The following is a 72,089-nucleotide window of genomic DNA, read 5'->3' on the forward strand; positions in this document are numbered from 1 at the left end:
CACCGCGCCACCTCAGCTGCCTGCCTGCCTACATGGCGCAGCATGCATCGCTGACCAGGGCACGTGTCGAAGCAAGGAGGAGCAGCGATGGATGGGACGGCCTCGTTCCCGTCCCCAATAAAGCAAGGGGACACCTAAGCGATGCATTAAATGCGCCTTGTCCTATAATACGAGCGATAAGCTCATGGCACTGTGCGCCTTTCCACCTCCCATGTGCCACTGTGGCAGCCCCTTTCGACTATAAAAGGAGGACCATGGCATACTGGAGAAGGATTCAGCCTTTTCGAACCACACACTCACCGCAGCTAGTTTGAGAGCTCAAGAACTCTCTGAAATACACCCACCAAAGCAGGACTAGGGTTTTACGCATCCTCGCGGCCCGAACCTAGGTAAACAATCCTCGTGCTGGTTACTAATCCTGCTCTTCTCACAGCCCCGCTACCCGGCAACCGTAGTAGGGGTTCTTGTGATCCCATAGGTGTCATTCCACACCGACACTGGTTGTCATTAGTGGTGCTAGCATTTTCTTCAGTAGGCCGAGCAGATGCTTCAGCCTGAGGAATTTCTTGTTGCGTTGGAGCTGCAACATTGGTAGTGAATTTTTTAGCTAACTTCACAAACCTGACTGGTGTGTTGGGGTCCTTGTGTGGTAGACATTGAATTCATCACTGAGTCCTTTGATCTCAGTTTGAATAGACAGAAGTTCATCAGATGTCATATTGACAACATTTTTCTTCTGGTGGCGCTATTTCTTGTATTGCGCCTTCTTCAGCTGTCTGGCCTTCTCAAACTTCCATTTCTCTTCATCAATGAAGGCAGTCAACACATGACTTTGACCAGGAGTGAGGTTCATCTCAGGCAGAGGTGTGTTGGGGTCCTTGTGCCATAAGTCGATGAAGTCAAGGATGAACTTCGGATCCAGTATCAATGTCACGTTACTGCCTTTGGCTCTAGCGGCCCTGTGCTGTCTGTCTTTGATGATTTCTTCAAGTTCTTCATCATCAGCTTCATCCCCAGAGGGCGGGACCTGAAAGGCGACCTGCTTCTTTTGAGGACTTGGTCTAGAGCCTCGTCCAGCAGTGCCCTTGGTCTTCAGCAAAGTGGGGCCAATTGAAGAATGCAGAGGAGCTGATGAACTTGCAAAGGCTCCTGAGGCAATAGAGATGCCTATTGTCCTTTGGCACGAGGCGAGATGCGCAGGTGTTGAGGACTTTGACAGAGGAGCTGAGGATTTTGCAACTTGAGGAACCGGGGCGCCTTGAGGAAATGGTCGTGAGGGCTTAGCAGAAGTTGGTCATGAGGGCATTGCAGAGGAGCTTCGCCGTGCGGGCATTGAAGAAGAAGGGGCACTGAGCTTGTGTGTAGGCTTCTTAGGCATAGCCTTCTTCGGCTTGCTAGCAGAGGCCTCAGCAGTGGCAGCAGCAGCAACAGAGTCTTCATTGAATTTCCTCACTGCCTCTTTTGCTACTCTGGCCAACTTAGATTGATGCTTTGCCCATTCATCAGGATAGTCCTCACCGCACTTGAGGCCAGTGGGATCAGCTTCTTGACCAGGTGCCAACGGAGGTCTTGGGCAAGGAGGGTGAAGAGAAAATTTCTTCATATATTTTGGAGTGAGATATCTGTATTCTCTCCATTCTCATGACCATCTCCTCTCTATCCTTTGAATGCACACCTTGCGCTGATTTTTGTCCTCCTTTCCATGTGTGGCCTCATCAGGAGTGCAATAATCCTTGTAAATGTCATCAGGGATCTCAAAAGCTGTGTTGACTTCCAGTTTCTTTCCGTCGGCCATTTTCTTCAGCCGAGGATATTGAACAGTTGAATTCTCTGAAGAGGTATGCAGTTTTTCTTCGAGGAATGCTGCAAATGAGTTAAGTTGATGAGAACCTAGAGATTCAGCAGCAGACATTGTACTTGTGAACAGAGTATGGGTGCGAAGAATTTGGAGAGGTCATATGCGTTCTCAGAAGTTTGTGCAAAAAGAACAAGTTTGAGGAATTTAACCGAATCAGTCTTGAGGAATTTCACTAAGCGTTCTTTGACTTAGGTTCCAGAGTTGTACAGATTTGAAAATCCACACAATTGATGAATCTTGAAGAGAAATGATGCTTAGAGAAACAGATCAAGAATAGATGATATGAGGTGTTTAGTGTGTGAAGATTTGAGGAATAAACACCTTTTGAAGATTTGAAGAAAATATCAGAATCAACAAGGGTAGTAAAGGTAACTTTTAATTACCCTTGACGAAGAACACGGCAAACTATGAAGAGTAGATTTAGAAGCTCGTCAGTTCGGATCTTCCACGCCCTAACTTGGCTGAGGAAGATAGCTACCATGGCGGCGGAGTGAAGACATCCGCAGCCGGCGCGAGTACGACGGCGACGAGGTCGAGGAAGTGAAGCTCTCCCTCACCAGTGACGATGGACGTAGCGGCGTCGCTAGGGTTTGAGAGCTTGAGCGAGGGAGTGAGGTCGAGCGGAGTAAAAACGAAGTGAGGAAGGGAGGGGGTTATTTATAGCCGAAGTGAAAAACTGCTCACCCAAGGAAATTGGACAAACGTGCCCCTGACCCTTCTCATTCGCGTGACATGTGTCACCCAATTACAAAGAGGTGACGATCGTGTGCGATCATGGGTGAATAGAATAATATATCGCGAAAAGGTGGAACGGTTTGAGCGGCAAAAGCCAAAAATTCAGATAAGATAAGTTTAAAGTTCCGTTCGCAAATTCTTCAGCTAACAAGGACACAATGAAGATTTTGAATGAGTTTCAAATAGAACACACATGAAGAATTTGTGAATAGACTGGGTTGAGTTTAGCATAGAGGGGGAAGGGTCCGATCACATTCACTTAGCAGAAAGAGCAACTTGAAGAAATAGCTATAAGTGAATGCTGTAGAGGATGTAAACTCATATATATATATATATATATTGCCAATGAAGAACAACAACAGAGAGAGTGAAGATATTGCAAAGTAGAAGAAAATGAACAACTGAGGAAATTCAAAAACTCAAATTGAAGATTTTCAACTTTTGTTGGTGGCGTGACCCACCGTATAAGAATGATGATTTCAGACACCGCGTACAATTGTCATAGGGTTCTGAGAATCAAATTCTTCACACTTAGAGGGTTAATCTTCATTGATTGAAGAAAAACTTACTTCGTGTGTTGCACATCTAAGTCATCAACTTTCCATAAGTGTTAGGATGTGTGTCCTTTTCAAAGGACATTCGAAGATTCTAAGATATTTAGCTCACACCCCAACTTGCTAAATCCCTTCTCATCCAAGGGCTTTGTGAAGATATCGGCTAGCTGTTCTTCAGTCTTCACATGCTCAATAGCGATGTCGCCCTTCAACACATGATCACGAAGAAAATGATGACGAATTTGAATGTGCTTTGTCTTCGAGTGCTGAACTGGGTTATGAGCAATCTTTATGGCACTCTCATTGTCATAGTAGAGAGGCACATTCTTCATGTTGATGCCGTAGTCCTTGAAGGTTTGCTTCATCCACAGTAATTGAGCACAGCAAGAACCAGAAGCAATGTACTCAGCTTCAGCAGTAAACAGTGATACACAGTTCTGTTTCTTCAAGGATCAATAGACCAAGGATCGTCCGAGGAAATGGCATGTGCCTGATGTTGACTTGTGGTCCACACGATCACCAGCATAGTCAGAATCTGAATATCCAATGAGATCAAAAGCCGAGCCCTTGGGATACCATAATCCAAGTGTTGGCGTGTGAGCTAGATATCGAAGAATATGCTTCACAGCCTTATGGTGTGATTCCTTCGGTGTAGCTTGAAATCAGGCACACATGCAAACACTAAGCATAATATCTGGGCTAGATGCACATAAATACAATAAAGAACCAATCATGGAGCGGTATACCTTTTGATCGAAGTCAATGCCATTTTCATCAGTGCATAGATGGCCATTTGTAGGCATAGGGATTTTGACTCCTTTGCAATCTTGCATGCCGAATTTCCTCAGTACATCCTTGAGGTATTTCTCCTGAGATATGAATATGCCATTGCACTGTTGATGATTCTGAAGACCTAAGAAGAATTTCAATTCTCCCATCATAGACATTTGATATTCTTCACTCATCATATAGGAAAATTCATCACTGTAACGTTGGTCAGTACAGCCGAAAATGAAAGCATCAACATATATTTGGCACACAAACAATTCACCATCATAAGATTTAGTGAAAAGAGTTGGGTCAAGTGAACTGGGTTTGAAGCTTTTCTTCATGAGGAATTCCTTCAAAGTATCATACCACGCCCGAGGGGCCTGCTTGAGGCCATAGAGGGCCTTATTGAGTCTGAAGACTTTGTCAGGATGCTTTGGATCTTCAAAACCTGGGGGTTGAGCAACATATACTTCTTCCTCAAGCTTACCATTGAGGAATGCACTTTTCACATCCATTTGATGTAAGATGATACCATGATGGTTAGCATAAGCAAGCAATATGGGAATAGCCTCAAGTCTAGTAACAGGTGCAAAAGTTTCATCGAAATCAATTCCTTCAACCTATGTGTAGCCTTAGCTACAAGTCATTCCTTATTCCTCACCACAAGGCCATTTTCATATTGCTTGTTGCGGTAGATCCACTTTGTGCCAATGATATTGTGCTTGTGAGGATCTGGACGTTTGACCAATTCCCAGACGTTGTTGAGCTCAAATTGATGTAATTCCTCTTGCATAGCTTGAATCCACTCAGGCTCCAGAAATGCTTCATCTACCTTAGTGGGATCTGTGATAGAGACGAAACCAAAATGCCCACAAAAGTTAGATAAATGTGAAGCTCTTGAGCGTGTGAGAGGACCTGGAATGTTGATGTCACTGATGATTTTCTCAATCTGCACTTCATTTGCAACGCGAGGATGAGCTGGTTATCGTTGAGGAATTTGATCAGCGTTTTCCTCAGCACCATTTTCTTCAGGTGCATCAACATGTCGTTCTTCACGTTCTGGAACAACTTGTTCAGCAAATTCTTCGGTAGGACTGACATCCTCTGTAGCTTTGAACTTAATAGATTCCCCAGGAGGTATTTCATCTGTCACAAGAGGTAGGTGCTCTCTTTGCGAGCCAATAGTTTCATCAAACCGCACATCTACAGTTTCAACAACCTTGTGGTGATAGGTGTTGAAGACTCTGTAGGTGTGCGAGTCCTTACCATAACCAAGCATAAAACCTTCATGCGCTTTCGGTGCAAATTTGATCTCTAATCCAACATTTAGCACTGAAGACTTTGAAATAACTCACATTGGGTTACTTGTCAGTGAGGAGTTCATATGCAGTCTTCTTGAAGAATTTTTGAAGATATACCCTGTTGATGATGTGGCAAGCAGTATCAATTGCCTCAGGCCAGAAGTGAGTAGGCGTCTTGTACTCATCAAGCATAGTGCGAGCCATCTTAACAAGAGTCCTATTCTTGCACTCCACGACGCCATTCTGCTAAGGAGCATATGGAGCAGATAACTCATGAGTATACCAAGTTCATCAAGATAGTCATCAAGACTAGTGTTCTTGAACTCAGTTCCATTGTCACTTCTGATGTGCTTGATCTTCACACCAAAGTTGGTTGAAGCCCTCGAGGAAAATCGTTTGAAGACTTTCTACACTTCAGTTTTGTAAGTGATGATATGCACCCATGTATATCGAGAATAATCATCAACAATGATAAAGCTATATAAAGATGCAACATTAGTAAATGTGGCATAGTGAGTAGGGCCAAATAGATCCATGTGAAGCAATTCAAATGGGCGAGTGGTAGTAATCATGGTCTTTGAGGGATGCTTGGCCTTGGTCATCTTTCCGGCTTCACAAGCTCCACACAAATGGTCCTTGAGGAATTTGACACCCTCGATGCCAATGACATGCTTCTTCTTTGCGAGCGTGTGCAAGTTCCTCATCCCAGCATGACCAACTCAATGATGCCATAGCCAGCCTTCTGAAGCTTTTGCAAGTAGACATGTAGCAAGTTGTGGTCCTATAGAGAAATCACAATATACAAATCTCCCCTCCTAAATCCTTCGAAGACTTTGGAATTGTCAGCTTCCATGATCACAACACAACGATACTTGCCAAAGACAACAACCATATCAAGATCACAAAGCATTGAGACAGACATGAGGTTGAACCCTAAGGACTCAACAAGCATGACTTTGTCCATGTGTTGATCCTTTGATATTGCAACCTTACCTAGACCCAATACCTTGATTTTTTTCCTTTGTCACGTAGGTGATATGCTTCAGATGCGATGGAGATAAGGGAGCGCCCATCAGTAGATTCTTGTCACTGGTCATGTGATTTGTACATCCACTATCGAGGACCCACTCAGTGGCTTTGGGTTGATCATCAGTGAAGCTTACGAACTCATATACTTCATTAGTGAAGAATATGATATCAATTTCATCAAGCAATAGAATAGATAAATGATACGCCTCCAACATACCTATAATTTTTGATTGTTCCATGCTATATTATATCCTGTTTTTGACATTATTGGGCTTTATTATACACTTTTATATTATTTTTGGGACTAACCTATTAACCGGAGGCCCAGCCCAAAATTGTTATTTTTGTGTGCCTATTTTAGGGTTTCGCAGAAAAAGAATATCAAACGGAGTCCAAACGGAATGAAACCTTCGGGAACGTGATTTTTGGAACGAACATGATACACAGGACTTGGACCCTACGTCAAGCAATCAACGAGGAAGGGACGAGGTAGGGGAGCGCGCCTACCCCCCCAGGCGCGCCCTCCATCCTTGTGGGGCCCATGTTGCTCCACCGACATACTCCTTCCTCCTATATATACCTACGTACCCCCAAACTACTAGATACGGAGCCAAAACCCTAATTCCACCGCTGTAACTTTCTCTATCCACGAGATCCCATCTTGGGGCCTTTTCCGGAGCTCCGCCGGAGGGGGTATCGATCACAGAGGGCTTCTACATCAACACCATAGCCTCTCTGATGAAGTGTGAGTAGTTTACTTCAGACCTACGGGTCCATAGTTATTAGCTAGATGGCTTCTTCTCTCTTTTTGGATCTCAATACAAAGTTCTCCCCCTCTCTTGTGGAGATCTATTCGATGTAATCTTCTTTTGTGGTGTGTTTGTTGAGATCGATGAATTGTGGGTTTACGATCAAGTTTATCTATGAACAATATTTGAATCTTCTCTGAATTCTTTTATGTATGATTGGTTATCTTTGCAAGCCTCTTCGAATTATCAGTTTGGTTTAGCCTACTAGATTGATCTTTCTTGCAATGGGAGAAGTGCTTAGCTTTGGGTTCAATCTTGTGGTGTCCTTTCCCAGTGACAGTAGGGGCAGCAAGGCACGTATTATATTGTTGCCATCGAGGATAACAAGATGGGGTTTATATCATATTGCATGAGTTTATCCCTCTACATCATGTCATCTTGCTTAAAGCGTTACTCTGTTCTCTTGAACTTAATACTCTAGATGCATGCTGGATAGCGGTCGATGTGTGGAGTAATAGTAGTAGATGCAAGCAGGAGTCGGTCTACTTGTCTCGGATGTGATGCCTATATACATGATCATACCTAGATATTCTCATAACTATGCTCAATTCCGTCAATTGCTCAACAGTAATCAGTTCACCCACCGTAATACTTATGCTCTCGAGAGAAGCCTCTAGTGAAACCTATGGCCCCTGGGTCTATTTTCCATCATATTAATCTTCCAATACTTAGTTATTTCCTTTTCAATTTATTTTACTTGCATCTTTATTTCACTTTATCATAAAAATACCAAAAATATTATCTTATCATATCTATCAGATCTCACTCTCATAGGTGAACGTGAAGGGATTGACAACGCCTTTTTCGCGTTGGTTGCGAGGAGTTTATTTGTTTGTGTAGGTGCGAGGGACTCGTGCGTGGCCTCTGAGGGAGTCCTGGATTATGGGGTCTCCGGACAGCCGGACTATATCCATTAGACGGACTGTTAGACTATGAAGATACAAGATTGAAGACTTCGTCTCGTGTCCGGATGGGACTCTACTTGGCGTGGAAGGCAAGCTAGGCAACACGGATATGTGTATCTCCTCCTTTGTAACCGACCTTGTGTAACCCTAACCCTCTCCGGTGTCTATATAAACCGGAGGGTTTTAGTCCATAGGACAACATACAATCATACCATAGGCTAGCTTCTAGGGTTTAGCCTCTCTGATGTCGTGGTAGATCTACTCTTGTACTACCCATATCATCAATATTAATCAAGCAAGACGTAGGGTTTTACCTCCATCAAGAGGGCCCGAACCTGGGTAAAACATCGTGTCCCCTGCCTCCTGTTACCATCCGCCTTAGATGCAAAGTTCGGGACCCCCTACCCGAGATCCGCCGGTTTTGACATCGACATTGGTGCTTTCATTGAGAGTTCCTCTGTGTCGTCGCCGTTAGGCTTGACGGCTCCTACTATCATCGATAGCGATGTAGTCCAGGGCGAGACTTTTCTCCCCGGACAGATCTTTGTGTTCGGCGGCTTTGCACTGCGGGCCAATTCGCTTGGCCATCTGGAGCAGATTGAAAGTTACGCCCCTGGCCACCAGGTCAGGTTTGGAATCTTAAAATACACGACCGATATCCGCAGAGACTTGATCTTTGACGGATTCGAGCCTCTGCCTTGTGCGTCACGCGGTCACGATGAGTACGATTTAGCTCTACCATCAGACAGTGCTAAGGAGATCGCACCGGCAGCCGCTTCGACCCTCAATTCGGAGCCAGCTGCGCCTTCCGCGGACGGGTGGATGGACGCTGCCATGGAGGCCTTACCCTCAGCGGCGATCGAGCCGAACATCGACCTTACCTTACACGAGAGCCGTGTTGTTAAACTGCCGGATCCTTCTCCGGCCACGGACTCTGAACCGCCTGCGCCCGTTCCTATCGAATCTGGCTGGGCGCCGATCATGGAGTTTAGCTCCGCGGATATCTTTTAGCACTCGCCCTTCGGCGATATACTGAACTTATTAAGGTCTCTCTCCTTGTCAGGAGGATCCTGGCCGAACTATGTCCGGCAGGACTGGGATGCGGACGGCGAAGAAATTCGCGGCCCACCCACCACCTACTTAGTAGCCATAGTCGATGACTTAACCGACATGATCGACTTGGACTCTGAAGATATCAACGGTATGGACGACGATGCGGGAGACGAAGAGGAACCACTGCCCACAGGGCACTGGATAGCCACCTCATCATACGATATATACATGGTGGATACACCCAAATAAGGCAATGGCGACGAGACAGCGGAGGATGACCCCTCCAAGAAGCAACCCAAGCGCTGACGTCAGTGGCGCCGCTCTAAGTCCCGCCAAGGCAAAAGTGGTGATACCGGCACAGGAGGTAATAACACTCTGGATAGTGTCGAAGACAACAACAACCCCCTCTAGCAAGATTTAGAGCAGGAGGATGGAGGAGCCAGCCCTCCTAAGAGAGCGGCAGATGGAGAGGCGGAGGATGATAATTACATGCCCCTCTCCGAAGACAAGGCAAGCCTCGGCGATGACGAATTCGCCGTGCTAGAGGATCCCGTCGAACTAGAGCGCTTAAAGTGCCGGCTTATGGCCATGACAAATAGCCTTAAGAAAAAGCATCAACAACTTCAAGCTGATCAAGATCTGCTAGCTGACAGATGGACTGAAGTCCTCGCGGCCAAGGAATATAAACTCGAGTGCCCCTCCAAGAGTTACCCAAAATGCAGGTTGCTACCTCGACTGTTGGAAGAAGCATATGACACGGCTGACCGGCCACCTCGTGGCCGTGATAGAGAGGCATTCCAGCCAAAAGCTCAGCCTGCACCCCGACGCCATTCAAATAAAAAAGCATGGGGAAACACGCCAGACCTACGAGGCGTATTGGAGGACAAAGCAAAACATGCAAGATCGATCTACGGATCACGAGGGTGCGCCACTATGCGAGACGATAAACGTCACGCCAGATACAGTAAAAGTAAATCTGGCCGGGCTGAACATAGCGGGCAAGACCCATTCGAGCTGCGTCGCGATATAGCCCAATACAGAGGCGCCACACACGCCTTATGCTTCACAGACGAAGTAATGGATCATCAAATCCCAGAAGGTTTCAAACCTGTAAATATTGAATCATACGACGGCACAACAGATCCTACGGTATGGATCAAGGATTTCCTCCTCCACATCCACATGGCCCGCGGTGATGACTTACACGCCATCAAATACCTCCCACTAAAGCTCAAGGGACCAGCGCATCATTGGCTTAACAGCTTGCCAGCAGAGTCCATCAGCTGTTGGGAAGATCTGGAAGCCGCATTCCTCGACAACTTTCACGGCACTTATGTGCGACCACCAGATACCGATGACTTGAGCCACATAATTCAGCAGCCAGAATAATCGGTTAGGCAATTCTGGACCCGGTTCCTAACAAAGAAAAATCAAATCATCGACTGTCCGGATGCAGAGGCTCTAGCAACTTTCAAACACAACATCCGCGATGAGTGGCTAGCCTGGCACCTTGGTCAGGAAAAGCCGAAATCTATGGCAGCCCTCACGACACTCATGACCCGCTTTTGTGCGGGAGAAGACAGCTGGCTGGCTCGCAGTAACAATATGTCAAAGAACCATGGTACTTCGGATACCAAGGACGGCAATAGTAGGTCACGTCGCAACAAACATAAGCGCCACATTAACAGCGATAATACTGAGGATACGACAGTCAATGCCGGATTCAAAGGCTCTAAACCTGGTCAGCGGAAAAAGCCATTCAAACAAAGTACGCCGGGCCCGTCCAGTTTGGACCGTATACTCGATCGCTCGTGTCAAATACACGGCACCCCAGACAAGCTAGCCAATCACACCAACAGGGATTGTTGGGTGTTCAAGCAGGCCGACAAGTTAATTGCCGAAAACAAGGATAAGGGCCACATAGCGATGACGAGGAGGAGCCCCGAAAGCCACACACCGGAGGATAGAAGAGGTTTCCCCCACAAGTGCGGACGGTGAACATGATATACACAACCCACATCCCCAAGAGGGAGCGGAAGCGTGCGCTCAGGGACGTATAAGCGTTGGAGCCAGTCACCCCAAAGTTCAACCCATGGTCCTCCTGTCCGATCACCTTCGATCGCAGGGACCACCCCACTAGTATCCGTCATGGCGGATTTGCCGCACTGGTCCTAGACCCAATCATTGACGGATTTCACCTCACTCGAGTCCTTATGGATGGCGGCAGCAGCCTGAACCGGCTTTACCAGGTGTCACATCCCTGTGTTAGTCATGCATTAGGATTGGTTGAACCTGTGCATCATGTTTAAATTCCCAGAAAACTGAAATGGGGATGACAGAACCCCCAACACCCCCCTGGAACAACTAGGGTTTACTAAAAACTTTTTCAATGAACCTGAAATGCCCTTCTAAAAAGCCCACCCTTTTTGTTTTGGGCTAAAACCTTTGACAAAAATGGTGCACATTTTTCTAGGACATCTTAAGGTCATTGGATTAATTCCTATAGTATTTGCATTTGGGCATTTAAATGCTATAAAATATTTTAAATGCTCAAATAATCATAAACTAAAATGTTTGCTGTTGGATATATTCTAAGCAGTAGCCATGATTAATTTTATGATTTTTGGAAACGCCCTGGCATTTTTAATAAAGCCATGAAGTTACAGAAATAATAGAATAAATGAAAAAACAGAAAGGAGAGAGAGAACAGATACTTACCTGGCGCAGCCCACCTAACCCACCAGCCGGCCCACCTAGCTGGCCCGGCCCAGCAGCCGCTCCACGCAGCTGCTTTGCCTAGCCAGTGAGGCCAGTAGGTGCTCGATGGCGAGCACAGGAGCTCGCCATGCCACCTCCCTGCTTCCATGTTCACCTGGCCACCGCCTCGACGCCGCGAACGCCTCCACGTCGTGCACCGAAGCCCCTGGACACGCTCATTCGTCCCCAACGCCTCTCCCTCGCCGTTCCCCACCATGGCCGACGCCCCTGCCGCCGCACCGTCGTCATAGCCGCGCCCTCCGTCGTCCTCGCGCCGTCATCGTAGCCGCGCCCTCCGTCGTCCTCGCGCCGTGCCATCGTGTCCACGAGCTCCGCCATCGTCGACTACATCGAGCAGGCCGAGCCCCGAGCGCTCGCCCACTCTGGAATCGCCCTGACCCCGTCTTCCCCAACTTCGGCCGCCGGAGATCCCCTTTGCCGTCCCTGCCGCATCAGCTCATCCCCGACCTCGCCGACTGCCTCGACGTGACCCCCGTGAGCTCAGCCACCTCCCCACCCTCTCCGTTTCCTCTCTCGAGCCCCGTAGCGACTGCACGTAGCTCAACCGCACGTGCCGCCGCGGAGCTCGTCGCCGACAAGGCTCCGGCCACCCAATGGCCGCGCCACCCTGTCCACTAGCCCTACCGCACCCCCAGGAGCTCAACGCACTAAGCCATGCGCCTCTCCGTGCCTCCTAGCGACTAGTTCGACCTCACCCGAGCTCCGGCCGCCGCCAAGGTCGACGCCGGCGACGTTTCCGGCCACCCCAGCTCAACCCACTGCCACCACTCGACGCGGCTCACTCCCCGCATCACGTAGATGGTTTCCGCCGTCCTTTTGGTCGCCGGAGTGCAAAAACCGCACCTCTCCGCCGTCCCTGGCCCTGCCGGCGACGAGCCCCGGGTCAACTCTGGCGAGTTTGACCCGGGTTAACCCTAGTTTGACTTCCCCTGACTCACTGACGTGTGGGCCCGAGGCCACTAATTAAGCTAGGTTAGTATTAGTTTAACACTAACTAATTTTAGTTAGTTTAGGACACTGACATGTGGGCCCAGGCCCCACTGACAGTTAATTAGTACTAACTTAATCCTGTTAGTTAGCTGAGTCACTGACAGACAGGGCCCATCAGTCAGGTTTGACTGGCCCTGGCGCCTTTGATTCGCTGACGTCACAATGACACAATGCTGACGCAGTAAATCCTTTTCTGGATTTATTCTTTAATAGGAAATTCCAGAAAATAGCCAAAACTTCTAAAAATCATAGAAAATCAACCATAGCTCCAAATCAAACAAATTATATATGAAAAATGATTAGAAAAATTCAATCTATCCATCTGTAATGGTTTCATGCATGACAAAACAACTTAACCTTGCTGTTTAAGCAAATAAGATAATGCACTAATAAGACTATGTTAAATGAACTAACATTTGAATCTTTGATTCTAATGAGTTCATTCCCTTATGTTTTACCTTGCATTAGGCCAAGACACATTCATTTTGCCATGTCATAGCATGCATCATATTGTTGCATATTGTCATGTGTTGATTATGTTCGGTGTATCTTTCGTGGTAGGTTCTGCCTCCGAGGATAACCCCGAGTATCCGTCTGAAGGGCAGTACCCTACTACCACTACATCAGGCAAGCAACCCATTGATCATTCCGATACAAACCCATGTTCTCGCTTCTGCTCTTGTTTACTGCATTAAGACAACGCGATTCAAACTGATGTGTGCTACGGTAGTTGAACCCTTATCCTCCGCATGACCTGTCATTGCCACAGTAACTAGATGAAACCCACTAGCATGTGTAGGAGTTGATTGAGCCATGTATGTGTTTCCTACCTTGCTATGCCTGCTATGCTTAGAGTTGTGTCAGGTCTGGTTCATCTGGGTGATGGGCTAGAGTGAAATGGTTATGTCGGTAATGTGAGGGATGTGTTGAACATGATTTGGTAAAGGTAACGATGAGAGGCCATGTAGGAGTACATGGTGGGTTGTTTCATTGAGGCCATCCCTAAGAACTGAGATCTGTATGTGTGATTTAAGATTCAGTTACTACCATACATTGGGCCCGAAACCAATGCACCCTCTCGGCTTCTTAATCACCCTAGTACTCTGTCCAGGAGTTGCAATTAGTTTCTGGTGTTTGTAGGTTATGTGTTGGCGGCTGTGCGTAACGCTGACCCTAGGGGTGGGCTATGTTGCGGTAGATACACCGTGGCCGAGTATGCCGGGCGCCTGTTTGGCGTCTCGGGACCCTGTTCACATCGTTCGGGGCCGTATGTGGAAACCTCGGCCGGACTCCCTGCGGATGGAACCTGGATAGGCGATAAACCTGGACTAGAGACTTGAGTGTTTAGGTAGGCCGTGGCCGACACCCTCGTTGGGTTTTCGCTTGAAGGTTGCCGAGTACATGTCGTGTAAACGGCGGTAAGTGGTGAAGCGTGTATGAAGAAGTACACCCCTACAGGGTTAACATCATCTATTCGAATAGCCACGTCCGCGATAAAGGACTACTTGGTTTCCTATACAGTTCATAGACAAGTTAATGGATACTACTAAAAGACTCAAGATAAGTGTGAGTACCGAGGATGGCCCTCTCGTAGGATGACGAGGGAGGATCCTCGATGGAGTATTGTGTTGGTGAGTAGTGGACTCGTGTGCGAAAACTATTTTACTAGTGGAGTTCCATAGGATAGCTTAGCCAAGAGTCAAAGTTGGCTTGCTGCAATAACTCCACCACCTTCTTGAGAATGAGCATGTATAGTAGGTTCTGATGTAGACTTGCTGAGTACCTTTGTACTCATGTTTGCTTAATTACTATTTTCAGACGACAACACCGGCCCCTCCGATGGTTTTTATGTAGACCTCGACGTCGATGAGTGACTTGCCACCCAGGTGGTGATCCTGGCCATGGAGGACCCTATGTAGATAGACAGGCTTCGAGAAGCCTTCTTTCTTTCTGGTGTCTGTACTCAGACTATTTGCTTCCGCATGTGCTTGTATGCTTGTATGACTTGAGTGTCGGCTCATGTGACTCCTACCTGTATGAACATGTTATGTATGGCTCTCTGGAGCCTTTAAATAAAGTACTTGAGTTGTATTTGCACATATCGAGCATATTGTGTGTATGATTGAAATGCTTGGTATGTGTGGGATCCGACAATCTAGTTGTTTATCCTTGGCAGCCTTTCTTATGGGGAAATGTAGTCTAGTGTTCCTCGAGCCATAGTAGTCCGCTACAGCCCAGTTCACCGGAGTCCTGCTAGCCCAGCACTACTGCTCAGGACACTTGACTGGCCGGCATGTGTTTCACTTCATTCCTATGTCTGTCCCTTCGTTGAAATGTCACGCGGTGACTTCCAGAGTCCTTCCTAGCCTGCTACAGCCCGGGTTCCCCGGAGTCCTGTTAGCCTAGTGCTACAGCCTGGATTCACTCGCTGATGACCGACATGCTCGATGTGATTCATATGGATGCTAGCGACACTATCATATACGTGAGCCAAAAGGCACAAACGGTCCCGGACCATGGTAAGGCGACACCCGTGGGGATACCATGCGTGCGGCCGCAATGTGATATGAGGTGTTACCGACTAGATCGATGTGACTTGGAATCGGGGTCCTGACACCAGGACACAGTGCGCAAAATGGGTATAGATCCCTCAAGGATCAAACCCACAAAAACGACCTTTAAAGGCGTCATTCCAGGTGTAGAGGCCCATTGCACAGGCTCAATTACACTGGAAGTGGTCTTCGGATCCCTGGATAACTTCCGAAGCAAAGAGTTAATCTTCGATATAGTCCCGTTCCGTAGTGGTTATCATGCACTGCTCGGGCGAACCGCATTTGCGAGATTCAATGCGGTACCGCATTATGCATACCTCAAGCTCAAGATGCCAGGACCTCGTGGGGTTATTACAGTCAATGGAAACACATAGCGCTCTCTCCGAACGGAAAAGCACACTGCGGCCCTCGCAGCAGAAGCGCAAAGCAGCCTCTCAAGGCAATCCACCAGTTCGGCGTTTCAAGACCCGGACACCTTCAAGCGCGCTCGGAGTAATCGGCAACTAGACCACCTGGCACGATCTGAGCTCGTGTAGAAATGCGGCCCCACCCCAGTCCCAGCCAAACGGCGAAACTCGTGCCACGCGTACATAATTACGCATTAAAAATACCATGGGCACAGGTGGGGAGGGGGGCACAACTGCGGCACGCCCCAAGACGCGGCTTAAACAGCACTAGGGGCTTCCCGCTTTGTTATTTTTCTCTTTTTCAGGACCTTAATCTCTGGAAACCCTATCCGGCAGCATGATTGCCGAACACATGATGCAACAACCAAGGAGGCAGAAAGCTACATCACACCATGGAATTCCCAGGTGGATTACGATAATGAGCGAAATATTTGCTTTAATACTATTCCTCAGCTTGCCCTTGGAAGGGACATAGTCCTACTTTTGGCTTATCGCACTATGTGTATCATTCGCTTTAACGCACCTTTTTGAATAAACAATGCATAACATTACAACTATTATGGCATTCTTGTTATATATATGTGTGTGTTCATTAATGACGCCTTGCAACCGTACACTTTGGTACAACCAATACACCAAGGGCTTAAGTACCCACAATATGGTGTGAGAAGTCCGAACACTTTCACAAGTGCGGCACCCCGAACTTATAGCATTATATGCATCAGCTCCGAATCATGTCTTCGGTCAAATGTTGGGTTTGCCCGGCTCCTATGTTTTGGTACCTTACGTTCTGCTCTATCGGCTAAGGTAGCGCTACGAGACCTACTGCGATTGTGCCCCGGTTCTGCTGGGCTAAGCACCTCAGTAGAGAAAGCTAAAACTGACTATCATGATAAGGCAAGAGACTGGTCTGTGGGATCGAAAGTATGTCTAGAGGGGGGTGATTAGACTACTTGACCAAATAAAAACTTAACCTTTTCCCAATTTTAGTTCTTGGCAGATTTTAGCTATTTTAGGACAAGTCAAGCAATCATCACACAATTCAAGCAAGAATGCAAAGAGTATATAGGCAGCGGAAACTAAAGCATGCAACTTGCAAGAATATAAAGGGAAGGGTTTGGAGATTTCAAACGCTATTGGAGACACAGATGTTTTTCCCGTGGTTCGGATAGGTGGTGCTATCCTACATCCACGTTGATGGAGACTTCAACCCACGAAGGGTAACGGTTGCGCGAGTCCACACAGGGCTCCACCCAAGGGCAACGGTTGCGCGAGTCCACGAAGGGCTCCACCCACGAAGGGTCCACGAAGAAGCAACCACCCACGAAGGGTCCACGAAGTAGCAACCTTGCCTCACTAGCGGTAGATCTTCATGAAGTAGGCGATCTCCTTGCCCTTACAAACTCCTTGGTTCACTCCACAATCTTGTCGGAGGCTCCCAAGTGACACCTAGCCAATCTAGGAGACACCACTCTCCAAGAAGTAACAAATGGTGTGTAGGTAATGAACTCCTTGCTCTTGTGCTTCAAATGATAGTCTCCCCAACACTCAACTCTCTCTCATAGGATTTGGATTTGGTGGAAAGAAGATTTGAGTGGAAAGCAACTTGGGAAGGCTAGAGATCAAGATTCATATGGTAGGAATGGAATGTCTTGATCTCAACACATGAGTAGGTGGTTCTCTCTCAGAACAAATGAGTTGGAATGGTGTGTGTGTTCTGATGGCTCTCTCTTTTAATGAGAAAGAGGTGGAGGGGTATATATAGCCTCCACATAAAATCCAACCATTACACAGTTTTCCAATCTCGGTGGGACCGAATCATAAAACTCGGTCGGACCGAAAATGTAAACCTAGTGACCGTTAGGAATTTCGGTGGGACTGACATGCAACTCGGTAGGACCGATTCGGTTAGGGTTTGGGCATAACGTAATCTCGGTGAGACCGATCACACAAACTCGGTGAGACCGAGTTTGGTAATTAGCTAACCAGAGAGTTGGTCAGGCAAACTCGGTGGGACTGATTTGCTTTTTCGGTGGGACCGAGTGAAACTCGGTGAGACCGAAAAGTTACAAAGGGGAAACACTGAGTTTACATTGCAATCTCGGTGGGACCGATTCGCTCTTTCGGGAGGACCGAAACGTTACGAAAGGGAAACAGAGAGTTTGCAACCCCATCTCGGTGGGACCGAGAACCTTATCAGTAGGACCGAATTGCTAGGGTTTGGCAGTGGCTAATGACAAGTGAAACTCGGTGGCGCCGGATAGGAAAAATCGGTAGGACCGAGTTTGGCTTAGAGTTTAGGTCATATGTGGATATGGGAAAGTAGTTGAGGGTTTTGGAGCATATCATTAAGCACATGAAGCAAGAGGCTCATTAAGCAACACCTCATCCCTCCTTAATAGTATTGGCTTTTCCTATGGACTCAATGTGATCTTTGATCACTAAAATATAAAATGAAGAGTCTTGAGCTTGTGAGCTTGAGCCAATCCATTATCCTTAGCATTTTGAGGGTTCCACTTTCATATCCATGCCATGCCAATCATTGAGCTTTCCTGAAATAATCATCTTGGAATAGCATTAGCTCAATGAGCTATATGTTGTTATGAATTACCAAAACCACCTAGGGATAGTTGCACTTTCAATCTCCCCCTTTTTGGTAATTGATGACAACATATAGATCAAAGCTTCGACAAATGATAATAAGCATGAAATATATCGTCGCTTTGAGAAGTATGTGATAAGTAAGAGCTCCCCCTAAATTTGTGCATATTTAAAATTTGCTTTGGACTGCAAATGCACAAAGAGTTAGAATCATGGGTTACTCTTCCATGTCACATAGATCTTGGTGGAGCGCTCAAAATGATAGGAATGAAATACATGCACTCATCACCAAGAATAGTGAATGATCACAAATGATAGATAGAATGATAATATCTAAGCAAGAATTAAGCAAACATTAAGTGTAGCTTATGATCAAACACATGATCATCGATGTCTCACAAATAATGACATAGTATCAAGCACTCAAAGGCAAACAAAGTTCGAAAAACCACCAAATAAAGCAAGAGAGAAAAGCAACACTCTCTCTCTCTCGAAGCCTATGATCTATACATCTTCTCCCCCTTTGGCAACAAGTTACCAAAAAGTTCCTAGAAAATGCATAGTGCTAAGTCGTCGCTCAGGCTTGATCTTCAGGTGGTGGTGGAGTCCGAATCACTCCAAGGACGAAGGCTTCTGTAGATGCTGAAGTAGTCGCTGGAGTTGGAGTTGAGGTAGACGCTGGAGCTGAGGCTGTAGCTGGTGCTGAGGTGGTGGCTTTGGTGTTAGCGACTAGCAGTGCAGACGACCTCGGGCCTCGTGGCACTCTAGAAAAAGCATGAGTTGTGGTCCTGCCTCTCCTCTCATTCATGTCCTCCTGGAGCTGCTCCACTACAGACTGAACTTCTGTTACCTTGACATCCAAGTCATAGAACTTCTGTTCCATGATCCTCTCTAGGCTCTGCTGATTTTTAGTGAGGTTGGCTAGACTCTGCTCAAGTCTCAGCAAGGATGCAATCAAGTAACTGAGCTGCTCTTGTTTGGTCTTTAAGAAGTACTCAGATGCCTCCTCTTGAGTAGGCATCCTGGTAGCTTTTTCCTTCTTCGCCTTCTCCTTCTTTGAAAATGCTTGTGCAGACGATGGCTCATTCTCTGTCATCACAACTTCATTGTTCTCAAATTCTGGATGGATGGGCAGGTGTTCCTTATCCAACGGTATATGCCCGTGCCCATCTTGGAGTTGATGAGCTCCTGGATCTGAGGGCATATCCACAGCTCCTCTTCTGATCTGCAGCTGTCCTTTTGATCGTTTCAACTATGAGACTCATGACCTTGAATTTCTGAGGCACGTCAAAAACATGAAGCAAGTTGATCGCGTGACCTCTGATCATCTTGTGATCTCTAGACTTGGGCAGAAGGGTGTGCCTTAGGATCCAGTTGATCGTAGGCAATCCTGAGAGCAGATAGTGCACTAACCCAAACTTGAATGTGTCAAGAGCTTCATTGGGGATTTCCTTGTACATGTTGGACATGGAGTTATGGTCCATTTTCTTCTTGGCATAGATGTCCAAGTCCTCATCTTGCACTTCTGGGGCATTGATGATCTGTGCCCACTCAGCCACTGTAGATTGGTACCTTGTACCCTCTAACATCCATGTGATCCTCCCGTCTGGATAAAAGTGAGCTGTGGAGTAGAACTGCATGATGAGTTCCTCGTTCCACTTTGTGAGCTTCTGCCCAACAAAGTCCTCTACTCCACACGCTCTTAAGCTGTCCTGAACTCCTGGGAAGTACTCCTCATTCTCTTTGATGTAGGTCCAGTCGACCCATCTCATGTCACAAACGATTGGCTTCTTGTCAAGCAAAACAGTCTCATAAAAGTCTTGTTGCTCCTTGGTGTGAAACCTGTAATCCACGGCATTCCTTCTCCTAGAAGGATACGGGTCTGCTTCTCTCCATTTCCTGAGCCCTGAATCTCTCCTGAGCTTCATGTCCTCAGCCACAGGATGAGCATCGTTGTGGTCTGGGATCTTGGGCTTGAGCTTCCGGAGGACACTCTCTTCCTCTTCTTCAATAGCTTCAGGCACTGGGGCCTTGTTCTTTTCTGCAGCAGGTATACTCCTTGTGTTTCTCTTGGGTGCTGTCTTAGGCTTTGGAGCTGGCTTGGCCTTGGAAGCAGCTCCCCCTGACCTTATGGCATCTCCCATGAGTTTGGGTGCCTTGGGCGCTAGTGCAGCTGCCTCTTCTTCCTCCTCCTCTTCTACCATGATGGAGGCTCTCCCAAGCACTTTGGCTACAGTCTTTTTCACTCTTTCTTTCCTCTTCTTGCCCTCAGCTGCAACAGGCTCAATGGGAGCAGGTGCAGGCTTCTCAGTTGAGGCTCTAGCCTTTGACATTGGCTGCCTCCCTGCTGGCCTCTTGATTTTCAGGCCTGGCTTTGAGCCTTGAGCTAGCTCAACCCTTTTGGAAGTGGCCTCTTCCTCTACCACATAGTCTTCATCCTCAGAATCAGACGTTCTCTTCTTTCTTTGACGTGTGGCAGCCTTAGGCAGATTGCTGGGGGTGCTCCTGCTGCCATCATCAGAAGAACTTGAGGGGCTAGTGCCCTCACTCATGACAACTTGCTGCTCTAAGAGGTTTTGGCTGTCACTTTGATCAGACATGTTGCTCACTGACTGCTGACCCTGTGAATAGATTATGGATAAGATAGAGTGGATGAGCATCACAAAAAGCAGAGATTTTTGCAAAAGATTAATTCAAAAACATAGTTTTAGTTTTCCACAGAAAGCATCTCGGATCTACTGATTTTCAAACTCGGTGACACCGAAGTAGTTTTGGCACCAGAACTGGTGAACTCGGTCAGACCGAGTCACAGTTCGGTGGCACCGAGATTGCTAGGGTTTCATAGAATTCCAAAATCGGTCACACCGATAAGTTATTCTCGGTCAGACCGAGTTTCACTTGTGCAATGGCAAAAGCCAGATCGGTGGGACCGAGTTTTTCAACTCGGTGGGTCCGAGATGGTTTCGGCGGAAACCTAAACCTAGAATTTTCGAATTAAACCTAATCTATGAGCGTTTTGACTGGATAGGAGTTTATCAAACGTGGCAAGAATCATGATGATCACAATGTGCTAGGAATCAGATTGAGGAATAGCACAATGATCAAGTCCATACCCTAGTTCGGCGTGGACTTGCTACGGCGGCAACGGCGGGGCAGAAATCTGTTGACGGCGGCGAAGACCAGCGACTGGAGGCTGCTGGCGGCGAGGAAACAATCCGGAGACCTCGGGGGCAGAGCAGGCTATCGCGCGGGCGAGGAGGTTTCGGAGAAATTTCCAAAATTCTGCCCGTCACTATACATAGCCCGACCCTGTTGGTGTGACCGAGTGGAACGACTCGGTGGCACCGAGATGCAAAACTCTGTGCAGTTTTTGCAACTCGGTGTGACCGAAAAGTTCAAATCGGTTGCACCGAGATCGAAAACCTAGATCAACTTAATGAACTCGGTAGGACCGAAATGGAGTATCGGTCAGACCGAGATTCATAAAGAGGTTTTGGAAGTTTAAGTCTATGAAGAATCGGGGACTCCGAGCGCTCCTCACACAGAGTGGTTCGAATCTGACTTGATCAAATTTTGTGATGCAGCATGAATAGAGTTTGAGATGAGAAAAGCATAGATAGCTAGAGGAGGTTCTTAGGCATTCTTGTCCATCCACTTGGCAAAAGAAGATAAAGCCAAACAATCAAAGCAACAAGTGGATGTCCTCGAATGAGTAAAATATGCAATCAGCATGCTCACACAATAAGATGGCAAATGAAATATGTGGCAAAGCATGCACAACCAATTCTGGCATCTATCAAGCAATTTGCGATGACTAGGTCATCTATATATGAGTATATTGACTTAGGAGTCAAGTGAGAACACTTGATCGTAGGTCATACTCATCGTTTAAGCTCAAGTGGGGTTACCACTTTTACATAAAGCATTGTTTTGTTCACATCTTTAGAGTTGCTTTAACTCAAGTCTTAGAGTAAAGCTCCCCCTAGATGTGATATCCCCCCTAAGAGGGATGAACTAACCTTGGGTTTTGTCGATGATGACTTCATGTAGATATTGAAGATGTGGATGCTCAATGTTGATGTAGATCTCTTGGAGCTATCCTTTTGAGTGAATTGCACTTTCAATACCTACATGGGTTAGTCCCACAAGGAACAAACAAGGATATCCATAGACATAGAGTGATGCACACACAAGATGATGTCCATGAAAACTTTAGGTTACCTTGTCCCTTGTCTTACCAACAAGAGGGTTTGTGACTCCTTGAACTAGTGCAAGATGTGGAAGTTGATTGCACTTGTTCTCGCCAAAATGATAAGAGTGAAGTATGTTGGCGGAGTCACCCTCAAGAACTCTCTAGTTCTTCTTCTTTTGGATCCACATCATCTTGATGGGAATCCTTGGAGTTGTAGTCGTACTTGATGAAGTGGAACTTGAAGTAGTCTTGGGAATCCACTTGACTAAGGTCTTAGGAGCTTCTTCAAATGCATCAATTTCCTCTTGAAGCTTGTCCTTGCCTTTTTGCTCGTAGTCTTGTGGTGGAAGATCATCTTGAGCTTGTGTCCCTTTGAAAAACTTCTCTTGTTGAGGGACAAACTTTGTCTTGGGGTATTGATCTTCTTCCCATTCAACTCCATTGGCATTGAACTTTCGTTCAAAACCAACACCATGATTCTTCCGGTGCATTCCTTGCTTGCACACAATTTCCTCAAATTGCTTACTCCCGGCAAGGCTTTTGTACACTCCTTTCTCTATAATTCCCTTCAATAAGCTATTTTCTTGCTCAAGTGTAACTTGGCTAAGAGAATCATTAGTGGAATCAAGAGAACTACTAGAAGCAACAATATTGGATTTAGCATGATCATTGTTACTACTAGAGGAAGAATCTTTCTTGATAGACTTGACTTGAGGCATGTAAGTGGATAAGAGTAAACGCTTGGCAATGTAAGGAGAACTTTTCTTGCGGAGATCATCATTGATTGCTTTTAAGAACTCATGCTCTTGCTCAAGATTGAGCTTTTCAAAGCGTAGCTTCTCATGAGCTCTTAAAAGTTCTCGATGATCTTCGAAGATAGTGTCATGAGCTAACTTAAGAGTTTTTAGTTCTTTAGTTAGGGCCTCAATCTTCTCCTTATCATTGTCACTTGTTTTATCTTGATTAGCATGATTAATTGGTCTTTCATCATAGTATTCATCACTAGAGTTGTCACCAATCAAATCATCACCTAACAAGTCATCTTCATCACTATTGAAATCAACATACTCGGGGTGTGTTACCTTAGGACCTTTGGCCATGAAGCATCTTCCAATTCCTTCGTTTGGTGAGTCAAATATGTCGTAGGAGTTGGTTGACACAAGTGCTAGACCGGCAACACCTTCATCTTGAGTATCTTCGGAGTCAGAGTGATAACTTCTCTCGGAGTGGCTGTCGGAGTCGGAGCCGGATACCCATTCACCAGCATGAGCTTGATGTTTTCGTCTTGTGTAGCTCCTTGATGATTTTTTCCTTTCTTTCTGAATCCTTGCTTCTCCGTGAGTATCTTCATTCATAACGATCATCTCTACTCCTTCTCTCTCTTGGTGGTGATCCTTTGCTTCTTCTTTTTGGAGAATCTTGTCTTCTCTTGTAGGGAGCCGTACACTCATTGGAATAGTGTCCGGGTCTTCCACAATTGTAACAGTTTCGCTCTCGACTAGAAGATCTTTTGTCATTGTAGGACCTTGATTTGGAGCTTCTATCTTTGCTTCTATTCTTGTAGAACTTGTTGAAGTTCTTCACCATTAAGCTCAATTCTTCATTGAAGTCTTGTTTCTCACTAGATGATGTTGGGGCTTCACATGAGGCTTTGTAGGCACCACTTGATTTGTTGTGAAGTTCCTCTTTATCCTTAAGTGACATCTCATGAGCAACAATTCTTCCAATCACTTCCGTTGGCTTGAGATCTTTGTAATTGGGCATCATTTGGATCAATGTGCACACGGTATCATATTTTCCATCCAAGGCTCTTAGGATCTTCTTGATGATAAATTTATCGGTCATCTCTTCACTTCCTAAGCCGGCAATCTCATTTGTGATGAGAGCAAGCCTAGAGTACATTTCAGCGACACCTTCACCATCCTTCATCTTGAACTTGTCAAGTTGGCTTTGAAGCACATCCAACTTGGATTCCTTGACGGAGTCGGTACCTTCGTGCATATCAATCAAAGTGTCCCAAATTTCCTTTGCATTCTCAAGGCGGCTGATTTTGTTGAATTCTTCGGGGCACAATCCGTTGAAGAGAATATCACAAGCTTGAGCATTGTATTGCAACATCTTCAACTCTTCCGCGGTAGCTTCACGGTTTGGTTCTCTCCCATCAAAGAAGTCACCTTGCAAACCAACACACACAATAGCCCAAACGGCGGGGTTATGTCCAAGAATATGCATTTTCATTTTATGCTTCCAACTAGAAAAATTAGTACCATCAAAGTAAGGACCTCTACGGTGATAATTTCCCTCACTAGACGCCATACTCTCCTAGGTTGTGAAACCAAGGCTATGACCACCAAAAGCTATGGAGATCAAGCAAATGGAGACCAAAGCTCTGATACCACTTGTGGGATCGAAAGTATGTCTAGAGGGGGGTGATTAGACTACTTGACCAAATAAAAACTTAACCTTTTCCCAATTTTAGTTCTTGGCAGATTTTAGCTATTTTAGGACAAGTCAAGCAATCATCACACAATTCAAGCAAGCATGCAAAGAGTATATTGGCAGCGGAAAGTAAAGCATGCAACTTGCAAGAATATAAAGGGAAGGGTTTGGAGATTTCAAACGCTATTGGAGACACGGATGTTTTTCCCGTGGTTCGGATAGGTGGTGCTATCCTACATCCACGTTGATGGAGACTTCAACCCACGAAGGGTAACGGTTGCGCGAGTCCACACAGGGCTCCACCCAAGGGCAACGGTTGCGCGAGTCCACGAAGGGCTCCACCCACGAAGGATCCACGAAGAAGCAACCACCCACAAAGGGTCCACGAAGTAGCAACCTTGTCTATCCCACCATGGCCGTCGCCCATGAAGGACTTGCCTCACTAGCGGTAGATCTTCACGAAGTAGGCGATCTCCTTGCCCTTACAAACTCCTTGGTTCACTCCACAATCTTGTCGGAGGCTCCCAAGTGACACCTAGCCAATCTAGGAGACACCACTCTCCAAGGAGTAACAAATGGTGTGTAGGTAATGAACTCCTTGCTCTTGTGCTTCAAATGATAGTCTCCCCAACACTCAACTCTCTCTCATAGGATTTGGATTTGGTGGAAAGAAGATTTGAGTGGAAAGCAACTTGGGAAGGCTAGAGATCAAGATTCATATGGTAGGAATGGAATGTCTTGATCTCAACACATGAGTAGGTGGTTCTCTCTCAGAACAAATGAGTTGGAATGGTGTGTGTGTTCTGATGGCTCTCTCTTTTAATGAGAAAGAGGTGGAGGGGTATATATAGCCTCCACACAAAATCCAACCATTACACAGTTTTCCAATCTCGGTGGGACCGAATCATAAAACTCGGTCGGACCGAAAATGTAAACCTAGTGACCGATAGGAATTTCGGTGGGACTGACATGCAACTCGGTAGAACCGATTCGGTTAGGGTTTGGGCATAACGTAATCTCGGTGAGACCGATCACACAAACTCGGTGAGACCGAGTTTGGTAATTAGCTAACCAGAGAGTTGGTCAGGCAAACTCGATGGGACCGATTTGCTTTTTCGGTGGGACCGAGTGAAACTCGGTGAGACCGAAAAGTTACAAAGGGGAAACACTGAGTTTACATTGCAATCTCGGTGGGACCGATTCGCTCTTTCGGTAGGACCGAAAAGTTACAAAAGGGAAACGGAGAGTTTGCAACCCCATCTCGGTGGGACCGAGAACCTTATCGGTAGGACCGAATTGCTAGGGTTTGGCAGTGGCTAATGACAAGTGAAACTCGGTGGCGCCGGATAGGAAAAATCGGTAGGACCGAGTTTGGCTTAGAGTATAGGTCATATGTGGATATGGGAAAGTAGTTGAGGGTTTTGGAGCATATCATTAAGCACATGAAGCAAGAGGCTCATTAAGCAACACCTCGTCCCTCCTTAATAGTATTGGCTTTTCCTATGGACTCAATGTGATCTTTGATCACTAAAATATAAAATGAAGAGTCTTGAGCTTTTGAGCTTGAGCCAATCCATTGTCCTTAGCATTTTGAGGGTTCCACTTTCATATCCATGCCATGCCAATCATTGAGCTTTCCTGAAATAATCATCTTGGAATAGCATTAGCTCAATGAGCTATATGTTGTTATGAATTACCAAAACCACATAGGGATAGTTGCACTTTCATGGTCGCTGTTCGGCAAGGTTTCGAGTCCCTAAAGACTTATGCCGCTTAGAGCGAGGGGCCGGCCCTATCCGGCTTAAAGGCATGTATCGTGCCCCGAATTCGGCCTTCCGAATACCAGGGGCTTCGCCGAAATTTAGAATTATAGAATTCTATGGCTAAGTGAGAGTGATAAAGCATTATTAGTCCGGTTGCCTTGTTCGTTGTGCTGAGCGCCTCCCTTAAAGGACCCAAAAATGGGAACAAGAGTGCTCAGGTTTATCCCGAACACCCCAGCACTCGTGGCATGGGGGCAGAAGCCGAGGACTAGCCATCTCTCAGATTGGATAAACAACCAAACATAAGGTAATATTTTAAAATAAGCGTTGCATAGCGCATATGAAACAAGTTTTCATCATACAGGATCACACAGGCAAGTTTCACTCACATATTACATCTTTCGTGCACTCGTCCGCTATGAGAAGGGCACCCTTCAGAACACCCTCGTAGTACATCTCGGGGTGACGATGCTCCTTGCCCTCCGGCGGCCCTTCCTTGAACAGCTTCACGGCGTCTAGCTTGACCCATTGCAACTTCACACGGGCGAAAGCTCGGTGTGCACCTTCGATGCAGATGGACCGCTTGATGACTTCCAGCCATGGGCAGGCATCCACAAGCCGCCTCAGCAGGCCGAAGTAGCTGTTCGGAAGGGCGTTGCTAGGCCACAGTCGGACTATAAAGCCCTTCATGGCCTGTTCGGCCGCCTTGTGGAACTTGACCAGCTGCTTTAGCTGGTCGCTCACAGACACTGGGTGTTTGGTCCCAGTATATTGGGCCCAAAACAACTTCTCTGTGGAGCTTCCATCCTCGGCCCAGTAAAACTTCGTGGCATTCGACACGCTGCGGGGCAAATCTGCGAATGCTCCTGGAGAGCTCTGGATTCGGGTAAGTAATCGGTAATTTACTTTTACATGCTTGCTTTGCATATAGAATGCCTTACCCGCCGCTATTTTCTTCATCGTGTCGATCTCCTGGAGGGCCTTTTGGGCTTCGGCCTTGGCACTTTTTGCGCTCTCGAGGGCCGCAGCTAGCTCAGACTCTCGCGTCTTCGAGTCAAGCTCCAACGCCTCGTGCTTCGTCATGAGAGCCTGGAGCTCTTGCTGCACCTCGCCCACCCGAGCCTCTTGCCTTTCTCGCTCGGGGCGCTCCTTGGCCGCTTTATCTTCGGCCTCGGACAGCGCTTGCTTTAGGGTCGCCATTTCGTACATGGCCCTTGGCAAATTCATCATGATCCTGTCATTTTGCAATCGCATTCTTTTTATACATCTCCATAGACTAGGTACTACTTACCTTTGTTCTCCTCGAGCTGCCTCTTGGCAAGGCCGATGTAACGCCCTCGATGCGGCTATAGCTCCCACGTGTCGAGGCACGACTTAGAGACATAACCGCATTGAAAGCAATGTCGCAAGTCAAGCAATCATTACAACATCCCATGTAATACATAATAAAAGGGGGAGATACATAGTTGGCTTACACTCGCCACGTCACATCAGAGTACATAAATAACATCCATCAAACAATCACTCATGGCCCGACTACGGCGCCAAAATAGAAGAAAAACCCAACATGCGACAAGGCCCTGAATCAAACCCCGACTAGGCACCACTACTGATCATCGGGAAAGGAAACATAATAACGCTGAGAGTCCTCGTCGAACTCCCACTTGAGCTCGTACTCGTCACCTGGAGCGAATCACCTGGACCTGCATCTGGAATTATAGTATCTGTGAGCCACAGGGACTCAGCAATCTCGCACCCACGCGATCAAGACTATTTAAGCTTATAGGACAGGTACGGCAATATAAGTGGAGCTGCAGCAAGCGACTAGCATATATGGTGGCTAACTTATACGCAAATGAGAGCGAGAAGAGAAGGCGAAGCACGAGCGAGAAGCTAAAGGAACATCCTGCGCAAGCATAACTCCAACACCGTGTCCACTTCCCGGACTCCGCCGAGAAGGGGCCATCACGGTAACACACACGGTTGATTCATTTTAATTAATTTTAGTTAAAGTTATCTACAACCGGACATTAACAAATTCCCATCTGCCCATAACCGCGGGCACGGCTTTCGAAAGTTCAAACCCTGCAGGGGAGTCCCAACTTAGCCCATAACAAGCTCTCACGGTCAACGAAGGAATAGACCTCCACCCGAGACACACCGATCAGACTCGGCAACCCGGTACAACAAGACAATTCGACAGGTTAAAACAAGACCAGCAACACCGCCCGAATGTGCCGACAAATCCCGATAGGAGCTGCACATATCTCTTTCTCAGGGCACACTCAGATAAGCAATCCGTACAACTAAAACTAGCCCTCGAGTTTCCCCGAGGTGGCGCTGCAAGGGGCTCTAGTTGGACCAACACTCAGAGGAGCACTGGCCCGGGGGGGGGGGTTAAATAATGACCCTCGGGCTCCGGAAACCCAAGGGAAAGAAGAGGCTAGGTGGCAAAATGGTAAAGCCAAGGTTGGGCATTGCTGGAAAAGCTTTAATCAAGGCGAACTATCAAGGGGTTCCCATTATAACCCAACCGCGTAAGGAACGCAAAATCCGGGAACATAACACCGATATGACGGAAACTAGGGCGGCAAGAGTGGAACAAAACACTAGGCGAAGAGGCCGAGCCTTCCACCCTTTACCAAGTATATAGATGCATTAAGATAACATCAATATAATGATATCCCAACAAGTAAATAAATGTTCCAACAAGGAACGCCTCCAATCTTCACCTGCAACTAGCAACGCTATAAGAGGGGCTGAGCAAAGCGGTAACATAGCCAATCAACGGTTTGCTAGGACAAGGTGGGTTAGAGTTCAATCATGCAATTAGGTGGCTGACAAGCAAAAGGTAGGCATCGTAGCATTGGCAAAGCAAGAGCGAGCAAACTAGCATAGCAAAGATAGTAGTGATTTCGAGGGTATGATCATCTTGCCTGCACAATTGTCAGAGTTGACTGGATCCTCACAAGCAAACTCAACGGGCTCCTCGGTAGCGAACTCGTCTCCCGGTTCTACCCAACAAGACAAACAAACAACTAGGATACAATCAACCACGTGCAAGAACAAGCAATATGATGAAATGATGATATGCTATATGGAATGCGATGCGGGATGCAAAATGCAAGATATGACAGGAAATGCATGAACCTGGCCTCAACTTGGAATTCCAAGGGTGCCACTGGATAGAGGGTATGAAATCGCTTGAAAACGATATAAAACGATATAAAGATCATTGGAATCGGAGTTACGGTTTGGAAATGGCAAGCGTTTTAAGATATGACACCGGTCTGCGATTTACAGCAAGTAGGCATCTAAACGCAACGAAATGAACATGCTAAAGCCACCAATCATGACAACAAAATACATGGCAGGGATGCACACAAGATGCTTAACAAAAGACTAGCACTGAGCCACGGCCAATTCATCCATTAAGAGGTTCAAACAAGCATGGCAAAAACACAAATGCAAAACAGATTCCAGACTTAGTGAAATTAACACTAGTCCGAAATTTCAGATCACGAAGCCCTCTTCGGAGCAGCAAAACAACATGATACATGACCTGATTAAGACAAGTAAGAACATGGCCTGGAGCTACTCAACAAGCTTAACAAAAGACCCAAATCGACCTAGGGCCAAAAGGGTTCACAAAATATATTAACGGGCACACGAACATAGCTAAAACACAATCAGTTTTCAGACTTGGTGAAAACTGAGACATGCTGAAATATAACTCACGAAGGCATGTAAACGAGCTCGATGCACTCACCACGGTGCAAGTCATGGCAAGGAAAGCATACATCCATTAATAAGGCACAAAATACAAAGCTATACATGGCAATAACAATGGCATAGCATGCACGGATCATCTACAATAACAACGGCAAAATCGCAAACGAGTTGACGATCTGCCTAGATTCACCACGAAGCAAAAGTAGAGCTCGATTGACTCAAGCTATGGTGCTCCATAATTGCAAACAAAGACATGGATGGAGAGAGCATAACATGATTACCAAAACTCCTTTACTGATCATCCTCAAAAGAGGCACGGATCACTAGGAAACAAGCTGAACATATGGCATCATGAACTAAAATATCCCAGACTTCCCAGGTGCCTCTCTTTGCAAGGTTGCACAAGTCACCACACACATCCTAAAAATGCATGGGTTGCACCTCTAGAAAGAAGACAAAATCCTTAATAAAACATATGAAGGACTCACAGGCATAGCATGCACACAATAATCATGGCAAAAATGACAAAAGTCTAAGATGAACTAGCAGATGTGACAATTAACTCACAAAGCCTCCTTCTAACAGCATTTAGGGCATCAAGATGAGTTCAAATGAAACTGATGCAATGGAATGAAATGATGTACTCGTCGAGGCGAACATTTTGATATATAATATACCCAAATCGGAGCTACGGATGCAAAATTACGGGCGGTCAAAGTAGGCATAAAAATCTGGACGGAGAGGGAAAAGTCAACCGTTAGGTCAAAACGGATCTCAGATCCAGATTTGCACGAGAACCGAGGTCGGCCGGAGAAGCTCGCCGGAGTTGTCGGGGAAGACGCCGGAGGTCGCCGGAGAGGCAGATCCGGCCAGCCCCGGCCGGATCCGGTGGCGGAGGTGGCGGCAGCGGCCGGCGGGGTTCTCGGGGCGCGGGCGCGCGGGCGAGGGATGCGCGGGGCGGCGGTGGCCGGTGCGGCGGCGGGGCGATGACGCGGGCCGGGAGGGCCCCCGTGGGCCTGCGGGCCGGCGGCCGCCGCGATGTGGTCCTGCCACGTGGCGGCTGACGAGTGGGCGGGCTGCGGCGGCGGACGCTGTCCGGCCGGGGGCGGACACGTCCATCGGTGGAGATCTTTTTTTTTGAGTAGGGTTTGGACGGGGAAGACGAGATCCGAAAATGCAGGGGGTATTTATAGACATAAGTGGAGTTAGGAGAGTCCAAATGAGGTGCGGTTTTCGGCCATGCGATCGTGATCGAATGCTCTAGGGCATGGAGCAGAGTTTGGTGGGTTTTGGGCCAAATTTGAGGGGTGTTGGGCTGCAACACACACGAGGCCTTTTCGGTCCCTCGGTTAACCGTTGGAGTATCAAACGAAGTCCAAATGATACGAAACTTGACAGGCGGTCTACCGGTAGTAAACCAAGGCCGCATGACAAGTCTTGGTCCAATCCGGAAATGCTTAACCCCCACACACGAAAGAAAGCTAGAAATGGCCACCGGAGGAGAACGAAGCGCCGGAATGCAAAATGGACAACGGGGAAAATGCTCGAATGCATGAGATGAACACGTATGCAAATGCAATGCACATGACGACATGATATGAGATGCATGAAAACGAGAACAACACACGGAGACAAAGACCCGAACGCGAGAAATAAATATAACTTAACGCCGGAAACGGCAAGAGTTGGAGTGCAAATAGGGAAAGTTACATCTGGGGCGTTACAGCCGAGCTCTTCATGGGACCCTTTAAGGTCCTGCTTCAATACGGCGACCTCCGTAGTCAGTGCGGCTGACGCCAGCAGCGAAGCCTGCATATGCATATTAACATACTTATATTAGACTCCTGCTATATTGTTTGGTCCTCTGTTCGGCTTTTCTTTGTGAACACCGAATAGAGCATCAGGGGCTACTGTCTATGCGGTAATATTTTTTCTATATTTTAAACACTTACCTCAAAGCCTGTTAGAAGGCTGGCACAGGTTTCAGTCAATCCGCTCTTGGCGGACTGAACCTTCTGGATCACCGCACTCATAATAGTGCGGTGCTCCTCGTTGATGGAAGCACTGCGAAGCGCTTCCAGCAGATTGTCCGGCGCCTCTGGATAGACAGAGGTCACCGGTATAGGCGTCTTGCCCCTCTTGGAAGGAGGCCGCCTGCCCGAGTCCGGAACCACTGGCGGTTCCGGCGCGGTGTTCGGCTGAGGGCCGAACTCGGAGCCCTCAGGGGCCTTGTCCCCTCTGCTCCCGGAGTCCGGAAGGCCGCCTTGAGGCGCCTCCGAGACTGTCTCCCCTCGACCCGGTGCCTCTCGAGACAATACCTCGGCATCGTCCGCAAGGTGAGGGGAGGTGGTGGTCGTAACTGGATCACTATCCATATCCGACGAGCCCAGGGAGCCTTCTAACGATACATCGATACGGGCTCATGGCGGCCTGCATATTCATATTCGGCGTTAGGTGAAGCAGTGCGATAAAGGAATGCTATGAGTTACTCTGGTATCCGAATACTTACGACTTCCCCAGGGGCTTGGCCCTGGGAAGCCACTCGTCTTCGCCGTCGGCGGCGGTGGTAGAGCTGTCCGGAAGGAGAGTCCTTCCTTTCTTGGACCCTTCGGCCTCCCCAGTTGGGGCGGCCTTCCTTTTCTTTTCTTCCCCGTCTGGAGGGGGAGCATCTTCTTCTGCCTCCTCGTCTTCGGGGGAGGAGTGCGTCGTAGAGTCATCAGACGGTGAGTCCAATGACGCCTGGCGTCGGGAACTCTTTCGGGTTCCCTTGGCCTTCTTGGTCTTCTCCGGCACCTTGTAAGGAGCCGGAGTCAGCATCTTCATCAGAAGAGTGTCTATTGGGACCTCGGGCAATGGAGCCGGACAGTCGTTCTGTCCGGCCGTCTCCTGCCAGTCCTGTCAAATGTACGGGAGTTTATATCCCGCATGGAGTCAAACTATGAAAAACTAGTATCCTGTAAGAGGTAAAACAACTTACCGCGCTGGCTTGGCGCTTCGCGCTGAATCCACGATCCTCAATAGTGGGAGGGGGAACCTCGACGCTCTTGAATAGCACCTTCTAGGCATCTTCATGAGTTGGGTCGAAGAGCCTGTTCAGAATTCGGTGCTGCGCCGGGTCGAACTCCCACAAGTTGAAAGCCCGTTGTTGGCACGGGAGGATCCGGCGGTTGAGCATGACCTGGACTATGTTGACAAGTTTGAGCTTCTTGTTCACCATGTTTTGAATACATGTTTGGAGTCCGGTCAGCTCTCCCGAACTACCCCTGGACAGGCCCTTCTCTTGCCAGGAGGTGAGCCGCATGGGGAAGCCAGATCGGAACTCGGGGGCCGCTGCCCATTTAGTGTCACACGGCTCGGTGATGTAGAACTACCCCGATTGCCACCCCTTTATGGTCTCCACGAAGGAGCCCTCGAGCCATGTGACGTTGGGCATCTTGCCCACCATGGCGCCTCCGCACTCCGCCTGGCGGCCGCTCACTACCTTCGGCTTGACATTGAAAGTCTTCAGCCATAAGCCGAAGTGGGGCTTGATGCGGAGGAAGGCCTCGCACACGACGATAAACGCCAAGATGTTGAGGATGAAGTTCGGGGCCAGATCGTGGAAATCCAGGCCGTAGTAGAACATGAGCCCCTGGATGAATGGGTGGAGAGGGAATCCCATTACGCGGAGGAAATGGGTAAGGAACACTACTCTCTCATGGGGCCTGGGGTGGGGATGAGCCGCCCTTCATCTGGGAGCCGGTGCGTGATGTCGTCGGGCAGGTATCCGGCTCTCCTCAGCTTCTTGATGTGTCCCTCCGTGACGGAGGAGACCATCTACCTGCCTCCCGCTCCGTACATGGTTGGAGAAGGTCGAGGTGGGAAATGCGAACTTGGGCGCTGGAGCTCGAGTGTGCAAAGATGGATGAGCAAAGGAGGAAGAAGGCGTGGATGAAAAGGTAAATCCTTATCCCTTTATATGGGCGAACGAAACTATGCGTCCCCACTAGCCTGGTAAAACTCGCTTGTCCCCCAAGCGCCGTAATCGATGGTGCGGTTGGGTTACCCACACCCGTATTGATGATAATCCCGTGATAAGGGGACACGATCTCTGCTTTGACAGAGACGTGTCAAAAAACTGCCTCGTGTTATGTGCGGGGCTAGTTAAAGGAAATGGTTCGAATAATCACCGGGCCGTGACATAATGTCGTGTTGCCAAAACAAGTCAGCGGATTGGATTTGTGGAAATATTATTCTCTCTACGGTGGTATGTGGAACTTACTATCCTTATATTCAAATTCTTCCGTGGTGTATTCAGAGGAGGAACCCGCCTTGCAATGCCGAAAACAATACTGCACGGCGGATTCATCGTCATTGAAAGCCTGGTTCAGGGGCTACTCAGGGAGTCCTGGATTATGGGGTCTCCGGACAGCCGGACTATATCCATTTGCCGGACTGTTAGACTATGAAGATACAAGATTGAAGACTCTGTCTCGTGTCCGGATGGGACTCTACTTGGCGTGGAAGGAGAGCTAGGCAATACGGATATGTGTATCTCCTCCTTTGTAACCGACCTTGTGTAACCCTAACCCTCTCCGGTGTCTATATAAACCGGAGGGTTTTAGTTCGTAGGACAACATACAATCATACCATAGGCTAGCTTCTAGGGTTTAGCCTCTCTGATCTCGTGGTAGATCTACTCTTGTACTACCCAAATCATCAATATTAATCAAGCAGGACGTAGGGTTTTACCTCCATCAAGAGGGCCCGAACCTGGGTAAAACATCGTGTCCCCTGCCTCCTGTTACCATCCGCCTTAGACACATAGTTCGGGACCCTCTACCCGAGATCCGTCGATTTTGACACCGACAGCCTCCTACTGGATTGATACCTTGGTTCTCAAAAACTGAGGGAAATACTTACGCTGCTCTACTGCATCACCCTTTCCTCTTCCAGGGAAAACCAACGCAGTGCCCAAGAGGTAGCAAGAAGGATTTATGGCGCCGTTGCCGGGGAGTCTATCGAAAAGTCAACATACCAAGTACCCATCACAAATCCTTATCTCACGCATTACATTATTTTCCATTTGCCTCTCGTTTTCCTCTCCCCCCACTTCACCGTTGCCGTTTTATTTGCCCTCTCTCTATCCTCTCTCTCTTTTTTCTATTCACCTCTTTTTGCTCGTTTCTTGTTTGCTTGTGTGTCGATTTGCTTGCTTGTCATTATGGCTAGTCCCCTATCTTCTCTGTTGTCTCCCGAAAATGAAGTTCTTAATTTTAAGCAAAGGGAAGGATACAACCTAAAAGACGCTTGGTATAGAATTTGCAATGCTCAAAATAGATCTACCAGGAAGCAATCTAGTTCTATTCTTCTTCGCAATTTTTATGTACGTGTTATTCCTTGGCACATATATGTCCTTGATACCATTACCGGAGGGAACTTCTTGGGTAGCCACACTTTTGATTCCTATAATGCTATGATAGATTTGTTTGGCTCACCCCCTCTTTTGGTTAATGGAACTATGTTAACTTTGGAGCATGTAATGAAAAAACTTGAAATTATTGAAAATAAAGTTGCTACCGTAGAGTTAATTGAAAATTTCGATAAAAAGATCCACAACCAAATTAGACAATATGGATCTAAAGTAGGAGTCACTTTGAAAAATATTAAGGAGAATGAACCCATAGTTAATGAAAGAATAAATCATGATTCCACTAGAATCGATAAATTTGAGGGTATCATTACCAACATGGGAACCGCTTTTTCTTCCGTAAAGAATACCCCAAGTACTCCAACTAAAATTTCCAAGCTCATGTATGTTCCTAAAAATAAGGGTGAATCCTCTAGCAAAGAAACTGCGGATCTCAGATCTATAAGTATTCATCCTAATCTTTTTACTATCATTAAGGAACCATTTGCTACTAATGATTTTTTCGATTTTGTGCCTAGAAGTTTTATTGTTGATAAAAGGAAAGAAACTCCTAAAGGTGATAGATGTCTCATTAAAGAATTACCAACTAAAGATACCTAAATCTATCTTCTCTTTTATGCCTAGCTAGGGGCGTTAAACGATAGCGCTTGTTGGGAGGCAACCCAATTTTATTTTTATTCCTTGATTTTTGCTCCTGTTTAGTAATAAATAATTTATCTAGCCTCTGTTTTGGTTGTGTTTTTTGTGTTTAATTAGTGTTTGTGCCAAGTAGAACCATTGGGAAGACTTGGGGAAAGTCTTTTTAATCTTGCTGTAAAAACAGAAACTTTAGCGCTCACAAGAACTGCTGCCATTTTTATTTGGGAAGTGCTATTTAGTTAATTCCTTTTGCAGATGATTAATAGATAAATTACTCACGTCCAGAAATTTATTTTAGAATTTTGGGGTTCCAGATCTTGCGTTAGCTACAAATTACTACAGACTGTTCTGTTTTTGACAGATTCTGTTCTTCGTGTGTTGTTTGCTTATTTTGATGAATCTATGGCTAGTAAAATAGTTTATAATCCATACAGAAGTTGAAATACATTAGGTTTAACACCAATATAAATAAAGAATGAGTTAATTACAGTACCTTGAAGTGGTTTTTTGTTTTCTTTCGCTAACGGAGCTCACGAGATTTTCTACTTTAAGTTTTGTGTTGTGAAGTTTTCAAGTTTTGGGTAAAGATTTGATGGATTATGGAACAAGGAGTGGCAAGAGCCTAAGCTTGGGGATGCCCATGGCACCCCCAAGATAATTTAAGAAAACCTAAAAGCCAAAGCTTGGGGATGCCCCAGAAGGCATCCCCTCTTTCGTCTACTTCTATCGGTAACTTTACTTGGAGCTATATTTTTATTTACCACATGATATGTGTTTTGCTTGGAGCGTCTTGTATTATTTGAGTCTTTATTTGTTAGTTTTCCACAATCATCCTTGCTGCAAACACCTTTTTGAGAGAGACACTCATGATTCAGAAATTGTTAGAATACTCTATGTGCTTCACTTATATGATTTGAGTTATATAGTTTTTGCTCTAGTGCTTCACTTACATCTTTTAGAGCACGTTGGTAGATTTGTTTTATAGAAACCATTGTTCTCTCATGCTTCACTTAGATTATTTTGAGAATCCTACAAAACAGCATGGTAATTTTCTTTAATTATGTTAGGCATTCAAGATTAATAATAAAATTTTCTTATGAGTGTGTTGAATACTATGAGAAGTTTGAAACTTGATAATTGTTTTGAGATATGGAGATGGTGATATTAGAGTCGTGCTAGTTGAGTAGTTGTGAATTTGAGAAATTCTTGTGTTGAAGTTTGTGATTCCTGTAGCATGCACGTATGGTGAACCGTTATGTTAAGAAGTCGGAGCATGATGTATTTATTGATTGTCCTCCTTATGAGTGGCGGTCGGGGACGAGCGATGGTCTTTTCCTACCAATCTACCCCCCTAGGAGCATGCGTGTAGTACTTTGCTTCGATAACTAATAGATTTTTGCAATAAGTATGTGATTTCTTTATGACTAATGTTGAGTCCATGGATTATACGCACTCTCACCCTTCCACCATTGCTAGCCTCTCTAATACCGCACACCTTTCGCCGGTATCATACACCCACCATATACCTTCTTCAAAACAGCCACCATACCTACCTATCATGGCATTTCCATAGCCATTCCGAGATATATTGCCATGCAACTTTCCACCGTCCCGTTTACTATGACATGCTCCATCATTGTCATATTGCTTCGCATGATCATGTAGTTGATATTTTAGTTGTGGCAAAGCCACCATTCATAATTCTTTCATATAAGTCACTCATGCATCATTGCTATCCCGGTACACCGTCGCATGCATTCATATAGAGTCATACTTTGTTCCAGTATCGAGTTGTAATCATTGAGTTGTCAATAAATAGAAGTGTGATGATCATCATTCATAGAGTATTGTCCCCCAAAAAAGAGAAAGGCCAAATAAAAAAAGAAGGCCAAAAAGAGAATAAATAAAAAGGGGCAATACTACTATCTTCTTTTCCACACTTGTGCTTCAAAGTAGCACCGTGATCTTCATGATAGAGAGTCTCCTATGTTATCACTTTCATATACTAGTGGGAATTTTTCATTATAGAACTTGGCTTGTATATTCCAACGATGGGCTTCCTCAAAATGCCCTAGGTCTTCCTGAGCAAGCAAGTTGGATGCACACCCACTTAGTTTCTTTTTGTTGAGCTTTCATATACTTATAGCTCTAGTGCATCCGTTGCATGTCAATCCCTACTCACTCACATTGATATCTGTAAGTGCATCTAGTGCCACCCCTAGTTGGTTTTGGAGTATTGACGACAAACCTAGTTGAGGGACTAATGTGTTTGTGAGAATTGCAGGAAAACACAGGTAGAAGTCCCTCATTGATTCGGTTTACTACCAGAGATGACCCCTAAAAATGAATGAAGACATTGAAGTCAAAGGTGGTATATGAAGATATTCACATTGAAGACTATGACAACAGAAGACACATTATGAAGCCTATGGAACTCGAAGACTTAGATCTTTCGTAGTTCTTTTTATTTTTGTTGAGTCATAGGAACCACCGTACTGTTAAGTGGGGTCCAGGAGAAAAAGTCAGAATGACTTAAGTGATGCCTAAATCAAAAACCTATGTCTTCGACTGAAGACAATGAGAGCAAATCTTGTCCAGAGCCGGACAAGTCAGCTTTTCTTGTAGCCCAAGTAAAGTTGCCATGAGAGTTCGAAATCTGACCATTGAGACACGTGTCAGTTCCTTAGTGACCCAGGGTCATTTCGAACAAATCAGGTTGGGTTGCCAAGTGGCTATAAATAGCCCACCCCCACAACCATAAACAGTCGGCTGCTCAGATTTCAGTGCACGGCTTTTGTCGTTTGAGAGCAACCCACCTCGAAGCCTTTGAGAGAAAATTCCTAGTGAGGAGAAAAGCCCTAACCACCCAGAGCCAGAGTAAATTGGGCATCACTTAAGTCTTCTTGTTTGTGTGATCTGAAGACTTATTACACTTGAGGACTGTGAATCCTCCAGACGGTTAGGCGTCGCGTTCAGAGCATCCAAGAGACATTGTGGATTGCCAGTGAACGAAGTCTGTGAAGGTTTGGGAGTCTACCTTGAAGACTTACCAGAGTGATTGGGCGAGGACTAAGTGACCTTACCTCAAGGAGATTACGGTGAGGACTTGGTGTCCTGAACTGTGTGTTCAGGACTGGGTGTCCGGGACTGTGTGTCCAAAGGTTTAAATACCTAGCCGCTCCAACCAGACGTACAGTTGTCACAGCAACTGGAACTGGTCCAACATATCATTGTCTTCAACGAGTCACTGGTTTCATCTTCACTTCCTTCTCTTGCTGTTACTCATTGTGAAGTCATTGCGTGCTTGCTTTATCATTTGTCTTCACAACGTGAATGCATGATCTGCTTGGCTTCATAACTTCTTCCTACTTGATCCTTATTACACTGAAGCTGTTTGTCACTGTGCTTTCACTCTATTGAATACATGACCATGGCTGGCATAGTGTAATCTAACTTCCGCTGCATAGTAATAGGCATAATCTTCACTGTTTGTCTTCATAACTCCCAAGTTTTGAAGACTTTCATAAAAATCGCCTATTCACCCCCCTCTAGTCGATATAACGCACTTTCAATATCTATTGATGGGCATATCCATAGCCCGTTGATACGCCTAGTTGATGTGAGACTATCTTCTCCCTTTTTGTCTTCTCCACAACCACCATTCTATTCCACCTATAGTGCTATGCCCATGGCTCACGCTCATATATTGCGTGAAGATTGAAAAAGTTTGAGAACACCAAAAGTATGAAACAATTGCTTGGCTTGTCATCGGGGTTGTGCATGATTTGAATACTTTATGTGGTGATGATGGAGCATAGCCAGACTATATGATTTTGTATGGATAACTTTCTTTGGCCATGTTATTTTGAAGAGACATAATTGCTTAGTTAGTATGCTTGAAATATTATTATTTCTATGTCAATATTAAACTTTTGTCTTGAATCTTTCGGATCTGAATATTCATACCACAATTAAGAGAATTACATTGAAATTATGCCAAGTAGCATTCCACATCAAAAATTCTGTTTTTATCATTTACCTACTCGAGGACGAGCAGGAATTAAGCTTGGGGATGCTTGATACGTCTCCAACGTATCTATAATTTTTTATTGTTCCATGCTTTATTATATCCTATTTTGGACATTATTGGGCTTTATTATACACTTTTATATTATTTTTGGGACTAACCTATTAACTGGAGACCCAGCCCCAGAATTGCTGTTTTTTGCATATTTTAGGGTTTTGCAGAAAAAGAATATCAAATGGAGTCCAAACGGAATGAAACCTTTGGGAACGTGATTTTTGGAATGAACATGATCCAGAGGACTTGGACCCTACGTTAAGCAATCAACGAGGAAGGCACGAGGTAGGGGGCATAGATACCCCCCAGGCACGCCCTCCACCCTCGTGGGGCCCATGTTGCTCCACCGATGTACTCCTTCCTCCTATATATACCTACTTACCCCCAAACTACTAGATACGGATCCAAAACCCTAATTCCACCGCCGTAACTTTCTGTATCCACGAGATCCCATCTTGGGGCCTTTTTTGGAGCTCCACCGGAGGGGGTATCGATCACGGAGGGCTTGTACATCAACACCATAGCCTCTTCGATGAAGTGTGAGTAGTTTACTTCATACCTACAGTCCATAGTTATTAGCTAGATGGCTTCTTCTCTCTTTCTGGATCTCAATACAAAGTTCTCCCCCTCTCTTGTGGAGATCTATTCGATGTAATCTTCTTTTGCGGTGTGTTTGTTGAGATCGATGAATTGTGGGTTTATGATCAAGTTTATCTATGAACAATATTTGAATCTTCTCTGAACTCTTTTATGTATGATTGGTTATCTTTGCAAGTATCTTCGAATTATCAGTTTGGTTTGGCCAACTAGATTGATATTTCTTGCAATGGGAGAAGTGCTTAGCTTTGGGTTCAATCTTGCGGTGTCCTTTCCCAGTGACAGTAGGGGAAGCAAGTTACGTATTGTATTGTTGCCATCGAGGATAACAAGATGGGGTTTATATCATATTGCATGAGTTTATCCCTCTACATCATGTCATCTTGCTTAAAGCGTTACTTTGTTCTCTTGAACTTAATACTCTAGATTCATGCTGGATAGCGGTCGATGTGTGAAGTAATAATAGTAGATGCAGGCAGGAGTCGGTCTACTTGTCTCGGACGTGATGCCTATATACATGATCATACCTAGATATTCTCATAACTATGCTCAATTCAGTCAATTGCTTAACAGTAATTTGTTCACCCACCGTAATAATTATGCTCTCGAGAGAAGCCTCTAGTGAAACCTATGCCCCCCCGGGTCTATTTTCCATCATATTAATCTTCCAATACATATTTATTTCCTTTGCCATTTATTTTACTTGCATCTTTATTTCTCTTTATCATAAAAATACCAAAAATATTATCTTATCATATCTATCAGATCTGACTCTCGTAGGTGACCGTGAAGGGATTGACAACCCCTTTATCATGTTGGTTGCGAGGAGTTTATTTGTTTGTGTAGGTGCGAGGGACTGGTGCGTGGCCTCCTACTGGATTGATACATTGGTTCTCAAAAATTGAGGGAAATACTTATGCTGCTCTACTGCATCACCCTTTCCTCTTCAACGGAAAACCAACGCAGTGCTCAAGAGGTAGCAATAAAGCAGTATGAGGACGTGAGACATGAGAATTCATTTCTTCATGATTATCTTGTGTCCTTTCAAGCATATTCAGGTCTCCAGCAAATTCTTCAGGCATTTAAGTTCGTCTGGAGACCTGACCCTGCATAAGAGATTAGTTCTTTTGCTTCACCACCCACATCTGAAGGGGTGGCAAAGAGTGCATCATTCTGCGAGCTCCATAAGAGAAAGGTGGCATAGATGCCAATCCACTTCATTTCACATAAGAAAGGTTAGGGTAAGCATAAGAGTAAGTAGAGACATTCTTCGAGGACTTATGAACATAATGATTTGAAGAATAATGCACATATCCACAATCCTTAGATCTTCCCTGCAAAACAGAAGGGTTAGCACGATGATGTTCATATGAAGACTTTGATCCTTTTGAGGAATTTGATCCACGTAAGGAATTTGGTGCATATGAGGACTTGGATCCATATGAAGAATTTGGTCCATACGAAGAATTTGATCTGGGGTTCCTATTCTTCACAGGTGGTGTCATGATGACATTCACCTTAAGATTTTCAAGGCACCTTTTGGGAACCCAGATTTTCTTCATAGGAGAACCGTTCCTGTAGTTGGTGCCAACATATCTAGCAAATACTTCACCATTCTGATTTTGAACAGTTTATAGTTGGAGTCAAATGACTCATTAGAATAATATGAAGATTCACATCTAAAACCAGATAACGTAGATGGATCCACTGAAGGTCCCTTTGCAGCAACCCATGAGGTTTTGGGATACCGTTCAGGTTTCCAGTAGGTCCCATCAGCATTGAATTTCCTCTTGAAGGCAATACCCTCTTTCCTAGGGTGAGTGAAGTCTGAAAAAAACCTTGAACTCGTGTGGCTCGTCGCAATTAAACCCTGACCTTCGAATCCCTGAAATCGGCACCCTATACTCTGTGATCCCGGTCAATATTAACCCTTAAGCTGTTTGGAGCACCTGGAAAATATCCAACCCGGCTAGGATCAGAACCTACTGTCACTTACATCCCTGTCCCACATGTCATATTTTTCTCAACATGTCATATTTTTCTCATCATATACCTCCACAGCCTCATTCGCCCGCCTGCTCGCAATGGCGCTCCACGGCACACCCTCCGCCTTGAGAGTCGTACTCACGAGCATGCAAGGCAGCGACCGCATGGATCGCCATTCATGCATGTAAGTCGGCCTAATCCAATCGATTCAACACTGTACTATACACTAGTAGCAAGATCGATCAGTAGGCATATCAATGGACGGCAGCTAGCTAGCCTCGAATCACACGATGGCTCTAGGGCCTCCGACTTGTCCAGGCACGACGCGTGGGTGAGGATGACGACGATGGTCACCGGCCAACAGTAGTACGCGGCGAGGTCGCTGAGCGTGACACCGTGCACCTCATCGTCCACTTCGGAACGGTGCGCACCAGCAGCTTTTCAGGCACAACGCCGTCGCTGACGTGCTGACAACCAAATCAGAGCTACCTCTCTGGCGCCATGAGTCAGACCAGAAACTTGCACCACGATGTGGTCACGTGCCACTCTATGGTAGTGAGGTGCAACCGTGCTGTCATCGTATGCCATGCCGAGCGACTACCATTATGTCGAACAGTTGTAGTGTGCATGCACTCCTCAGCAGCTCACCTCGCCTCCGAGCTCACTCCGCCCGCCCCTATGGCTTACCGTGTCCTTGGATGATCTCTATAATTGCTCCTTATACCTCGATCTCTTCCCCCACTGCTCGAACTAGGCAGTTGCTTGCTCCGTCGCGAGAGCTCGCCATGCAGAACACACGCTGCATGGACGGCGACAAGACTGGCGCCCATGCGGTCATGCCTCTCAATTTTCTTTCCCATGATACACACCAGGATGTCCATGCTTCTCTGCTATCCCCACACGCCACGGTAGTCGTTGCTGTGCTGCTGGCATGGTGCTCGCCAGCGGTTGCCCACCGTCCCGTCGATGGTGCACCGTGGACAGGCAACGCAGACCATCCTCCAGACTCCACTTCCTCTACCCTGAGTCTTCAAATCCCTCGGCTTAACCTCATGCTCGTCTCAATTTCAAGGAAACGCTACTTCGGCGAGCTCTGTCGAGCCTTGCCACCACCACCCGCTCGGACCACGAGGCTGTCGATCATTGTTGTCGTCATCGCCAGCGACCCGAAGCCCCACCCTTGGGCCCGCGCCGAAGCGTTGACCGGTCAACTCGCACCAACCATTGCCTAGCTGGGTGCCTACTGCATCAGTCCGGGGTACGCGTTCTTGGGGAGAGAGAGAGGGACGGATAGAAGATGGACATGAGATAGAAGCTGAACAGGACAGGTGGACCTGTGTAGTCAGTGAGAGTAGTGTGTGATCCCGACCGGGATCGTTCTTTCCTACCATGCCAAACTGGTTTGAACGGGTTCAGGGTTGAGATTAATCGGGATTGACAAGTACAGGGTACCGATTTCAGGGATTGAGAAGTTAGGGTTCAGTTTTGACTGCATGTATAAAATCAAGGTTTAAAATAGACTTCACTCTCCTAGGTTTCCTGTTGAGGATCTGCTTTTTAAGCACATCACAAAGAGCCTGATGCCCTTTGAGGCTTTTGTACATGCCTGTCATATACAATTCCTTCAGCCCTGCATCATCAGTGATACTAGCAATGTCCTCAGATGAGGAATTAGTGATAGTAGAGATAGTTAAAGGATTTGCAGCAATGGAAGCATTTGAGCATTCAGGTGAAGAATTAGCAGATTCACGTTCAATGCACTTCAAACATGGAGGAATAAATTCTTCCTGAGTAGCGCCGATTTGTTGAGCAAGTAATGAATCACGCTCCTTCTGAAGATCTTCATAACTCACTCTTAACTGCTCAAGATCTTGCTTTCTTTGAAGAAATTCATAAGAAAGCTTCTCATGATCAGATAAGAGAGTGTTATGATGACTCTGAAGGTTATCAAACTTGTACTGGAGTCCCTGAAGAATTTTAGCCAAAGCTTTAGAATGATCCATTTCTTCACCCAACATATCGTCGCTCTCATCTAGCATGTTTTGAACTTTTTCCAAAGCTCTTTGTTGTTTAGTGGCAAGGGAAGCAAGTTTGACATAACTGGGTCCAAATTCATCACTAGATTCATCATCACTGGACTCAGATAAGTAGCATTCAGTTACCTTGGCACATTTTTCCATAAGGCATGGTGCAGAGGATGATGATTCTGGATTGAAAGTCATAGTCTTGCACGATTCCATGAAGTCCTCAAACCAGGGTTCATGGTGAGATCGATGGCCTTCATAGACCTCAGAGAGTCGGTCCCAGATGAGCTTCACATGACAGAGATGCATAACATTCCTGAACTGATTTTGTGACAAGCCGGAGCAGATGATGTCCTTCACCGTGAGGTTGAGTAGCGTGTATTTGCAAATATCATCAGCCTCCGCCATCTTGCATAGGTCAGTAAGACCTATCTCGGTGACGGTCCAGAGTTCGCTGTTCATCACCATGAGGAGCTTCTTCATCATGGCCTTCCACCTGGGATAATCATGACCGTCGAAGATGGGGCATGTCATAGTCTTCATTCCTGCGGTCGACATAACTAAAACTCCAGGCGGTTAAACAAAAATCACACAGAACAGGGGAGTACCTTGCTATGATACCAATTGAAAGTGTGTTAAGTCGACTAGATGGGTGGGGTGAATAGGCGATTTTTATAAATTCTTCACTGAGGAATTTCAGGGTGAGGAAATTCCTAAGCGAAAAACTACTTACAGCAGAATAAGTAGTCAGATGCATACATGACATAACACAAACATGGATATCATGATGAAATGAAAAAAAGACACAGAGTACAGAAAGCGTAAACACAGGATAAAACATGATGAAGACAAACAGACTGAAGAAATTGAACTGAGGAAATTGAGAAAGTCTTCAGTCAGAGTCTTCGAATAGATATGAACAAGCACACAACACAGAAATGAGGAAATGGAAGGGTTGAGGAAATAGAACCAATAGGCTTGGTGAAGACAATGATTTGGTAGACCAGTTCCAACTACTGTGACAGTTGTACGTCTGGTTAGGGCGGCTAGGTATTCAAACCTGAGGACACACAGTCCCGGACACCCAGTCCTAAACACGCAACTCAGGACACTTAGTCCTCACCGTATTCCCCTTGAGCTAAGGTCACACAGACCTCGCCCAATCACTCGTGGTAAGTCTTCATGTGACTTCCAAACCTTCACAAACTCGGTCACTCGGCGATCCGCAATTTCCTCTTGGATGCTCTAGACCATGACGCCTAACCGTCTGGAAGATGCATAGTCTTCAAAGGTAACAAGCGTCGGATCCACGCAGGATCAATCTCTTCAGTGATGCTCAATCACTTTGGGTTTGTAGGTGTTTGGGTTTGGGTTTTCCTCACTTGATAATATTCGCTCAAAGTCCTCGGAGGATGGGATGCTCTCAAATGAAAAGTGTCAGTTTCTCTCGGAGCGGCCAACCAGCTAGTGGTTGTAGGGGGACGGCTATTTATTGCCTAGGGAGCAGCCCGACATGATAAGACATAAATGCCCTTAAATGATATGACCGTTAGGTGGGGAGATATTTTGGGACAGCTGGCACGTAGCACAACAACGGTCGGAAATTTGACTATCAAATTCCTCAGGGCTATCATGTTCCTCACTTGTAGGCAATCTTTACTGGCAAATTCCTAACTCCTCAGTTAGAACAAATTTATCAGAGAACAGAAGAGATTCATCTCTGTCACTGAAGAAATTGACTGAACTGCATGAGATTTCCAATGGCTTCACTCGAAGGGATTGGTAGGTGTAGGATTTTGAGTTGATCATCACCTGGAAACTTTTCCTTAGTATTTCCTCGATCCCCTTTAATAGTTCGGTGTTTCCTATGACTCAAGAAAGAGAAAAAGAAACTACAAAAACAAAAGTCTTCACGCTTCATGTTCCTTGAATGAATACCAAGTCTTCATGGTCACACCAATTTCTTCACTTTCAAAGTCTTTAGAAAGTCTTCAGAAATCTAAAGTCTTCAGTCGAAGAACTTCATTTTTAGGGGTCGACTTTCTCTGTAAATATCAAACTGCTCATAGACTTGTAGACCTGTGTACACTCACAAACCCATTAGTCCCTTAACCTATAAGTCTTCAATACACCAAAATCACTAAGGGGCACTAGATGCACTTACACGGGCCCTCTTGATGGAGGTAATACCCTACGTCCGGTTTGATTGACTTTGATGAGTATAGGGGTTACAACAGTTGATCTACCACAAGATCATGATGGCTAAACCCTAGATGTCTAGCCTATATGATTATGATCACCTCTATGGACTAAACCCTCTAGTTTATATAGACACCGGAGGGGGCTAGGGTTGTACATAGTCGGTTTACAGAGAAAGGAATATTCATATCCGTGATACGTCTCCAACGTATCTATAATTTTTAATTGGTCCATGCTATATTATCTACTGTTTTGAATGTTTATGGGCTTTATTATACACTTTTATATCATTTTTGGGACTAACCTATTAACCGGAGGCCCAACCCAGATTTGCTGTTTTACGCCTATTTTAGTGTTTCGAAGAAAAGGAATATCAGGCGGAGTCGAAACGGAACGAAATCAACTGGAGAAGTTATTTTTGGAAGGAAACACACCTGATGGACTTGGACCCCACGTCAGAAGATACGGGAGCTGCCCACGAGGGTGGGGGGCACGCCCCTGCCTCGTGGGGCCCCCGTGGCTCCCCTGACGTGCTTCTTCTGCCTATATAACTCCATATACCCTAAAACTTCTAGAACGGAGATTAGATCGGGAGTTCCGCCACCAGAAGCCTCCATAGCCATCAAAAACCAATCTAGACCCGTTCCGGCACCCTGCCGGAGGGGCAATCCTTCTCTGGTGGCCATCTTCATCATCCCGGCGCTCTCCATGATGAGGAGGGAGTAGTTCTCCCTCGGGGCTGAGGGTATGTACCAGTAGCTATGTGTTTGATCTCTCTCTCTCTCTCTCGTGTCCTTGAGACGATACGATCTTGATGTATCGCAAGCTTTGCTATTATAGTTGGATCCTATGTTTCTCCTCCCACTCTTCTCTCTTGTAATGAATTGAGTTTCCCCTTTGAAGTAATCTTATCGGATTGAGTCTTTAAAGATTTAAGAACACTTGATGTATGTCTTGGTGATCAACTTGCGGGTTTCTTGACATTGGGAACCTATGCATAGGGGTTGGCACACGTTTTCGTCGTGATTCTCCGGTAGGAACTTTCGGGCACTCTTTGAGGTCTTTTGTGTTGGTTGAATAGATGAATCTGAGATTGTGTGATGTATATCGTATAATCATACCCATGGATACTTGAGGTGACATTGGAGTATCTAGGTGACATTAGGGTTTTGGTTGATTTGTGTCTTAACGTGTTATTCTAGTATGAAGTCTAGGGCTGTTTGTGACACTTATAGGAATAGCCCAACGGGTTGATTGGAAAGAATAACTTTGAGGTGGTTTCGTACCCTACCATAATCTCTTCATTCGTTCTCTGCTATTGGTGACTTTGGAGTGACTCTTTGTTGCATGTTGAGGGATAGTTTTATGATCCAATTATGTTAGTATTGTTGAGGGAACTTACACTAGCGAAAGTATGAACCCTAGGCCTTATTTCCACGCATTGCAATACCGTTTACACTCATTTTTATCATTTGTTACCTCGCTTTTTTATTATTTCAGATTACAAATACACATATCTATTATCCATATACCACTTGTATCACCATCTCTTCGCCGAACTAGTGCACCTATAAAATTTACCATTGTATTGGGGTGTTGGGGACACAAGAGACTCTTTGTTATTTGGTTGCAGGGTTGCTTGAGAGAGACCATATTCATCCTACGCCTTCTATGTGTTGATAAACCTTAGGTCATCCACTTGAGGGAAATTTGCAACTGTCCTACAAAGCTCTGAACTTGGAGGCCCAACAACGTCTACAAGAAGAAGGTTGTGTAGTAGACATCAAGCTCTTTTCTGGCGCCGTTGCCGGGGAGGTGAGTGCTTGAAGGTATATCTTTAGATCTTGCAATCGAGTCTTTTAGTTTCTTGTTTTATCACTAGTTTAGTTTATAAAAGAAAATTACAAAAAACTGGAATTAAGTTTGTCTCATACGCTTCACCTTTTTAATATCTTTCGTGAGTATGATGGAAAGGATAATTGTGCTCAAGTGGTAGAAGAAGAAATATATAAAATGTTTGGCACTAAATATTTGAATGATGAGCATGATTGCAATGTTGTTAGTATGAGTTCTTTGAATATCTATGATGCTAATGATATGCAAAGCCACAAGATTGGGGAAGCTATGTTTGATGAAGATGATATTTTTTGTCCCCCAAGTTTTGATGAGCAAATTTATTATGATGAAAGCATGCCTCCTATCTATGATGATTATTGTGATGACACGTATGATTTAAATAATAATAATAACAATGAAACTTGTCATCTTGATTTCAATTTTCAATCACATGATAATTATTTTGTTGAGTTTGCTCCCACTATTATTCATGAGAAGAATCTTGCTTATGTGGAGAGTAGTAAAATTTCTATGCTTGTAGATCATGAAAAGAATGATTTAGGTGCTGGTTATATTGTTGAATTCATTCATGATGCTACTGAAAATTATTATGAGGGAGGAACATATGCTTTTAGGAATTGCAATAATATCAAGTTTCCTCTCTATGTGCTTAACGTTCTGAAGTTATGCTTGTTTTACCTTCCTATGCAAGTTGATTATTTCTCCCATAAGTTGTTTGTTCAAAAAATCCCTATGCATAGGAAGTATGTTAGACTTAAATGTGTTAATCATATTCTTCATGATGCTCTCTTTATGTTACAATTCTTATCTTTTATATGAGCATCATTGAAATCATCATGCCTAGCTAGGGGCGTTAAACGATAACGCTTGTTGGGAGGCAACCCAACTTTATTTTTGTTCCTTGCTTTTTGTTCCTGTTTAGTAATAAATAATTCATCTAGCCTTTGTTTAGATGTGGATTTATGTTTTAATTAGTGATTGTGCCAAGTAGAACCTTTGGGAAGACTCGGGGAAAGTCTTTGCGATCATGCTGTAAAAAACAAAAACTTTAGCGCTCACGAGAATTGCTGCCATTTTTACTTGGAGAGTGATATTTAGTTAATTATTTTTGAAGATGATTTATAGAGAAATTACTCAGGTCAATAAATTTATTTGAGAATTTTATGAGTTCCAGAAGTATACATTTTATCCTGATTACTACAGACTGTTCTGTTTTTGACAGATTCTGTTTTTCATGTGTTGCTTACTTATTTTGATGAATCTATGGCTAGTAAAATAGTTTATAAAACATAGAGAAGTTGGAATACAGTAGGTTTAACACCAATATAAATAAATAATTAGTTCATCACAGTACCTTGAAGTGGTGTTTTGTTTTCTTTCGCTAAGGGAGCTCACGAGTTTTCTGCCTTAAGTTTTGTGTTGTGAAGTTTTCAAGTTTTGGGTATGGATTTGATGGATTATGGAACAAGGAGTGGCAAGAGCCTAATCTTGGGGATTCCCATGGCACCCCCAAGGTAATATTCAAGGATAGCCAAGAGCTTAAGCTTGGGGATGCCCCGGAAGGCATCCCCTCTTTCGTCTTCGTTCATCGGTAACTTTAGTTGGAGCTATATTTTTATTCACCACATGATATGTGTTTTGCTTGGAGCGTCAATCTATTTTGTTAGGATTTGCTTTCTGTTATTTATAATAATGTTTTGCATCTTTTATTTCAATAAAAGTGGCATTGATAGCCTTTACTATGCCTATGTTACAAGTATACATGTTGCTGTTTGAAAACAGAAAGTTTACCTCTGTTGCAATAATTCCCTAGAAAAGTCAGAATGTGATAAAATGTTGAAACCTTTTGCATATTAAGCTCTGATAAATTTACTACAGTGGGAATTTTGTTTCATAATTTTTGGAGCTAGGGAAATATGGATGCTGCAGCATTCTTTACAGACTATCCTGTTTAGGCAGATTGCTGTTATGTTTGCATTGTTTGCATATGTTTGTTGCTTTAATGATTCTATTTGAGGATAGGACTATTAAATATGCAGAGGCATTTAGTATGCAATGTTGAATAATAATTTTAGTGATTTGCTACAGTAGAGTATGATAAGTTTTTCGCAATTGTTTATACTAACTTATCTCACGAGTCCTTGTTGAGTTTTGTGTGGATGAAGCTTTTGAGATTTAGGGAGACCTTGATCTGAGAGGAATTAAGCAGACACAAAATCTCAAGCTTGGGGATGCCCAAGGCACCCCAAGATAATATTTCAAGAAGTCTCAAGCATCTAAGCTTGGGGATGCCCCGGTTGGCATCCCACCATTCTTCTTCAACAATTATCGGTTAGTTTCGGTTGATCCTAAGTTTTTGCTTATTCACATGATGTTTGCCATTCTTAGAATGTCATTTTCTTTCGCTTTGCTTGCTGTTTGAATAAAATACCATGATCTGAAATTAATAAATGTTAGAGAGTCTTCATATAGTTGCATAATTATTAGACTACTCATTGATCTTCACTTATATCTTTCGGAGTAGTTTGTCATTTGCTCTAGTGCTTCACTTATATATTTTAGAGCACGGTGGTGGATTTGTTTTATAGAAATAGATGAACTCACATGTTTCACTTAGATTATTTTGGGAGTCTTAAATAGCATGGTAATTTGCTTAAAATCCTAATATGCTAGGTATTCAAGAATAATAAAATTCTCTTATGAATGTGTTGAATACTAAGAGAAGTTTGATGCTTGATGATTGTTTTGAGATATGGAGATGGTGATATTAAAGTCATGCTAGTTGAGTAGTTGTGAATTTGGGAAATACTTGTGTTGAAGTTTGTGATTCCCGTAGCATGCACGTATGGTGAACCGTTATGTGATGAAGTCGGAGCATGATTTATTTATTGATTGTCTTCCTTATGAGTGGCGGTCGGGGACGAGCGATGGTCTTTTCCTACCAATCTATCCCCCTAGGAGCATGCGCGTAGTACTTTGTTTTGATAACTAATAGATTTTTGCAATAAGTATGTGAGTTCTTTATTACTAATGTTGAGTCCATGGATTATACGCGCTCTCACCCTTCCACCTTTGCTAGCCTCTCTAATACCGTGCACCTTTCGCCGGTATCATGCACCCACCATATACCTTCCTCAAAACAGCCATCATACCTACCTATTATGGCATTTCCATAGCCATTCTTAGATATATTGCCATGCAACTTTCCACCGTTCCATTATTATGACACACTCCATCATTGTCATATTGCTTAGCATGATCATGTAGTTGACATCGTATTTTTGGCAAAGCCACTGTTCATAATTCTTTCATACATGTCACTCATGAGTCATTGCACATCCCGGTACACCGCCGGAGGCATTCATATAGAGTCATATTTTGTTCTGAGTATCAAGTTGTAATTGTTGAGTTGTAAGAAAAATAAAAGTGTGATGATCATCATTATTAGAGCATTGTCCCAGTGAGGAAAGGATGACGGAGACTATGATTCCCCCATAAGTCGGGATGAGACTCCGGGCAAAAATAAATAAAAGAGGCCAAAGAAGCCCAAATAAAAAAAGAGAAAGAAAAAGAGGCCATAAAAAAGAGAGAAGGCCCAAATAAAAACAAATATTAAAAAAATAAAAAAATGAGAGAAAAAGATAGAAGGGGTAATGCTACTATCCTTTTACCACACTTGTGCTTCAAAGTAGCACCATGATCCTCATGATAGAGAGTCTCCTATGTTGTCACTTTCATATACTAGTGGGAATCTTTCATTATAGAACTTGGCTTGTATATTCCAATGATGGGCTTCCTCAAAATGCCCTAGGTCTTCGTGAGCAAGCAAGTTGGATGCACACCCACTAGTTTATTTTGTTGAACTTTCATATACTTATAGCTCTAGTGCATCCGTTGCATGGCAATCTCTACTCACTCACATTGATATCTATTGATGGGCATCTCCATAGCCTGTTAATACGCCTAGTTGATGTGAGACTATCTTCTCCCTTTTTGTCTTCTCCACAACCATGATGTGAGACTATCTTCTCCCTTTTTGTCTTCTCCACAACCACCATTCTATTCCACCTATAGTGCTATGTCCATGGCTCACGCTCATGTATTGCGTGAAGATTGAAAAAGGTTGAGAACATCAAAAGTATGAAACAATTGCTTGGCTTGTCATCGGGGTTGTGCATGATCTAAATATTTTGTGTGGTGAATATAGAGCATAGCCAGACTATATGATTTTGTAGGGATAACTTTCTTTGGCCAGGTTATTTTGAGAAGACATGATTGCTTTGTTAGTATGCTTGAAGTATTATTATTATTATGTCAATATGAAGTTTTGTCTTGAATCTTATGGATCTGAATATTCATGCCACAATTAAGAAGAATTACATTGAAATTATGCCAACTAGCATTCCACATCAAAAATTATCTTTTTATCATTTACCTACACGAGGACGAGCAGGAATTAAGCTTGGGGATGCTTGATACGTCTCCAAGGTATCTATAATTTTTGATTGCTCCATGCTATATTATCTACTGTTTTGAATGTTTATGGGCTTTATTATACACTTTTATATCATTTTTGGGACCAACCTATTAACCGGAGGCCCAGCCCAGATTTGCTGTTTTACGCCTATTTCAGTGTTTCGAAGAAAAGGAATATCAGACGGAGTTGAAACGGAACGAAATCAACTGGAGAAGTTATTTTTGGAAGGAAACACACCTGATGGACTTGGACCCCATGTCAGAAGATACAGGAGCGCGCCCGTGCCTTGTGGGGCCCCCGTGGCTCCCCTGACGTGCTTCTTCTGCCTATATAACTCCATATACCCTAAAACTTCCAGAACGGAGATTAGATCGGGAATTCCGCCGCCAGAAGCCTCCGTAGCCACCAAAAACCAATCTAGACCCGTTCCGGCACCCTGCCAGAGGGGGCAATCCTTCTCCGTTGGCCATCTTCGTCATCCCGGCGCTCTCCATGACGAGGAGGGAGTAGTTCTCCCTCGGGGCTGAGGGTATATACAAGTAGCTATGTGTTTGATCTCTCTCTCTCTCTCGTGTTCTTGAGACGATACGATCTTGATGTATCACAAGCTTTGCTATTATAGTTGGATCCGATGTTTCTCCTCCCCCTCTTCTCTCTTGTAATGAATTGAGTTTCCCCTTTGAAGTAATCTTATCGGATTGAGTCTTTAAAGATTTGATAACACTTGATGTATGTCTTGGTGATCAACTTGAGGGTTTCATGACATTGGGAACCTATGCATAGGGGTTGGCACACGTTTTCGTCGTGATTCTCCGGTAGGAACTTTGGGGCACTCTTTGAGGTCCTTTGTGTTGGTTGAATAGATGAATCTGAGATTGTGTGATGCATATCGTATAATCATACCCATGGATACTTGAGGTGACATTGGAGTATCTAGGTGACATTAGGGTTTTGGTTGATTTGTGTCTTAAGGTGTTATTCTAGTAGGAAGTCTAGGGCTGTTTGTGACACTTATAGGAATAGCCCAACGTATTGATTGGAAAGAATAACTTTGAGGTGTTTTCGTACCCTACCATAATCTCTTCGTTCGTTCTCCGCTATTAGTGACTTTGGAGTGACTCTTTTTTGCATGTTGAGGGATAGTTTTATGATCCAATAATGTTAGTATTGTTGAGGGAACTTACACTAGCGAAAGTATGAACCCTAGGCCTTATTTCCACGCATTGCAATACCGTTTACGCTCACTTTTATCATTCGTTACCTTGCTGTTTTTATTATTTCAGATTACAAATACCCATATCTATTATCCATATACCACTTGTATCACCATATCTTCGCCGAACTAGTGCACCTATACAATTTACCATTGTATTGGGTGTGTTGGGGACACAAGAGACCCTTTGTTATTTGGTTGCAGGGTTGCTTGAGAGAGACCATCTTCATCCTACGCCTCCTACGGATTGATAAACCTTAGGTCATCCACTTGAGGGAAATTTGCTACTGTCCTACAACCCTCTGCACTTGGAGGCCCAACAACGTCTACAAGAAGAAGGTTGTGTAGTAGACATCAATCCGCATGCCATGCTTGCCTTCCACGCAAAGGAGAGTCCCATCTGGACACGGGGGAAAGTCTTCTATCTTGTATCTTCACGACCCATTAGTCCGGCCCATGTTGCATAGCCCAGACGCCCGAGGACCTCGTAATCTGGGACTCCCTCAGTAGCCCCCGAACCAGTCTTCAATGACAACGTGTCTGGCACGCAAATTGTCTTCGGCATTGCAAGGCGGGTTCCTCCTCCGCAGATCTCCAAACATCTAAACCAAAGGACGGTATTCAGATGTACATCTTCGGTATTTGGCTTTACATTAAATGTTATATCCTTCGGCTTTTGTGCCATCGCCGCTCCAACTCCCACGTGTCAGACAAATACGAAGGGCCCAAGCATTTTTACACATAACACCTGGGCCGTGCAAGGAAGACGTCTATTTAAGGAGATTGAATCTCAGATGCCATTCCACACTAGGCGGAAAATCCTTAGAGCTTGTCACAAGAAACCACGCAACCATGGCCAGCGCTCCCAGTTCTTCTTCCCGCCCCCACGGTCGGCAAAAAGGCGATTGGGAGAGTTGTTCTGTATCCCACACCCAGCTGACCAAGCTCCAGATGCAGGGACATCTCCCCCAGCGGATCTAGTCCCCGTTCGGGCAGGATTAACCTCCTTTACTGGCGAAGCCCTGGCGGAAAATTTCCCAAACCCTTCAGAAGGGGAGCGAGTGTGCTTTGTTTCCTTTTTATTAAGAGGCGTTGGATTTCCAATCCATCCTTTCCTCCGAGGTCTCCTGGAGTGCTATGGCCTCCAACTGCACAATCTTACGCCATGCCGCATTCTGCACATCATGGGCATCGTCGCTCTTTGCGAGCTATTCCTAGGCTGTGAGGCCCATTTTGAATTATGGAGGAAACTTTTCTGCCTCGTCCCTCGCTCCCAAAAGGGATCCATATTCGAGGTGGGTGGCACCGAAGTGTGGCGTATAGCCGGGATAGGATACCTATCCGGCACTCCAAAGAAGGCATCCGAAGAGTGGGCCTCGGAGTGGTTTTATATTGAAGATGTCGTTCTATCTGACCCAATCCGACGAGGCCTACCTGCATTTTCCAATGCTTCATTAAAGAAGCGCCACAGCTGGCACCCCCGAAGTTTCAAGGAGGAAGACTATGCGGAGGTTCATATGCTAATGGACAAGATAAAGACACTCGCCAAATCCGGACTGTCCATAATTGAGGTAATGGTGATTTCAATAACGCGGGGGGTTCAGCCACTCCAATCCAGATGACTTTATGATGCGGATGTAAGGGTCCAGATGGAGAAGATGACGCATTATGATGCGGATGTAAGGGTCTGGACAACTTCGCCGCCTTGGCTGCCATGTTGGCTGATCTATTTAAGGGGGAGAAAGAGGAATTCACTCGCCTCAAGTGCCGAGATGGCTTTTCCATGTACAATCCTCCCAGTTGGGTAAGCCTTCGCTCAGTAATTTTACTTAATGCTCCTCGTGAGTCATACCCAGCTGAACTTAACCCCATCATTTCTTGACAGGAATAGAGGAAAGCTATCGCAGAGATTTATAGCCCCGCCCCGCGGCCAGAGGACCATAATCAGGACCTGGATCCTGGATTCAAAGAGGATCCAGACATATCTGTAGAGCTCAAGGAGGGGTTTTTCTATCAAGCGAGTTATGATGTCATAGAAGTGGACATTATAGCCGATTACCCCGTGAAAGTGCAACTATCCCTGGGTGGTTTCGGTAATTCCTAACAACATATAGCTCATTGAGCTAATGCTACTTGAAGATAAATATTTTAGGAAAATCTCAATGATTGGCATGGCATGGATTAGAAAGTGGACCCCTCAAAATGGTAAGGACAAAAGATTGACTCAAGCTCAAAGCACAAGACTCTACATTTTACTTTTAGTGATCCAAGATCACATTGAGTCCATCGGAAAAGCCAATACTAATAAAAGGGGGTGAGGTGTTGCTTAATGAGTTGCTTGCTCAAAATTCTTAGTGATATGCTCCAAAAACCCTCAACTACTTTCTCATATCCACATATGTCCCAAACTAAAAGTCAAACTCGGCCCCACCAAAATCTTCTATCCAGCACCACCGAGTTCACTTGACATAGCTACTGCCAGAAACCCTAGTCACTTCAGTCTCACTGATAGGGATCTAGGTCTCACGAGATGGGATTGCAAACTCTATGTTTCCCTTCGTAACGTTTCGGTCCAACCGAGATGAGTGATCGGTCCCACCGAGATTGCAATGCAAACTCTCTGTTTCCCCTTCGTAACATTTCGGTCTAACCGAGATGAGCGAATTGGTCCCACCGAGTTTGCCTGACTAACTCTCTGTTTGCCTATTACCAAAATCGGTCCCACCGAGTTTGTGTAATCGGTCTCACCGAGATTACGTTATGCCCTAACCCTAATGGAATCGGTCCCACTAAGTTGACATATCGGTCCCACCGAAAATCCTAACGTTCACATTTTGAACTAAATCGGTCTGACAAAGTTATATGATTTGGTCCCACCAAGTTTGGTGATTTGTGTGTAACGGTTAGATTTTGTGTGGAGGCTATATATACCCCTCCACCCACTCTTCATTCGTGGAGAGAGCCATCAGAACATGCCTACACTTCCAACATACATTTTCTGAGAGAGAACCACCTACACTTGTGTTGAGGTCAAGATATTCCAATCCAACCTCATAAATCTTGATCTCTAGCCTTCCTCAAGTTTCTTTCCACTCAAATCATCTTTCCACCAAATCAAATCCTATGAGAGAGAGTCGAGTGTTGAGGAGACTATCATTTGAAGCACAAGAGCAAGGAGTTCATCATCAACACACCATCTATTACCTTTGGGAGAGTGGTGTCTCCTAGATTGGCTAGGTGTCACTTGGGAGCCTCCGTCAAGATTGTGGAGTTGAACCAAGGAGTTTGTACGGGCAAGGAGATCGCCTACTTCGTGAAGATCTACCTTAGTGAGGCAAGTCCTTCGTGGGCGATGGCCATGGTGGGATAGACAAGGTTGCTTCTTCGTGGACCCTTCGTGGGTGGAGCCCTCCATGGACTCGCGCAACCGTTACCCTTCGTGGGTTGAAGTCTCCATCAATATGGATGTACGATAGCACCACCTATCGGAACCACACCAAAATCTCCATGTCTACATTGCGTTTGCTCCCTCTAAACTCCTCCCTTTACCTTCATATGCAATTGTTTTACATTCCGCTGCTATACTCTTAAAATTGCATGTTTAGGTTGATTACTTGTATTGTGCTAAGTTGCAAAAATCTGCCAAGACTTAAAATTGGGAAAAGGCTAGATTTTTATTAAGTCATGTAGTCTAATCACCCCCCTCTAGACATACTTTTGATCCAACAAGTGGTATCAGAGCTTTGGTCTCCATTTGCCTTGATTTCCATTGCTTTGGTGATCATAGCCTTGGTTTCACAACCTAGGAGAGTATGGCGTCTAGTGAGGGAAATTACCACCGTAGATGTCCTTACTTTGATGGTACTAATTTTGCTAGTTGGAAGCATAAGATGAAAATGCATATTCTTGGACATAACCCCGCCGTTTGGGCTATTGTGTGTATTGGCTTGCAAGGTGAATTCTTTGATGGGAGAGAACCGAACTGTGAGGCTAGCGCGGAAGAGTTGAAGATGCTGCAATACAATGCTCAAGCTTGTGATATTATCTTGAACGGATTCTGCCCCGAGGAATTCAACAAAATGACCCGTCTTGAGAATGCAAAGGAAATTTGGGATACTTTGATTGATATGCATGAAGGTACCTACTCCGTCAAGGAATCCAAATTGGATGTGCTTCAAAGTCAACTTGACAAGTTCAAAATGAAGGATGGTGAAGGTGTTGCTGAAATGTACTCTAGGCTTGCTCTCATCACAAATGAGATTGCCGGGTTAGGAAGTGAAGAGATGACCGATAGATTCATCATCAAGAAGATCCTAAGAGCCTTGGATGGAAAATATGATACCGTCTGCACATTTATCCAAATGATGCCCAATTACAAAGATCTCAAGCCAACAGAAGTCATTGGAAGGATTGTTGCTCATGAGATGTCACTCAAGGATAAGGAAGAGCTTCACAACAAGTCAAGTGGTGGTTACAAAGCCTCATGTGATGCTCCCACATCATCAAGTGAGAAAAAAAACTTCAATGAAGAATTGAGGCTAATGGTGAAGAACTTCAACAAGTTCTATAAGAGTAGAAGCAAGGAAAGAAGTTCCAAGTCAAGGTCCTACAATGACAAAAGATCTTCAAGTCGTGAACGTAATTGCTACAATTGTGGAAGACCCGGACACTACTCCAATGAGTGTACGGCTCCCTACAAAATAAGAGAAGATTCTCCCAAAAGAAGGAGTAGGAGAGAAGAATCACCACCAAGAGAGAGGAGTAGAGATGACCGTTATGAACGAAGAACATCACGGAGAAGCAAGGATTCGGAAAGTAAGGACGAATCATCAAGGAGCTACACAAAACGAAGACATCAAGCTCACGTTGGTGAATGGGTATCCGACTCCGACTCCGAGGATCACTCCGAGAGAACTTATCACTACGACTCCGAATATACTCAAGATGGGGGTGTTGCCGGTCTAGGACTTGTGTCAACCAACTTCTACGATATATTTGAGTCACCAAATGAAGGAATTGGAAGATGCTTCATGGCCAAAGGCCCAAAGGTATCACACCCCGAGTATGTTGATTTCAATAGTGATGAAGATGACTTGCTAGGTGGTGATGATTTACTTGTTGACAATTCTAGTGATGAAAACTATGATGAACTTGCTATTAATCATGCTAATCAAGACAAAACGAATGACGATGATAAGAAGGAAATTGAGCGTCTAACTAAAGAGCTAAACACTCTTAAGTTAGATCAGGAAACTACCTTGGAAAATCATCGAGAGCTTTTAAAGACTCATGAGAAGTTATGCTTCGAAAAACTCAACCTTGAGCAAGAGCATGGGTTCTTAAAAGCGATCAATGATGATCTTCACAAGAAAAGTTCTTCTTACATTGCCAAGCATTTACTATTGTCTACTTACATGCCACAAGTTAAATCTAGCAACAACAGTAAGAAAGATTCTTCTTCTAGTAGTAACAATAATCATGCTAAACCCAATGATGTTGCTTCTAGCAGTTCTCTTGATTCCACTAATGATTCTCTTAGCCAAGTTACACTTGATCAAGAAAATAGCTTATTGAAGGGAATTATAGAGAAAGGTGTTTACAAGAGCCTTGCCGCAAGTAAGCAATTTGAGGAAATTGTACGCAAGCAAGGAAGACACCGAAAGAATCAAGGTGTTGGTTTTGAACGAAAGTTCAATGCCAATGGAGTTGAGTGGGAAGAAGATCAATACCCCAAGATGAAATTTGTTCCTCAACAAGAGAAGTATGATCCTACTTCTTTCCAAGGAACACAAGCTCAAGATGATCTTCCACCACAAGACCACAAGAAAAAAGGAAAGGACAAGCTTCAAGAGGAGATTGATGCATTTGAGGAAGCTCCCAAAGCCTTGGTCAAGTGGGTTCCCAAGACTACATCAAGCTCTACTTCATCAAGTATGACTACAACTCCAAGGATTCCCATCAAGATGGTGTGGATCCCGAAGAAGAAGAACTAGAGAGTTCTTGAGGGTGACTCCACCAACATACTTCACTCATATCATTTTCGCGAGGACAAGTGCAAACAACTTCCATATCTTGCACTAGTTCAAGGAGTCACAAACCCTCTTGTTGGTAAGACAAGGGAAAAGGTAACCTAATGCATTCATGGACATCATCTCATGTGAATATCATTTTATGTCTATGGATATCCTTGTTTGTTCCTTGTGGGACTAACCCGTGTAGGTATTGAAAGTGCAACTCACTCCAAAGGATTGCTCCAAAAGATCTACATCTTCAACACCTACATTAAGTCATCATCGACAAAACCCAAGGTTAGTTCATCCCTCTTAGGGGGGATATCACATATAGGGGGAGATTTACTCTAATAAATTGAGCTAAAGCAACTCTAATGGTGTGAACACAACAATGCTTTATGTAAAAGTGGCAAATCCACTTGTGCTTAAACGATGAGTATGACCTACGATCAAATGTTCTCATTTGACTCCTAAGTAAATATACTCATATATAGATGACCTAATCATTGCCAAATTTCTTGATAGATGCTGGAGTGATTTTGCATGCTTTGTCACATATTTCATTTGCCATCTTACTGTGTGAGCATGTTGGTTGCATATTTACTCATTCGAGGACATCCATTTGTTGCTTTGATTGTTTGGATTTTTCTCTTTTGCCAAATGGATGGACAAGCATGCCTAAGAACTCCCTCTAGCTATCTATGCTTTTCTCGTCTCAAACTCTATTCAGGCTACATCACAAAGTTTGGTCAAGTCAGATTCGAACCACTATGTGTGTGGAGCACTTGGAGTCCCCGATTCGTCATAGACTTAAACTTCCAAAACCTCTTTGTGCATTTCGGTATGACCGAGTCATCCATTTAGGTCACACCGAGATCACTAAGTTGATCTAGGTTTTCAATCTCGGTGCAACCGATTAGAAATTTTCGGTCACACCGAGTTGCAGCAACCGCTTGCGATTCTGCATCTCGGTGCCACCGAGTTGTTCCACTCGGTCATACTGATAGGGTCGGGATATATATACCCACGGGTGAGATTTTGGAAATTCTTCAAAACCTCTCAGCCGCACGTGTCCCGCTCTGCCGCCTCGGGTCTTTGGATTGTCCTCTCGCCGCCAGCGACCTCCCGCCGCTGGTTTCCGTCGCCGTCAACGGGTTTTTGCCCCTCCGTTGCCGCTGTAGCAAACTCTGCCGGATTAGGGTATGAGTTCGATCTTTTGTGCTATTCCTTTAACTCCGACTCGTAGCACATTACTTTGCCATGATCATGACCACGTATGCAATCAATCTATCCACTGAAAACATCCCTTAGGTTAGGTTTGATTTGAAAATTTAGGGTTAGGTCTCCGCCGGACTCATCTCGGACCGACCGAATTGTAGAAATCGGTCTCACCGATTTGGCTTATGCCATTGCAGTTGCACTTTCGATCTGACCGAAAACTTCAAATCATTGTGACCGAGTTCGATTCTTTGTGAAACCCTAGCAGTCTCGGTGCCACCGAACGGTGACTCGGTCTAACCGAGTTCACTAGTTTAGGTTCCAAAAGCTGCTTCGGTATCACCGAGTTTACAAATCGGTAGCTCCGAAATGCTTTCTGTGAAGAACTAAAACTAAGTTTTTAAGTCATTCTTTTTGCAAAAACTCTGCACTTTGTGATGCTCATCCACTCTACCTCATCCATATCTATTCATAGGGTCTGTTGTTAGTAACTTTGCAAAAATGTCCGACCAGAGCGACAACCAGAACAAGTCAGAGGAACAGGTACAAGTGAGTGAGGGCATTAGTCCCTCCAGCACTTCTGATGAAGGCAGCAGGAGCACACCAAGCAACTTGCCCAAGGCAGCCACCAGAACAAGGAAGAAGAAGACCTCAGATTCTGAAGATGAGGATTATGTGGCTGTTGAGGAGGAAGTCAGCTCCAAGAAGAAGGTGTTGAAGAAGGAGTATGGCATAGTTGCATCAACTAAGCCTGGCTTGCACAAGAAGGCCCCTGCCAAGAGGGTAACAACCTTAAAGGTGAGAGCCTCAACTGCTGAAACCTCCAAGCCAACTGAAGAGGTTGTTGGAGAAGGAAAGAAAAGGAAGGATAGGGTCAAGAAGACCACTGCCAGAGTGCTTGGAAGATCCTCCATTATGAGAGATCCAAAAGAAGAGGAGGAGGAAGAGGATGCTGCACTAGCTCCTAAGGCTCAAAAGCTTATGGGAGATGCAATCAAGTCAGGGGCTGCTCCATCTAAGCCCAAATCTGCTCCCAAGGCTGCTGCTCAAAAGCCCCCAAAGCCCAAGACGAACACCAGGAGTATACCTGTTGAGGAGAAGAACAAGGCCCTAGTGCCTGAAGCTGAAGAAGAAGATGATGATTTGGATGCCTGAACATGAAGATGACTTGGATGTGTATGCCACCAAGAAGAAAGACCACAACTCAAGGGCAAACATGTACAAGGAGATCCCTGATAAGTCTTTGGAAACTCACAAGCTTGGATCTGTGCATTTCTTGTTTTCTGGTCTGCCTACGATCAACTGGATCTTAAGGCACACATTGCTACCCAAGTAAGGAGATCACATGATGATCCGAGGACACTCCATCAAGATGCTGCAAATTTTTGATGTTCCCCAGAAGTTCAAAGTTATGAGTTTGATTGTTGAAACGATCAAGGGGACTGCTGCTGATCAAAAGAGGAGTTGTGGATATGCTCCACATATTCAGGACCTCATCAATTCTAAGATGGGCCAAGGGACTTACTTGCTGGACAAGGAGCATCTACCTCTATATCATGAATTTGAAGACAATACTATTGTGATGAATGAGGAAGAACCATCATCAGCTCAAGTCCAGGAGAAGAGAGCGAAGGAAAAGGCTGAGAAAGCTGCCCAGATGCCAAGTGTTGAAGAGGCATCTCGAGTATTCCTGAAGAGCAAGCAAGATCAGTCAGGCTATCTGATTCAAGCTACACTGAGGATTGATAAGGGCTTGGCCACCCTGACTCAGAATCAGGAGAGCCTGGAGAGGATTGTGGAGACAAAATTCTATGATCTTGATCTGAAGGTGACTGAGATTCAGACTACAGTTGAGCAGCTTCCGGAGGAAGCAGAGGAGCGGAAAGGAAAATCAACCACTGATGCTTTTCAGTGTGTGCCACGAGGTCCAAGGTCTGATGCAGTGCCAGTCTCAGTTGCCAGAGCTTCAGTGTCAGCACCAGCAGCTACAACTCCAATTCCACCTCCAGCACCCACTCCATCGGCTCCAACTACATCGTCGGAAGCCTTCGTCCTTGGACTTCTATCTACACCACCTCCCGAAGATCATGCCTGAGAGACGTATAGCACTATGCGTTTTCAAACTTTTTGGTAACTTGTTGCCAAAGGGGGAGAAATGTGTATAGATCATAGGCTTCAAGAGAGACTATCTGATTTTTATTTCTCTTGCTTTTGGTTGAACTTTTTGTGTGCTTGTGTGAGATACTTTATGTCCTTATGTCCTTGTGAGATAATTATGTGATCATGTGGTTGATCATATGGTACATTAATGTTTGGTTGAATGATGCTATCCTTTATATTCCATATATGATCATTCACTTGCTTGGTGATGAGTGCATGCTTTTAATTTCTATCATTTTGAGCGCTCCACCAAGATGTATGTGACATGGCAGAGTAACCCATGATCCTAATCGATTATGCATTTGCATTTAAAAGCAAATTTTAATTAATGCACAAATTTAGGGGGAGCTCTTGCTTATCACATACTTCTCAAAGCGACGATGTTTTTCAATCTTATAATCATTTGTCGAAGCTTTGATCTATATGTTGTCATCAATTACCAAAAAGGGGGAGATTGAAAGTGCAACTATCCCTAGGTGGTTTTGGTAATTCCTAGCAACATATAGCTCATTGAGCTAATGCTAGTTGAAGATAAATATTTTAGGAAAAGCTCAATGATTGGCATGGCATGGATTAGAAAGTGGACCCCTCAAAATGCTAAGGACAAAAGATTGGCTCAAGCTCAAAGCACAAGACTCTACATTTTACTTTTAGTGATCCAAGATCACATCACATTGAGTCCATAGGAAAAGCCAATACTATTAAAAGGGGTGAGGTGTTGCTTAATGAGTTGCTTGCTCAAAATGCTTAGTGATATGCTCCAAAAACCCTCAACAACTTTCTCATATCCACATATGTCCCAAACCAAAAGTCAAACTCGGCCCCACCGAAATCTTCTATCTGGTGCCACCGAGTTCACTTGACATAGCTATTGCCAGAAACCCTAGTCACTTCGGTCTCACCGATAGGGATCTCGATCTCACCGAGATGGGATTGCAAACTCTCTGTTTCCCTTCGTAACATTTTGGTCCAACTGAGATGAGCGATCAGTCCCACCAAGATTGCAATGCAAACTCTTCGTTTCCACTTCGTAACGTTCCGGTCTAACCGAGATGAGCGAATCGGTCCCACCGAGTTTGCCTGACCAAATCTCTGTTTTCCTATTACCAAAATCGGTCCCACCAAGTTTGTGTAATCGGTCTCACCGAGATTACGTTATGCCCTAACCCTAATGGAATCGGTCCCACTGAGTTGACATATCGGTCCCACCAAAAATCCTAACGTTCACATTTTGAACTAAATCGGTCTGACCGAGTTATATGATTCGGTCCCACCGAGTTTGGTGATTTGTGTGTAACAGTTAGATTTTGTGTGGAGGCTATATATACCCCTCCACCCACTCTTCATTCGCGGAGAGAGCCATCCGAACATGCCTACACTTCCAACATACATTTTCTGAGAGAGAACCACCTACACTTGTGTTGAGCTCAGGATATTCCAATCCAACCACATAAATCTTGATCTCTAGCCTTCCTCAAGTTGCTTTCCACTCAAATCATCTTTCCACCAAATCAAATCCTATGAGAGAGAGTTGAGTGTTGAGGAGACTATCATTTGAAGCACAAGAGCAAGGAGTTCATCATCAACACACCATCTATTACCTTTTGGAGAGTGGTGTCTCCTAGATTGGCTAGGTGTCACTTGGGAGCCTCCGTCAAGATTGTGGAGTTGAACCAAGGAGTTTGTACGAGCAAGGAGATCGCCTACTTCGTGAAGATCTACCCTAGTGAGGCAAGTCCTTAATGGGCGATGGCCATGGTGGGATAGACAAGGTTGCTTCTTCGTGGACCCTTCGTGGGTGGAGCCCTCCGTGGACTCGCGCAACCGTTACCCTTCGTGGGTTGAAGTCTCCATCAACGTGGATGTACGATAGCACCACCTATCGGAACCATGCCAAAATCTCCATGTCTACATTGCGTTTGCTCCCTCCAAACTCCTCCCTTTACCTTCATATGCAATTGTTTTACATTCCGCTGCTATACTCTTAGAATTGCATGTGTAGGTTGATTACTTGTATTGTGCTAAGTTGCAAAAATCTGCCAAGACTTAAAATTGGGAAAAGGATAGATTTTTATTAAGTCAAGTAGTCTAATCACCCCCCTCTAGACATACTTTTGATCCTACACCCCGGCCTTCTCCCTTCCTCCCAGGTAAGTACCCTGAAGGTGTCTCCTCAGAAAGAGTTTTCTTACTGCGCTTTACCCACTACAATGTCTTGTGTTTTAAAAGGGGCAGCGCTCATCTCGCCACGCCGCATCGGGATCGTCCCTTCAGAAGGGTACGCCGACACAAGGCGGATATTCAAAAAGAAAGGTGGACAGTGATTCTTCCAAGCTCCGACCTACATCGAAAAGGTACAGCTTTTGATACGCCCTGTGGCAAACATGCCAAACTGTGACATTTTTCTCCTTCCCCATATTCCAGGAAAAGCACTCACCGGACTATATCCAGAGACCTCACCAGGCATACGTCCATCAATCCGACCCCGCACCCTACCTCTAGGGCGAGAGTCGATACGGGTGCCATGCCAGATTGTCCACTCCCTGATGATTCGGATAATGTATCCATTACCAACTCCGAGGTGGAGAGTGCCATGAACCATCGGCGCCGGAGGGAAGCTATGCGCGATCCTAATTTTACTAAAGAGGCATTGAATGCCTTTAGTTCGGCGGATGCATATATCCGGGCTGCTCGAGATGGGTTTTCCGGGGCCACTCGCCAACTTTCAAAGGATATGCGAGTAATATCATTTTGTGTAGATTTATTAGCCATATACGAGTAGCCCCCGAGACTTAAAAACAGTTGAAGCAACTAATTTTAAGGATCAATGTATAATCAGGTACTTACGGAGAACAACAACATGCTATCTCAGGAGCTGGAGCAGTGTTGGACTGTAACAACCTGGATTTTTGCCCTTTTCTTTTTCCTTTGATTTTCTGGGATTTCCTGTTTTGATTTGCTTTTCCACGGCTATGAGGGTCTGAAACTTGGGAAGATCATGTCTTCCTAGGTTTTCTAGTGGCTTGTCACACTCATCATCATCTCAAGATCATCTCATTTCCATCCTTGACCTAACCCAAAATTCTTTTGTTAGTAATATTCCTTTTCTGATAAAGGAATAACCCTTAAAACACTAGGTTGTGAAGAAACCTATATTTCCATCACTACGAAAATTCCCAAATAACTCTCATAAATTGTTCGGGTCACATCTTCCTCAAATATGGCAAAATATTTCATTGCCATGTTCAAAAATAATCCTCCAATAATTCTTTTCCTATTCTGCCCTAAATGGCACTTTGCAAAGGAAGTGCTATTTATATTTGCTTGATTGACCCCAAACTTCTTGGACATCTTTCACTGTCCATATCATTGGCTCACGCCAAAATTCAGGTCAATTTGCCTAGTAAATATTTGTCAGCAATTTCCAAAGTTTTTGTCCAGGAAGGAACTTTGTGAAGGAGCTATATTCTAGGCATATCCAAATGAGTTGCAATTTTTGCAGGGTCTTTCCTACGGTAAAATAATAACTCTCCACCAAATATGAGCTCATGTAACTCATCTATGTGAGCCCAGCTCCAAATCTTAGTTTCAGGTCAGATTTTCAGTTTATGAAGCAACCATATTTTATATTGCTTCAATTAGGCTGAAACTTTACCAGGACAAGCTTCTACCTATATAAACTACTCCCAAAAAGTTTTACCTCAAATGGTTGATCCAATTACCCTGTGTAATTTTTCCAAATTTCTGTCCAGAATGGAGCTTTGTGAAGCAAGTGCCACTTTGGTATTTCCAAATGGCATGGAATTTTTACAGCAGCTTCATATCATCATAAAACCCCGAGATCAAGTATGTGAGTGCATCTCCAAATCCCCAATTCTGGCCAGTTTTGCACTTTCTACTGCAACCACCTTCTAAACTCCTCCTCTTAGTCTGACTTTTGGTGATCTGCATCACCTTAGTGTGTGATCATCGCCAGAAAAACTCTTTACCTTGTTACCCTGCTGGTTTAACCACAGCAAGTTACAAACTCCTTGTTACTGATTTACTTTTGGAGCTAAGTGCAAATCTCTTCTTTGCCCCTAGACCGATTTATTTCTTCAGTTGGACTAAGGGCACCATGGTCCATCCACTGGACATGGTTGGCCACGCCAAAGAGCACCGCTTGTGCCAGTGCGCATGGTGATCACGCTTGCGTCAGGGCTGCAGGCGTGCTCTGGCTTGTTCCGGCCACTATGCTCATGTCCTCCCTCCTCGTCTCGACCTCAATTCGTGTCCTGGAGCTTCCCCGTGATCGACTGCATCTCCCTACATCGGAGCCTCGTCGTGGTTCGCCATTAATGCGTCGCTAGAGCAGTGCCCGTGCCGTGCTCAGCCCCTGACCTCCATTAGTGCACTGCTCCAGCTCGGTTGTGAGCACCAGAGCCATTCTCGCGGCTATTTAAGCGTGCCCCGAGCCCCTCCGCAGCTCATCCACTCCTCACTTGCCTCCCTAGCCCACCAGAGCCCTCGGCCCGCTCCTCTTTTCGCCGGAGTTTGCCATGGCTGCCTCGGCCTCGGCATGATTCCAGCCAAGCCTGCCCTCCTCTCCTCCTCCCAAGCTGTCCACCAAAGCCTCCTCGCCACCGCGGTTCTCCCCAACCCCTTGCCCCTCGCCAGAGAGCCCCGTGACCGCGCCTCCCGGAGCTTGGCCGTCGCCGTTGCTCCTGGCCACCACCTTGACCGCGACCATCCGGAGCTCCTTCCTCCCTCCCGACTCCACCACCGCGTTCCCCTCGCCCCGTAGAGCCGCCCCACCCCCTCATCTCTCGCCGGAGCGCCCTGCTTCACCGGAAATCATCACCACCGCCCCCTCTCTGTCCACCTCCATAGCCGCGGCCTCCCCGCCTGTCCACCCCTCCCGGCGTCCGATTCCTCTCTGAACGGGTGCGACGCACCACCCTGAAGCCGTTGGTGCCCTCGCCTTGGCCTGGAGCGGCCGGAGTCGGCGGGGCCAGCACCGGCAGCGCCCCTGTCCCCCTCCCCTACTCTCTGTCGCGAGCGAGCATGGGGGGAGGAAGAAGACGATCGCCTGCCCCCCTGCTGCGTGGGACCCCTCTGTAAGTGGCTAAGGCCACGGGTCCACGTGGATAAGTGATGACGTAATCCGGTGAGTACGTTTTCCCTATTCGAAGACGTATTACATGGGAATACGTTTTCTTCTTGCAAAAGCACATTTCTTTCCTCAGGTGCCAGGAATACGTTTTCAGTTTCAGAAAGCGTATTTCCTAATATGCGGTTTTGTCTTATCCACTCAGGGACCCATTGGTGATGAAAACTTTCATAGATTGGTCCCTGATCTTCTACACCTCATAACTCCGCAACCGTAACTCCGATTGAGGTGAAACCAGCGCTCACTTCTTCGTCTCGTCGAGCTCTATCTTTTGGTAACATTTTCACTAGGTGGTTTCACAGTGAAAATGACCATTTTCCCTTGCCTCTAATCAGCCTCCTCCGAGAGAAAACCGTCCGACATTTCGTTCCGCGGCTTCACCGCATTTCTTACTGGAGTCTCTGTCACCCCAGGCAAGCCACAATACCCACTTGCATGATAGTCATGCAGTAGCCATGGTTTTCAACTTGAATATTTATTAAATGATTGCTTGTTTAAAATATGGTTATCGTTGTTTCTGAAATGCTTCTGGGATTATGCTTACTTGTTTGTTATGTTGTTATGCACCTGGTTATCCTGCCCTGCTAGTTGCTAGTATTATTTTCATATTGCCATGCTTGATAGTAGTACATGTTGGGTTGGTCATGTTCCTCGGTGCATAATTAACATCGGTTATCGAGACTGTTACTATGCGTTGTTCCTTTGCTGTTAGTTGGTTAAGTGTTACTCGGTAATATAATTGATGAGTTCTTGCATGTTATTTATGGTTGATGATAATGCTCATGTTATGCTATGAGTAGTGTTGCACTTGTAATATTTATGCTCGTCATTATGCCATGTTCATTTGGAGATTATTTCATAGTTGATGTGGTGGATAGTTATGTTGCATCCCGTGATTATGTTGATATCATCCTCATGCATTGTAATTGCATCATGTTATTTTATCATGGCTCAGCATTTTGCATTCAAGTTTAACCAGATTTAATTGACCTTGAACAACTTTTGGCTGAGTCATGGTGCCGCTAGATCGAAACTGGCCAGTGCAACCACACTTACCGTATGGGTAAGGTCCTAACTGGGTCTATTGTCGTGCATCTCGCCGGTGCCTCCAACTAGGGAAGGTTATGGGCGTGCGGTACCCTGGCCCGGTAAACAGACATAACCTTGTGTGCCAGTTGTTTTTGTTTTTATGGATCCAGTCCCCGTGAGGGAGTTTTCACCACGACGGTGGTCGGGGTGTCTTTGGTAGACATGGGGCCAACCAGGACTAGCCCAGTTGGGAGTGGGTCGGAGTGGCCGGGAGAGTGTCATGGCAGTAGATCGGCTTTGTCGGAACGCCGTTGGTCCACCCAAATGGGAGTGCGAGGCCATGGGTTCCGTGGTGTGGGTACAATGTGCTACCTCTGCAGAGTGTATATTAAACCTATCGATAGCCGCGCTCGCGGATAAGGGCCCAGTTCGTGCCGGTCCCATCGTGAGTCAACAGTATTAATAATAACTTGATTAATGACAACCCCGGTTCGGTGATGAAATAAGTTGGTGGTGATCGCCGTAAGGTTCACGAGTTACTTTGGTGGTGATCGCCGTAAGGTTCATGAGTTACTTTGGCGATGATCGCCGTAAGGATCATGAGTTACTTTGGTTGTGATCGCTGTAATGATCACCGTGGTATCGAGGATACCAAGTTGTTGGATATTCGTGATGTTGTGCGAGAAATCATGGGTAAAGATCAAGCTCCTTGTGGTCACTTAATTATTACTACGGTGTTGTTTATACCAAGCTTGATTTGATCCTGAGATGATCGTGTAATGTCCGAGGTGGGTAAGTGATGCACGTGATGGTTACGAGATAACCCGAGCAGAATAATTGGTGCATATAGTGTCATCATGTTGCATGCTAGTATCGTCAAATTTATATGTTCATGCTATGCTTATATTGTTCTAGCTGTATCAGGTTCATATTGCCTTTCGATTCTTAGTGGCTATTATGATTATTTTCATGATGGTATCTGGTATTATTTGGAGTATTACTTTGGATATCATGTGCTCATGTCATGTTGTTATAATGATGTCATGTTAATTCCTGCTTAACCTGTAATTGCCATGCTATTGTTTGTCTTGACTGCTTCTGGTTATTGTGAGCTTGCAAGTACATTCAATGTTCTGACCTGGTGTGTCATGCCAGCTTGTAGGTCGTGCCTGGATTGCTTGCTTGTTTGGTGTTGTTCCTGTGTTTGCGATCTAGGATAAACGTTCCAGCCAGAGTCCCTGCGGATTGGAGTCCATCATCGCCGTTCGTTTTTCCGCTGCCAGTAGTTGTTCTGCTGCTTCAAGTATTATGCTGATTGTATAGAGCAACCGTGGTTGGCGTAGTGTCGCTGTGCCGAAGTATTCATTGTAATATCGGAACCCTTGTAATCATATTTGTGTTGTAATAGAGAGCTGGTTTGTTCTATGATAAGTAGTGCCGTATTCCAGAAGACTTCACCTAGATCTCTGGGCTGGAATACGGGGCGTTCCGGTTTTCTCTGAGCCGGGGTGCCACAACACTTGGTATCAGAGTAGGTCTGCCTGTAGAGCGTCCTAGTCCGCTAGAACGT

At 45.1% G+C, this 72,089-nt stretch overlaps 1 pseudogene; it reads right to left on the reverse strand.

Annotated features, from left to right (window-relative positions):
- Positions 1-745: 745 nt before the first annotated feature.
- Positions 746-45,749, reverse strand: LOC125516665 (annotated as a pseudogene).
- Positions 45,750-72,089: the final 26,340 nt, after the last annotated feature.

This window comes from Triticum urartu, chromosome 6 (assembly GCF_003073215.2).
Source record: "Triticum urartu cultivar G1812 chromosome 6, Tu2.1, whole genome shotgun sequence".
Lineage (NCBI taxonomy): Eukaryota > Viridiplantae > Streptophyta > Magnoliopsida > Poales > Poaceae > Triticum > Triticum urartu.